General features: G+C 43.6%; 1 protein-coding gene across 1 annotated transcript; it reads left to right on the top strand.

Moving 5' to 3' along the window:
* Positions 1 to 17,975: 17,975 nt before the first annotated feature.
* On the top strand, positions 17,976 to 56,242 carry NIPA1 (NIPA magnesium transporter 1). Its single transcript, XM_077482788.1, has 5 exons — positions 17,976 to 18,228; positions 30,526 to 30,573; positions 35,753 to 35,843; positions 45,117 to 45,277; positions 47,907 to 56,242. Exons 1-5 carry the CDS (start codon positions 18,111 to 18,113, stop codon positions 48,416 to 48,418), a joined length of 930 nt encoding a protein of 309 aa, XP_077338914.1. The 5' UTR covers positions 17,976 to 18,110; the 3' UTR covers positions 48,419 to 56,242.
* Positions 56,243 to 72,089: the final 15,847 nt, after the last annotated feature.

The following is a 72,089-nucleotide window of genomic DNA, read 5'->3' as shown; positions in this document are numbered from 1 at the left end:
GGGCTGATGCATTGTTGCGACAGTTTTCCTCCACTTCCAAGATGGAGTCGGTTCCTGTGATTCCCCCCGTTCGTATTCTGGCTGCGGTTTGCACCAGTCTCACTTGTCCTTTGGGGGACAAAATTATTGCTCCTCGGATCCATTCTCCACCTGAGAAACCTTGTGACCACTGCTTTGTCCCTGGGAGTCTCCATACTGTCGTGCTCCAGACTTACCATTCTCCCAAGGCTGCTGGCCACCCAGGGAAGAATCAACTCTTCTGGGCCATTTCAATGCTTTTGTAGCTGCTTGTTTTGTGTGTGCTCAGAGTAAGACACCATAACACCTTCAACTGGGCTTCCTATAACCCATACCCAATGGAGAGAGGCCTTGGCCCCACCTGTCTATGAATTTCATTGTGGAGTTACCCAACTCTCAGGGCAGCACAGTTATCCTTATGGTGGTAGACCGATTTTTGAAAATGTCTCATTGTATTCCACTTAAGAAGGTGCCCACATCTAAAGAACTGGCTTCCATTTTTGCTTGGGAGATCTTTCGCTTTAATGGGATATGCAAGGTGATCGTCTCAGACAGGGGTAGCAGTTTGTGTCCAGGTTCTGGCAAGCATTTTGTGCGCAGTTAGGAATTCAGTTTTTCTTCTCCTCTGCGTATCACCCGCAGTCCAATGGGTCTCCAGAACGAGCCCACCAGTCCTTGGAACAGTTTTTAGGTTGCTACATATCTGACCATTATAATAACTGATCAGATCTCTTACCTTGGGAGGACTTTGCTCACAATAGTGCTATCAATACCACTTCCCGATTGTCTCCATTCATGGCGAATTATGGTTTCCAACCATCCATGTTGCCTGACTCATTTGTTCCTCAGAGCGTTCCTGCATTGGAGGAGCTGGTCTTCATTCCACTTGGGTACAGGTCCAAGAGTCCTTGCGATGTGCCAAAGATAGGTATAGACTCCATTCTGATGACAGACGCCTACCTGCGCCTTCCTACTAAGTTGGGGACAGGGTCTGGCTGTCATCTCGCAACCTCCGACTCCCATGTTCCCTCATTAAATCGGTCACCGCGGTTTGTTATTCCTTTCCGTATTCTCCGTAGCCTCAACCCAGTGGCTTACGCTTTAGACCAGATATATGCAATTAGCGGACCTTCAGCTGTTGCAGAACTAAAAGTCCCATGAGGCATAGCAAGACTCTGACAGCCAGGGGCAGAGGCATGATGGGACTTGTAGTTTTGCAACAGTTGGAGGTCAGCTAATTGCATATCTCTGCTTTAGATCTTCCTTCTAATATGGGTATTTCATGTTTCCTTATTAAAACCTTTGGTATGCAACCATTTCACCACTGCGGTACCACGTCCTCACCCAGTTCAGGTTGAGAACCATAAAGAATATGAGATACAATCTATTTATTGATTACTGTAGCTTCAGTGGGCGCATACAGTACCTCGTTCATTGGAAAGGTTACGGTCCGGAAGAATGCTCTTGGGTCTCGTCCTCAGATGTACATGCTCCTGTGCTCCTCTGTGCCTTCCATAGACATTTTCCCATTAAACCTGGTGGCCCTCCAAGGGGAGGGGTCGTTGAGGAGGGGATACTGTCAGGGATGGGCTCAGTCCTTCCTTCTCAGAGCTCTGTGCTCAGCTGTCGTTTTATTGCCACTCTTTTTCCACAGTGACTCACCTGGTTTTCATTTGTTGCACCTCTAGATTTGCTGGTTATATAAACTCCCTGGATCAGATCATCTGTGCCTTTTCCTTCAACATATCTGGAATGTTTTGAGTACGTTTGCGCTGTTTGTATAATTTTAACATTTTATTAAATAGTGTGATTTTTACTGCACTTCTATCTCAGTCTGATTCATGTTTCCTGAAAAGGAGATAATCAGAGACTGCAGACATTGCACAGGAGATGGTCAGAGATTGCGGACATTGTACAGGAGATCAGAGGCTGTGGACATTGCACAGGAGATGGTCAGAGACTGTGGGCATTGTACAGGAGGTATAGGCTGTGCACATTGTACAGGAGACAGTCAGAGGCTGTGCACATTGTACAGAAGATAGTCAGAGACTGCAGACATTGTATAGGGGATGGTCAGGGACTTGTGACATTGTATAGCCGATAGTCAGGGACTGTAGGCATCATACAGGAGACAGTCAGAGACTGTGAACATTGTACAGGATACGCCGGCTATCAAAATACAGTAGCCCAGCATGGGGGGATTCTTCCATATGTGTTGTTTAGCATGGATGGAGGAATCCCATTTCCTTTGTACAGTCTGGGGGAAATCACAGATTTTTTACAACTGTCTGTAAATATCAGAGGCTAATAATTTGTTATACTATGTTGGCTTTTTAAGTGTAAGTGCAGTTTATTTTTTTAGGTTGTCAGTGAAAAATGTCCTCCGCCAGTAAATTTTACATGTTTTGACAGTAAAAAATGTTGTGGGAGGTTGGCAACACTAGCTTGGGAGCCTAAAGAAAAAAATCAATTTATGGCCTGCTATACTTTAGGTGTCCAAAGTCTAACACAGTACAGCTAAGAGATAAGAGATGGGCTAGTCATACATCAGTCATTCTGCTCTGATCAGTGAGTAGATCCAACAGAGCAGAAATCGGAGAAACAGTAGGACTGAATCAGGGTTCCAAACTCCCCCCTCCTAAATACTTCAAACAGGAGCACCAACATATGGCAGCAACTGACTGTTAAAGAATGACCCAAAGTTTACAGATTAGGAAATTGGCATTAAATAAGTTTACCTTAATAATAAATGCTAATTTTTTCCTGACCATGTGCCATACATCCCAAGTCTCCTCGCGGGAGACTTGAGATGTCCGGCACATGGTCAGGCCACACTCTGAATAAGGCCTAATGCCACGTACACACGACCGGGCTTTTTGAGGGACTAGGTCTTTCTGACGGACTTTCGGCGGAGTTCCGATGGACTTTCCAGATGAACGGACTTGGCCACACACAATCACACCAAAGTCCGATGGATTCGAACGTGATGGCGTATGACCGGACTAGAATAAGGAAGTTCATAGCCAGTAGCCAATAGCTGCCATAGCATCCGTCTTTGTCTGTCGGACTAGCATACACACAAACAGATTTCTCGGTCCGGCGGAGTTCCGGTGGGAAAATGTAAAACATGTTCTATTTCTAAAGTCTGCTGGATTTTTGGCAAGCAAAGGTCTGATGGAGCCCACACACGATCGAATTGTCCGATGGACTCGTTCCGTCGGACCTTTGCTGTCAAAAAGTCTGGTCGTGTGTACGTGGCATCACAGTTATGGATTTGCCATTTGCTGGCAGAGGTCTGCAGTCCCCTTTGGTGTAGCAACCAATAGCAATTGAAAAGAGTCTTTTTTTGCTAGTTATGTTTTAGGCAGACTACTGGTCTCAGTCAGTCCTGTGCATACTCTGCCAACCCTCCTGTCTGCAGCAGCATGTCTCAAATGCCAGCAACATCACAGTCTCTCCCTCTGGCTCTACATCCTCTCCTGGCATGTCTCTTCCAGATCATGTGACTGTGCCTGTCACTCACCAAACCACAGATGGATCCTTCCTGATAATTTGCCTGGCAATGTTCCCTGCTGCCCTCTCCTGCTCCTGTTCAGGACACCCCTGATGTGGGTTGTAGGAGGGGTTCCTTCCCATCTCTCTGAGCTCTGGCCCAAGGACACCCCCCCCCCCCCCCCAGAAAAGGTGGCTCCTTCAATGACCGTGACAGCCTAGCACTCCATCACTCAGATCTTCCACCTGACAACTCCTCCCCCAGCAGGCTGACTCTGGGGATATATAGGAGGCCTGCCCCCTGCCAATCCTAGTTGGGGATTGGTCAGGGCTCTTAGATACACCCCATTCCACTCCAATCCTCTCTCCCCACCTATTTTCCAGAACCTTCTGGAAACCAGAGGGAGGCACCAGAGAGATGAAGCCACATGTCAGTCACCTGCTGCTGCTCTCAAACCACTCCCAGCCCCCAGATCAAAAAGGATCTGGAAGCTAGTGGCAATTACTTTAACAGCAGTGCCTACTACAGTAATTTCCAGCTTCCAGGGGGAACCCACAGGTATGGCACAAACATTAGGAAGGTTAGGACTGGAAGCGATACAGGGTGTGGTGAAGAGCCTTTTGCAGCTTACGCATGTGTATGCAAATATGTGCTAACTGAACCCCTGTCTTTAAAGCATACTGTTGGACAGGTTAATACGGTTGGTAAGCAGACTGGTTGGTGAGTCTCTTGTTAAGCAAGTCTTCCTGGCGGAAAGGGTAAATACACTGTGATTACATAAATAAAACACGAGATGTATATGTAATAAATGAGACTGTATTGAATATGGCATTATATGGCAATTTGAATATTGAAATCTGTCCTCTTGATGTATTTATAGAAATGTAAGAATCCCCTGAAGAAGAACATAACCTTTGAGGTCGAAATGCATTGGGGCATTTCCATACATCGGAAAGTGCAATTTCAAGTGTAAGAATGTATCACCCTTGATGTTTAACCTTTCCCAGCCTAATTTGTCTCGCCTTGTATATACCAGAGCTCATATTTTAATACATTTTTTATATATGTTTTGTGTCTTACTTTTTTTTTAAATAAAAAATCTGTGATTTTTACAAAATATCTGACTCCTATTTGCTACTAAAAAGCCCCGTGGTGAAATCTCTGCTTTTTTCTTTTCAAAGAAAGAGGAACCTCTCACCGAACTGAAACCCTTAAAACGATTAATTGAATCATCCAACAAACTGACTGCTCCATCTTCTGTACAGACCTCCTAACATGTTTCAGGAGGTCCAAGCTGGATCAATATCACTATGTGAAAATTGCCATACCCAACCTTCCGCTTTAAAGCCTAACTCCATGTTTCTTGTAACTTTAAATAGATTGTTTGGACCAAGCTGGTTCAAACTATTCCCTTCCCTAATAGATGCACCCACTGTGAGTGCTGTATGACCTGTATGTAGCATCAACCACATGCGGTATACAGTGCTGTGTTCCAGCAGTGGGATAGGAAATTCCCAGAACAAAATGGTGTCGCCGAAAGCTTTATATTTCATGAATGAATACAAGGCTTCGTCTGAATTGCTGAGGTGGCGATCATGACTACGGCCGCACACCTCTCCATCTCAATCAATTAGATGGGACGGGAAGTCTCAATCCTGCTTCCGGATCACAGCACTGTATATTTTATGTAGCTGATGCTACATACAGTTCATATAGCACTCACAGCGGGTGCATTTGTTAATGAAGGAAATAGTTTGGACTGGTTTGGTCTGAATTAATTATTTAAAGTCACAAGAAACCTGGAGTTAGGCTTTAAGCTTTAAAGTGATTGCAAACCCTTGCATATACCCAGGGAAGTGACTGGCTTCTGTGATACACAGAGATGAAACAAATCCTTCTACATGAGTTGTACATGTTTATCTATAGCCGTTTTCAACCTACATCCATCCAAAGTGCTGAATTTGCAGGAGATATCTTTGCTCTGAAAAGCAGCAGGGGCTGAGAGCCGAAGTTACATCAGCGAGGAGAGATCTGAGAGCTAATTGGAGGAAACAGACACACCCCTTCACACAGCACACAGGTACAGAGCTGAGGTTGACAATCAGCTGGAGCTCCATCCCCTGCCACCATTTATCTCTTGGTGTCAGGAAAACTTGTCAGATGTGACACATGCTTATAGCTGAGGAACAAGACAGCAGACAGATATGACATTTAGTGCTCTGGATTGAGACATGAACACACTTTAGAAGGATACACTTTGTTCATATTTCATGTCTAAGGTTTATAATAGCTTTAATATAGTCCTAGAGTATAGCAATATGTTGCCTTCTAAATATATGTACACACAAGCTCTCTGGAATATATTGAATTTTATTGTATGAAATGATTTTACATATTTAACCACTTGACCTCCAGAAGATTTACTGATCAGGCCATTTTTTGCGATATGGCACTGCGTTATTTTAACTGACAATTGCGCGGCCATGAAACGCTGTACCCAAATAAAATGTAGGTTATTTTTTCCCACAAATAGAGCTTTCTTTGGTGGTATTTGATCACCTCTGCATCTTTTATTTTTTTGCACTATAAACAAAAACAACAATTTTGGAAACAAAAAAATATATATTTTTACTTTCTGCTATAAAACATATCCCAAAAAAATAAAAATTTCTTCATAAATTTAGGCCAATATGTATTCTGCTACATATTTTTGGTAAAAAAAAAATCCCAGTAAGCGTATATTAATTGGTTTGCACAAATGTTATGGCATCTACAATCTATGTGATACATATATATATATTTTTTTACTACACACACACACTATATATAAATAAATTCTGAGATAGGAGCATCTTGCAGTTGAATGGGATAGTAAGCAATGTGCGGTGATCAGCAACTTATAGCGAGACGGCGATATTGCAGCAGACATTCAGACACTAACTGAAACTTTTTGGAGACCAGTAAAAATAATAGTTATCAGTGCTAATAAATATGCAGTCATTGTACTAATGACACTGGCTAGGAAGGGGTAAACAGGGGCAATCAAAGGGTTAAGGGTATGCCTAGCTAGTGTTTTACTACACTGTGGGAGGTGCTTTTACTAGTATTACAGCGGTGCTGGGCCACCGGCGTCGCGCATGCACGCCCCCTACCTGGAGGAGTTGAATCCTGTATATGTATACATGATCCAGTGCAGAGGTGCCGCTCTGTAGCAGTAAAACTGCTATAGGGCAGACCTTAAAGTGATTGTAAAGTCAGAAGGTTTTTTTTAATCTTAATGCATTCTATGTATTAAGATAAAAAGCCTTCTGTGATAAACAGCCCCTCTAATACTTACTGTACCTGAGCTCCATCTCTATCCAGCGCGATGTCCACGAATGCCTCGGGAGTCCGGCACTCTGCCTCCTGAGTGGCTGAGACACAGCAGCGTTGCCATTGGCTCCCGCTTATGTCAATCAAACTCAGTGAGCCAATTAGGAGAGAGGGGGCAGGGCTGAACCACAGCACCATGTCTGAATGGATACACAGAGCTGCAGCTCAGCTTGGGTGCCCCCATAGCAAGCTGCTTGCTGTAGGAACACTCAACAGGAGGGAGGGACCAGAAGCTCCAGCCAGGGACCAAGAAGTGAATCCAGGCCGCCCTGTGCAAAATTACTGCACAGAGCAGATAAGCATACCATGTTTGTTATTTTTACAGAAAAAATTAGACTTTACAATAAATTTAAGTTATGTGGTTTTATCCTGGACATCTCTTTTAAACAGCATCTTCTGTCTCCTTTGGTTATGCTCCCCTCCTCTCTGATACTGACATTTTCATTTTGATAGTGTGTACACAGATGTGCTGACGGCTTTACCTAACCTTCCAATCCTGGCACATCTGTGCACACGCAGATTTCCTGTGAATGTAAGGTTGCCACTTTTTCTTCAAGCCAAAACCGAGCACCGAGCACAAGGGGAGGTCCACCTAAAAAAAAAAAAAAAACAAATTCATAAAAAGACTCCAAAAAAAGAATTAAAAAAAATTCACTTACCAGAAATGGCTGTTGCTAGGTAGATCGTCCTAATCTGCCTCCTCCTATTCCGCTGTGATCTTCGGTCTTCTACTCGCGTAGTCTTCTGGTGAATGGGGCGCAGTGTGTTGTGCGAACTGTGTGTGTCCCACAATACAGTGCCCCCCATTCACAAAGCGCCACGTGACTCACGCATGCGCAGTAGGAAACGGGCAATGAAGCCGCAAGACTCCACTGCCTGGTTCCCTTACTTTCAATGGTGGCACTGGGGCCCAAGAGCCGAGGGACAGGTCGGCCTCAGGCGGCCGACATCGCGGGCACCCTAGAAAGGTAAGTGCTTATTAACCACTTAAGGACCGCCGTATTGCCATTGTACGTCATCACAATGGCATAGGCAGGCACAAGCACGTACATGTACGTGCCTACCTTCCAGCGGGTGTTGGGTCCGATCGGACCCCCTCCCGCTGGATACGGCGGTCCGGTTCGCTCCAGGAGCGATCCGTGATGAGGGGATGGCCGTTGGTTTCTGGCCACCCCCTCTGGATCGCTCCTGGCCAATGAGAAGCTTCCTCCCACTGTGTATTGTTTACACAGGAAGGAGGAAGTGATGTCATTCTCCTCGGGGCGGTCTTTTTGACCGGACTACGAGGAGAAGACTAAAAGTAAGTGCACCAAAACACTACACTGACACATAGGTACACAACCCCCCCCCCCCCCCGCCCAGTCACAGTGTCACTGATTGCATTGATAATTTCTTTACTGATCACTGCATTCAGTGTCAGTTGTAACAGTTAAAACTGTCAGGGCAGTTAGTGTTAGGTCCAGGGTAGCCCCCTATCACCCCCAATAAAGATTTAACCCCCTGATTGCCCCTAGAGTTAACCCTTTCACCCCCTTTTGCCAGTGTCACTAAGCGATCATTTTTCTGATCGCTGCATTAGTGTCGCTACTGTTGCTAGGTAGCTAGTTATTTTTTTAGGTTCACCGCCTGGTTTTTATAGCGCTAGGTACCCCGATATACTACCCAATAATGGTTTTAACCCCCTGATTGCCCCTAGTTAACCCTTTCACCCCCCTTTTGCCAGTGTCACTAAGCGATCATTTTTCTGATCGCTGCATTAGTGTCGCTACTGTCGCTAGGTAGCTAGTTATTTTTTTAGGTTCACCGCCAGGTTTTTATAGCGCTAGGTACCCCGATATACTACCCAATAATGGTTTTAACCCCCTGATCGCCCCTAGTTAACCCTTTCACCCCCCTTTTGCCAGTGTCACTAAGCGATCATTTTTCTGATCGCTGCATTAGTGTCGCTAGGTAGCTAGTTATTTTTTTAGGTTCACCGCCAGGTTTTTATAGCGCTAGGTACCCCGATCTACTACCCAATAATGGTTTTAACCCCCTGATTGCCCCTAGTTAACCCTTTCACCCCTTTTGCCAGTGTCACTAAGCGATCATTTTTCTGATCGCTGCATTAGTGTCGCTAGTGTCGCTAGGTAGCTAGTTATTTTTTTAGGTTCACCGCCAGGTTTTTATAGCGCTAGGTACCCCGATATACTACCCAATAATGGTTTTAACCCCCTGATTGCCCCTAGTTAACCCTTTCACCCCCTTTTGCCAGTGTCACTAAGCGATCGTTTTTCTGATCGCTGCATTAGTGTCACTAGTGCCGCTAGGTAGCTAGTTATTTTTTTAGGTTCACCGCCAGGTTTTTATAGCGCTAGGTACCCCGATATACTACCCAATAATGGTTTTAACCCCCTGATTGCCCCTAGTTAACCCTTTCACCCCCTTTTGCCAGTGTCGCTAAGCGATCGTTTTTCTGATCGCTGCATTAGTGTCACTAGTGTCGTTAGGTAGCTAGTTATTTTTTTAGGTTCACCGCCAGGTTTTTATAGCGTTAGGTACCCCCATATACTACCAAATAATGGTTTTAACCCCCTGATTGCCCCTAGTTAACCCTTTCACCAGCGATCACAGTATAAGTGTCACTGGTGACGCTGGTTAGCCAGTTAGTTATTTAGGTTCCCCGTCAGGTTTTTATATAGCGCCAGGGACCTCCATATACTACCTAATAAAAATTTGAACCCCCTGATTGCCCCTAGTTAACCCTTTCACCACTGATCACCGTATAAGTGTTACGGGTGACTCTGGTTAGTTTGCTTTTTTATAGCATCAGGGCACCCACCATTTATTACCCAATAAAGGTTTAACCCCCTGATCACCCGGCTGGTGATATCAATTAGGTTTTAGGGTCAGGGTCTGCGTCGCCCCAGGCAGCGCTAGGTTAGTGCCAGTACCGCTAACACCCACACGCAAAGCATAAACCTCCCGTAGTGGTATAGAATCTGAACAGATCAATATCTGATCTGTTCAGATCTATACTAGGGTCCCCAGCAGTTCAGGGTTCCAAAAAAACGCATTGTTAGCGGGATCAGCCCAGATACCTGCTAGCACCTGCGTTTTGCCCCTCTGCCCAGCCCACCCAAGTGCAGTATCGATCGATCACTGTCACTTACAAAACACTAAACACATAACTGCAGCGATCGCAGAGTCAGGCCTGATCCCTGCGATCGCTAACAGTTTTTTTGGTAGCATTTTATATTTAAATCCGGAAGGCAGTGCTTGGTTTTCGGGGTCCCGTACGTGGCTAGGCTCCCAAAAAGTCCCCCACATGTGGTATCCCCATACACGGGAGAAGCAGCAGAATTTATTTTGGGGTGTAATTTGACTTATGCCCATAGCATGTGTGAGCAATATATCATTTAGTGACAACTTTTTGTAAATGTTTTTTTTTTTTTTTTGTCATTATTCAATCCCTTAGGACAAAAAAAAAAAATATTCAATGGGCTCAACATACCCATCAGCAATTTCCTTGGGGTGTCTACTTTCCAAAATGGGGTCATTTGGGGGGGGGGGTTTGTACTGCCCTGCCATTTTAGCACCTCAAGAAATTAGATAGGCAGTCATAAATTAAAAGCTGTGTAAATTCCAGAAAATGATAGGTAGTGAGGAGTGAAATCAAAAATTTGCACCCTTATGCCGCGTACACACGATCAAACAATCCGGTGGAAAAGTCCGGCAAACTCAAGTCCGCCAAACAATCCCCCCGTGTGTAGCCTCCGGCATACTTTTTTGACCCGACAGTACGGCGGACTTAGAATTTCGGTTTGCACAACAATCTGCCCGCCGTACTCGCATTTCGGCGGACAATCCGGCCGTGTGTATGCCAGTCCGCCGTACTTCCGTCCGCTCATTTCGAGTGGGTCTCCAGGTAGGCGGGGCCCGCGAAAGAGACGTCGCTGGCCCCGCCGCCTGGTATGGACTTAAAGGGGAACCCCAACGCCGTTGGTTGTCGGGGTCTGCGGGCGGGGGGCTTATCGGAATCCGGGAGCCCCCTTTAATAAGGGGGCCCCCGGATACCGGCCCCCCACCCTATGTGAATGAGTATGGGGTACAATGTACCCCTACCCATTCACCTGTAAAATAAAAGTACAAAAAAAAAGCACAACACACAAGATAAAATACTTTATTGCACAGCTCCGGGGGTCTTCCGTCTTCGGGGGTCTTCTCGCCGGACTCCTCTGCTATCTTCTTGTAGCTCTTTTGCTAGCGGAGGAGTCCGGCTTTCTTCCTCGCCGCCGGCCTCTTCTCCCGACTTCGGGGGTCTTGTCCCCCTCTTCGGTTCTTCTGCCGGGCCACCGCGCCTTCTTATAGCTCTTTTACAGACACGGCACTTTTTCAGCGGACTAATACGGCGGACTAAGTCCGCCGTATTAGTCCGCTGAAAAAGTGCCGTGTGTGGGCAAGTAGCCAGTTCGAAAATTCCGACGGACAGTTTGGCGGACGTCCGCCAGACTAAGTACGTCGGACAGACAGCTACGTGTGTACGCGGCTTTAGAAATCCTGAAGGTGGTGATTGGATTTCGGGGTGCCGTGCGCGACTAGACTCCCAAAAAGTCCCACACATGTGGTATCCCCATACTCGGGAGAAGTAGCGGAATATATTTTGGGGTGCAATTCCACATATAACCATGGCATGTGTGAGCAATATATCATTTAGTGACAACTTTTTGTAAAAAAAAAAAAAAATTATTTTTTGTCATTATTCAACCCCTTGGGACAAAAAAAAAAAAATATTCAATGGTCTCAACATGGCCCTCAGCAAATAGCTTGGGGTGTCTACTTTCCAAAATGGGGTCATTTGAGGAGGTTTTGTGCCATCTTGGCATTTTATGGCCTTCAAAACTGTGATAGGTAGTGATAGGTAGTGAGGAGTAAAATAAAAAATGTATGCCCTTAGAAATCCTGAAGGCGGTGCTTGGATTTCGGGGTCCCGTACGCGGCTAGGCTCCCAAAAAGTCCCACACATGTGGTCTCCCTGTACTCAGGAGAAGCAGCAGAATGTATTTTGGCGTGTCATTTCACATATGCCCATAGCATGTGTGAGCAATATATCATTTAGTGACAACTTTGTGCAAAAAAAAAAAAGTTTGTAATATTCCCGCAACTTGTGGCAAAATATAAAATATTCCATGGACTCAACATGCCTCTCAGTAAATAGCTTGGGGTGTCTTCTTTCCAAAATGGGGTCATTTTGGGGGGTTTTGTGCTATTTTGGCATTTTATGGCCTTCAAAACTGTGATAGGTAGTGAGGAGTAAAATCAAAAATTTGCACCCTTATGCCGCGTACACACGATCAAACAATCCGGTGGAAAAGTCCGGCAAACTCAAGTCCGCCAAACAATCCCCCCCCCCCGTGTGTAGCCTCCGGCATACTTTTTTGACCCGACAGTACGGCGGACTTAGAATTTCGGTTTGCACAACAATCTGCCCGCCGTACTCGCATTTCGGCGGACAATCCGGCCGTGTGTATGCCAGTCCGCCGTACTTTTGAAATGAGCGGACTTTTCCCGCCCGGAGAAAAGTCCGCTCATTTCGAGTGGGTCTCCAGGTAGGCGGGGCCCGCAGGCGGGGGCCCCCTTTAATAAGGGGGCCCCCGGATACCGGCCCCCCACCCTATGTGAATGAGTATGGGGTACAATGTACCCCTACCCATTCACCTGTAAAATAAAAGTACAAAAAAAAACACAACACACAAGATAAAATACTTTATTGCACAGCTCCGGGGGTCTTCCGTCTTCGGGGGTCTTCTCGCCGGACTCCTCTGCTATCTTCTTGTAGCTCTTTTGCTAGCGGAGGAGTCCGGCTTTCTTCCTCGCCGCCGGCCTCTTCTCCCGACTTCGGGGGTCTTGTCCCCCTCTTCGGTTCTTCTGCCGGGCCACCGCGCCTTCTTATAGCTCTTTTACAGACACGGCACTTTTTCAGCGGACTAATACGGCGTATTAGTCCGCTGAAAAAGTGCCGTGTGTGGGCAAGTAGCCTGTTCGAAAATTCCGACGGACAGTTTGGCGGACGTCCGCCAGACTAAGTACGTCGGACAGACGGCTACGTGTGTACGCGGCTTTAGAAATCCTGAAGGTGGTGATTGGATTTCGGGGTGCCGTGCGCAACTAGACTCCCAAAAAGTCCCACACATGTGGTATCCCCATACTCGGGAGAAGTAGCGGAATATATTTTGGGGTGCAATTCCACATATAACCATGGCATGTGTGAGCAATATATCATTTAGTGACAACTTTTTGTAAATGTTTTTTTTTTTTTGTCATTATTCAATCCCTTAGGACAAAAAAAATAAATATTCAATGGGCTCAACATACCCATCAGCAATTTCCTTGGGGTGTCTACTTTCCAAAATGGGGTCAAAATGGGGTCATAAATTAAAAGCTGTGTAAATTCCAGAAAATGTACTCTAGTTTGTAGACGCTATAACTTTTGCGCAAACCAAAAAAATATACGCTTATTGACATTTTTTTTACTAAAGACATGTGGCTGAATAAATTTTGCCCTCAATGTATGACTAAAATTTAGTTTATTTGATTTTTCCTATAACAAAAAGAAGAAAATATCTTTTTTTTCAAAATTTTCGCTCTTTTTCCATTTATATCGCAAAAAATAAAAATTGCAGAGGCAATCAAATACCATCAAAAGAAAGCTCTATTTGTGGGAAGAAAAGGACGCAAATTTTGTTTGGCCGCAATATTGCATGACCGCGCAATTACCAGTTAAAGCAGCGCAGTGCGAAATTGGAAAAAGACCTCTGGTCCTTAAGGTGTTTATTGGTCCGGGGCTGTAGTGGTTAAAAGTCAGCAGCTACAGTGTTTGTAGCTGCTGACTTTCAAATTATTTTTTTTCGCTGTCCCACCACATTAACAGCGAACAGCAAATGTTTTTATTTTTTTTTAGCATACACTATATAGGATTGTAACAGACCTGAGACACCTTTGTCTGCTCCAAAGAGAATGTTAATGCAGCGTGCATAGTGCCCCCTCACCCTCCTGTCAGGTCCTGTTCTGAGCCACATTCCTGTCTGAATATTGTGTCCGGGTTTCAGGCGAACTGAAACCCAGACACATGATCCAAATCCCGGACTGTCTGGGTGAATCCTGGACGGGTGGCAACCCTACGTGCATGCCAGACATCCCAAGTCTCCCGGAAGGTGCAGGAGACTCCCGCATTTCTGCAGCGGCTCCCACACACCCGCAATCGCCTCTCGAGCTCCTGGGAATGATCGTGCAGCGGGGATCAGCTGTGATCACGATCTCCTTTGTATAGATTTTTAGCTGACAGCCGCTTCTTATTCTCTCCCTCCCACGGCAAACGGCTAAAAAGCTATACAGGGAGAGTGGTGATTACAACTGTGTGTTCCTCCTCCGGCCCCCTCTATGTCCTTCTCCACCCCCCCCCCCCTCGTCTTCCACAGCCGGCTCCCCTCCTCTCCTCTCCCGCCAGCTGTGGGGGAACTAGTAATAGGACACAGTGAGCGAGTGTTTACTCTGCTCAGTTTATGAATGGACAGGAGCCTATGTCTCCTGTTTATTCATCTTTAGTGCTGAGAAAGGGACTGGGGAATGTGTCCTCAGTCCCTTTGTCTCAAAGGGTAGATGTCAGAGGTCTGTTTGACCCCTGAAATCTCACCAAAGCCCCCCAAAAAATATTGTAATAAAATAAAAAAAAATGAAAAGTGTAAAAAAATAAAATAAACTACTGACACCACTCTCCCCTGCCCTACCAACACTGTCCACTGCCCCAACCCCCTCCCCCCAAAAAGCATTGTAAAATTTTTTTTTAAAACAAATAAAAATTGTAAAAAAATTAATTATAAAAAAAAAAACTAATGACACTGTCCACTGCCACCCACCCCCCATCCCCTTCTCCAGAAAGAACGCATAGAATCTAGGAAGGGGAGGGTGAAAACATAATTTTTTTGCCTATTCAAGAAATGTTTTGTACCCCAAAAAATCTTTTAAATAAAATAATAATAATACAATCAGAAGCTAAATGTGAGAGAGAGATGGGGAGTAGAAGACAGGGCAAAATGAAAGTTCCATTAGGGTGAAGGTCTGCTTTGAAGGTAAACCACTTCCGGACCGCCACACGCCGATATACGTCCTAAATTTCAAAAGGGATATCTTTGTTACAGCAGCAGCCGGCTGCCAAAACCCTAGTATCCTCTTTTTCGGCGGGTGGTCTGGTTTCCGATAATAGTGGTCTCTGTGGCGAATTCGCTACAAGATCACTTTTAGCAGCGGCAGGAGAGGGCCCGCCGCGCTCCAGTGCCCTCCAAAGCTTACCGGAGCTCGCGGTTGCGGCGGAGGCAACCGGATGCTTGGTCTTCCTGGTTATGGAGACGAGTGAAGGGAAGACCGTCCCCTGCAAACCATCCACCTGCAGGGCGGAAGCGATGTCAAAACGTCACTTCCACCCATAGCTCTTAAAGGGACATTTTTTTTTATTTTTATTTAAAATTACAATTTTATTTTTATTTTTTTTATTGCATTTTAGTGTAAGTATGAGATCTGAGGTCTTTTTGACCCCAGATCTCATATTTAAGAGGTCCTTTCATGCTTTTGTTCTACATGTTTACATTCCTTGTAATAGGAATAAAAGTGACACCATGTTTTTTAAAGAACAGAGTAAAAATAAAAAATAAAAAGTTAAATAAATAAGATTTTTTTTAATGCGCCCTGTCCCGCTGAGCTTGCGTGCAGAAGCGAACGCATACGTGAGTAGCGCCCGCATATGAAAATGGTGTTCAAACCACACATGTGAGGTATCGCCGCGATCGGTAGAGCGAGAGAAATAATTCTAGCCCTAGACCTCCTCTGTAACTCAAAACATGCAACCTGTCTATGGAGATTTTTAGGTGTAAAAGTTTGTCACCATTCTACAAACAGGCGCAATTTTGAAGTGTGACGTGTTGGGTATCAATTTACTCATCGTAACATTATCTTTCACAAAAAAATTGGGCAAACTTTACTGTTGTCTTATTTTTTAATTCAATTCAATTTTTTTTAAAATAAAAGTGCGCTTTTAACCACTTCCCACCCGGCCAATGCATATATACGGCCGGGTGGGAGCCGTCTACTCCTGATAGGACGTTCAGGAACGTCATTCAGGAGTAGCGGGATCGCGCGCGCCCGCGCAGCGGCGCGATCCCGATGTGCTCGTGTCACCCGGACACGGCACATCTCAGATCGGCAGGAGGGCTCTGTGATTGGCTCTCCTGATCACATGACGGCCGTGTCCAATCACGGCCGTCATGTGATGTAAACAAACAGCCGGTTGCTAGGCAATCGGCTCTCCTCTCCTCACACGGAAGTCACCGCTGAGGAGAGGAGAGCAGAACGCTGCAGCCGGCTGATGATCAGTGAGTATGGGCTGCTTTTTACAGCTTTTTACTCACTGATCATCAGTGTAGTGTAAACACACAACACACCACACAGTACAAACACAGTCCCCACACATGTCCCCAAAACACACATGTCCCCAAAACATACATGTCCCCAAATAATAAAAACACATGTCCCTAATAATAAAAACATGTCCCCCACATATGTCCCACTAAAATCACATGTCCCAATGATTATCTGCACACATATGTACGTGATCACCTGCACACATATGTACATGATCATTTGCGTACATATGTCCGTGATCACACAAACCAATTATTATACACTTAACGGAATTTTTTTTACCAAAAACATGTAGCAGAATACATTTTGGCTTAAATTTATGACAAAATTTGATTTTATTGGATTTCTTTTCAAATAGAAAAAAGAAAATATTGTTTTTTTTCCAAATTTCCGCTATTTTTGCGCTTATATCGCAAAAAAAAAAAAACGGAGTCGTGAATAAATAACACCAAAATAAAGCTCTATTTGTGCGAACAAAATGATAACAATTTCATTTGGGTACAGTGTAGCATGACCGCGCAATTGTCACTGAAAGCTGAAAATTGGGCTGGGAAGGAAGGGGGCGAAAGTGCCCAGACCGCTGTCCATATATACGGTGTGACAGAAAGTATTGCAGTATTCTCTAGGGCAGGGCTCTCCAAACTACAGCCCGGGGGCCAGATACGGCCCTTTGCCTGCCATTATCTGGCCTTTGGGGCACTATTCATCCCACTGATGTAAGACACTATTCTGCCTTCTAACACCAAAAATGGGACATAATTCATGCCACTGGCACCAATGGGGCACTAGTTCTCCCCCTAATATCAAAGATGGGGCACTGTTCACTTCAACTAATGCCTGGAAAGTTTTCTATTCCAACTGACCATAGTCTGGCCCTCCCTAAAGTCTGAAGGACAGTAAACTGGCCTTTTGTTTAGAAAGTTTGGTGAGCTCTGCTCTAGGGGGTGTTAGAAATAAAATGTATAATGTTTGGGGGTTCTAAGTGATTTTCTAGCAAAAAATAAAAAATAATGTTTTTAAAGCGGTAGTAAACCCGCAATGTTTTTTTTTTTTTTTTAAACCTGCAAAGCAAAAGGCATAATGAGCTAGTATGCACCGCATACTAGCTCATTATGAAATACTTACCTTAGAACGAGGCCCCGACATCTGGCCCGATCCACGCCGAGGGAGCCGACATGCTCCCTCGGCGTCTCTTCCGGGTATCGCGGCTCCGGCGCTGTGAGTGGCCGGAGCCGCGATATCGTCACTCCCGCGCATGCGCGCGGGAGATTTCAGTCCGGCCGCACGAGCGCTGCCGGATTTTCACGGAGAGAACCCCCTTGTGCGCATGCGCCGCTGCAGTCAGCGGCGCATACCGAGGGGAATATCTCCTAAACCGTACAGGTTTAGGAGATATTTTTTTTACCTACAGGTAAGCCTTATTATAGGCTTTCCTGTAGGTAAAAGTTAAAAAAATGACCATACTACCACTTTAACTTGTAAACAATTAATCTCAGAAAGAGGCTCAGTCCTTAAGTGGTTAAAAACTGTATTTTCTAATTAGGGGCATGTAAATCCAGAGCATCCATTGCAGCACTTTGTTTTCTGAATAATAAAGTTTATACAAAAGAAAAAAAGAGCAGTCTCTCCCCCCCCCCCCCCTACAGTTGTGCTGGAGTTTGTGGAGCTCGGAGCCAGCTGGCAGCACGGCAGAGGGACGACTCGTCATCCCGGAAGGAGATTGATACGGACAGTATGAGAAGGCTACCGGCCGGGAACTGACACCACACCAGGGATGGACACGGAGCCTGAGGTGCCCCTGCTGGGGCTGAGTGTGGCGCTCTTCTCCAGCCTGCTCAATGGCTCCACGTTTGTGCTGCAGAAGAAAGGCATCCTGAGAGCTCGCACCAGAGGTAAGGGAGGGAGGGAGGGTAGGGTGCCAGCTACAGGGCACATGTGACTATTGCACCTTGCTAGTGCTATTGGCAACAATAGACTGGTGCAGTCATGCCTGTTCCCTGCAGCATCACAACTACTGATGTCATTGACAGGACAGGGGACAATGCTGCCTTCTAGAAGAAGCTTTATTGCTAAAGTCATTGTGGACAGGGCATGTCATTTCTATTCATGCCAGGAGAAGGGCAATGCTCACATCATCTGCCCAGATCAACACAAGCCATTGTTATCTCTGTGCCCTGGTGGTGTCTGTTGTTTTTATTGCACGCACTGGAACGGAAGGTCATTTTGTGACTCTTCAATAAGGTGAAAAGTAAACCGTGCAATGCGTTGTAACACAACGGACACCAGGCATGAATGACCCCTAAATATCTCATTTTATTTCTTTTTTTGCCATTTACAACAAGCCACTCATTTTTGTAACACTCTGATCAGTCTAGTGCAGTCATTCTAATCTAACGTTCCTCCAAAGTGCAACTAAACAGCGTGATACTTACCTATTTTCTTCAACCATAAACAGCGTCTTTTGCCTGGCTTCTGCGTGCCAGGCTGCAGCTGTCTTCATTGACTGGCATGGGATGTCACTTCTGCGAAGAATGGATCCATGCCAGATCCGGCATCCATGGCAGAATATAAACGGAGCTGCGGTTGTGCTGTTCAGTGCACATTCTAAAGAAGACTGCAAGCAAGCAGGTAGGTTTATTCTATTGTAGAAGAGACATTGCATGACACTTCTGCAATAATGAACCTGCCTGCTCATCATATTGAAATTTGTGACTTTTAGTTCTCACTGTGACCACAAGTGGAAAAAAAAAAAATAGCACCGCTAAAACGCATCCTATCAGTTCTCCTTAAAAGATAAGTTAACTTTTTGTAAAAAAATAATAAATGCTAATTTTTTTTGCAGGTTAAAAAAAAATTGCATTTTTTTGTTTTTCTATTTTTGGAGCCCCGGGTTGGTCATTGAAAACTACAAGCCGACAGCTGCAAAGGCCGCAGGACCTTGTAGTTTTCAATGCACATAGCCCTGTCACTCAGTGACACGGTCGGGTGGGGGCGGAGCCTTGCTCAGCCACGTTTTCTTTCAAATTGTGAAATCTAGCGGGGAGGGAGAAGAACTCGCTAGCTGTCACACCGGGGAGGTGTGGGGGCCGGTTCTTTCATAACATGTTACACCCTGAATATGGTTGTAACATGTTACGAAAGGTGAACTTTTCCATGAAAGTTCAGCTTTACAGACAATCTGTAAGGTGACCTTACACTGGACCCTCTCACCCCACCCCGTACCACTGTACTTTAGTCCCACGATTATGCTCTCTCAGGATTTGAAATCCTCCTGGCTCTCTCCTGGCTGCGCTAATAGGACAGCCTACATGGATTCTAATTGGTCAGCGCTGTCCATTCCAATTGGAATATCAAAAAGAACCAAAAACACTGCGCTATTCGAATGTGTAACCAGTATACAAACAGCAGCTAACACAACATCTAGGTGTACAAATGTGACATAATAAATTTTTGTGAAAAACGTGTAGCGCTTATTTGTTTTTACCACATTACAATGTGACCAATGTAATCAATACATGTGTTAGACTGTGCACAAAACACATAAAAAGAAATATATAAACATTTAAACACTCAATTGCTGTATATGTAAAGCTAGAATGTCCAAGTAAATATATATGAAAAAAATATGTCCACAAAAGTGGAAAAACAGCATGAAAACAGATGAAGAGTTCTCCAGATTTTCCAAGGTTACTGTGTGTGACACGATGAAGTGAAAAACAGTCCTACACCTTCTCCAAAGGATAATCACACAATCACCGCGTGAACCCTCCACCACATAAAATGGGGGCTTACCAGATTTAATGGATCCTACTCAAAATTATATTTGGAGGATCATATGTGCTTGTAGGTATACATAGGCTATTTTTGGAGTGTTGTCTTTTTCTGGAAGGCTTTCAAGTGTAGCTATTTTCTCTGCGGTATGTCTCCATCCACATAGATCATCATAGGTAATGGGATAGATATAAAGGAAGAAAGCAGGGACCACAATAGTGTAACTCAATTTTTAATTAAATTGTTTGAAACGAAAAACGGAGTTACACTATTGTGGTCCCTGCTTTCTTCCTTTATATCTATCCCATTACCTATGATGATCTATGTGGATGGAGACATACCGCAGAGAAAATAGCTACACTTGAAAGCCTTCCAGAAAAAGACAACACTCCAAAAATAGCCTATGTATACCTACAAGCACATATGATCCTCCAAATATAATTTTGAGTAGGATCCATTAAATCTGGTAAGCCCCCATTTTATGTGGTGGAGGGTTCACGCGGTGATTGTGTGATTATCCTTTGGAGAAGGTGTAGGACTGTTTTTCACTTCATCGTGTCACACACAGTAACCTTGGAAAATCTGGAGAACTCTTCATCTGTTTTCATGCTGTTTTTCCACTTTTGTGGACATATTTTTTTCATATATATTTACTTGGACATTCTAGCTTTACATATACAGCAATTGAGTGTTTAAATGTTTATATATTTCTTTTTATGTGTTTTGTGCACAGTCTAACACATGTATTGATTACATTGGTCACATTGTAATGTGGTAAAAACAAATAAGCGCTACACGTTTTTCACAAAAATTCATTCCAATTGGAATGCCTTTTGTCCCTACACACTGAGAGGTACAGAAAGGAGATTAAACCGCAGGGATTTGAAATCCAGGACCAGTGAAGTGGTGTTTCGATCCCTGATAGCAGGATAGCGGGACTACAGTACAGGTGAACTTCACTGACAAGACATGGACAAAAATAGGCAGTTGGGTTGCGTTTTTAACATCTCCTGATTACCTATCAATGCCACTTACAGCTGTTAAAACAGGGAGCAGAAGGAGTTGTACACATGGCAGCATTGGCGTTGCCTTGTTTCGCTGAAAGGCAAGAAATAACCCTGCCTGCAGAATTTGGTAGGAGTTGATGCTTTGCAATCACCTCCATTAACTGCTATTGTAAATGTGCCTAAGGTGTTTACAGTGCGTTTACGTGGTGGGTGCAAGGCCTCAGAAGTGATCATTTCCCATTTCAGCATTGTCCAAAAACAATGTAAAAAATCCCACAGAGCCACTGGCTGCCAGTGCTGATTGGCTGCTGTTCAGAAGCCTGTTTTCCAGTAAGGCCGTCTGACAGAAGCCCAGTGGTGAGACCAACTGCTGTTGGACAGGCAGCTGTACACATTGTCCAATGCTGCTTTTTGCTGAACCAGCTGCTATTCGAATCAAGGGTACCCAGCTTAAAGGCTCAGGCACACAGGATGTTTTACAGCTACTGTTGGGGCATTTGATCTTTTTTTTTTTTTTTTTAACTGCCTCTTAAAGTCTCTCCGTGTTAACCTATGTGTTCATGCACACATCAACTGTCAGAGGCGTTTAGTGGCAGTAAAAAAAAAAACAGCCAGCCTGTGCTTCCAGGAGTAGTTAAAGCGGAGGTCCACCCTAAAATGGACCTCCGCTCATCGGAATCCCCCCCCCCCCCTCCGGCGCCACAATTGGCACCTTTCAGGGGGGAGGGGGGTGCAGTTACCTGGATAATCCAGGTAACTGCACCCACTTCCGGGATAGCTGTCTGCGGAAAGGGGCGTAGATTACGCCCCTTTCCGCAACTGCCCGCCCCTTTGCGCAAGTGCCCCGCTGCCTGCTGGGAAACACACAGTTCCCAGAGGCAGCGGGGACCGTCCGGATTGCGCCGCTGGACAGGTAAGTGTCACCATTTTAAAAGTCAGCAGCTGCAGTATTTGTAGCTGCTGACTTTAAAAAAAAAAAAAAACGCGGAGTCCCGGCGGACTCCCGCTTTAAAACGAGCTGAAAAAACAACAAAAAAGGTGTTTAGCCACGTTTGATGTTTTTAGGCGTTTTTACATTATAGAGAGTGTTTTCAATAAAAAAAAAAAACGCCCAAAAACGCTAATGGAAAACGTGGAAAAACCGAGCGTTTTTAGTGATGCCGTTTTTAAAACGTCCTGTATGCATGAGCCCTAACACTTTTTTCATGCCTTGTGCGATCATGTAGTTGTCATTGAGTGCAGTGAAAAACAATTGTTTTCTGTGTGCCTTGGTGGTGACCCTTTTTATCCAATATCCTTGCATTTGCATTTTGTAATGCAAGGAGCTATTTATATATTTGTCTTTTTTTTTTTTAATGGCAGTGTGGACCCTATTCAGGTTTCTACATAACAGCACTGTGCCCTGCGGTGCCATCCAGTGCCCTGCAAAAAATGCAGCATGTCATTTCCATTATGCACTGCACATCACAGCAGAGTTTTTGTGTTAATGGTGCACTGAGAAAGGAATTGTTTACTATGTGACCTTGTGTTGACTGGCATTGATCCAGTGCAGAAAAAATGCTGGTCAACACAGTTATGTTTAGATGTGCTGCAAGATTGCCACGCCTCTGAAAAATGCTCTTTGTTCAGAAGGTGTTTGAGAGGGGGTGAGGAAATACTATGTCACCGCCTCACAGTATGTTTTAACCCCATAAATGGTCTACCATGACCCAACAGCATGGGGAATGCAGTAAACAGCCATCATGTCACACATATGACATAGCACGCAAACGTCAGAGTAATCACAATAATTCTATCATTTTACAGGTTAACATCAAACTGATTGAACTTTTGAAGCATCACCCAAGGACAATCTTGGTACCATTGTTTTTTGCCATTTCACTGGCACACACAATTTTAAATCTTTTTACTGGAATCAACCCCATATTTAATATTTTACCAACTCTGAATTTATTAAAATTTATTTTAGTGTAATTTTTACCAAAAATAGGCACTGGATAAGCATTTATGCAAATATTGTGCAACACAAAGTGATCACAGCTACCACAATTTTATTCTATAGGTCCTCTGCTTTCAGAAAATATATAATTGTTTTAGGGTTTTAAGTAACTTCCTAGCAAAAAAATTGTGATTTTATTTTAAATTTTTTTTACCATAAATTGGTTGGAAAAAATTAGTCACTCACAAGCTTTTAGTACTCTGTCCCCATTGGGTCCCCTCCCTCTCCTTTCTCCCTGTCCCTATCTCCCCCCCCCGGGGGATGCTGCATGGGCTGCTGAGTGGTGTGTGTGCCGCATAGACGGGCCCCCTGGGGGGGGGGGGCTCTCACCTTGGGTGGGGGGCTGCGCTGAGTGGCTGTGCCCTGGATGTCTGTTGTCTCTCTCCTGGGTATCTGGAGGTCTGTGTCTGCTGATCGCTGTAGCACTGTTTGCCACCATTTCCTCGGCCATTTTTGGTGTGACCAGGGAAAAGCATGGTTGGTAACCATCTTTCTGTAGTTCGGCGGCCATTTTCCCTGTGATTATGTCCCTTGTACTGGATGCTCGGTGGCCATTTTGTTGTAGCCTAAACACGTTTTTCATGCCTCAGCGCTGTTCCCTGAGGCTCAGCACAGCGCGGTTTTCTCTCACAAACACCTGGGAGCTGACACAGGACACGGGCACACCTAGCTGGACAGCACAGAACTCAGACAGGGTAGTGGTCACTGTCCTAAGTCCCCAACAGGTGGCAGACAGGGTAGGGTCCGCATGGCTTAAGAAACTGTTTCTTACCCCGAAATACAGGCAATTGCAACCGGTTCGCCTGCAGACAGTGCAGTGCCTCTGGATGCTTGTTGGCGGTCCTTAATACGTTCATTGCCAAGACGGAGGCGGTGCGTGGGTAGTAACATGTGGCCCCTGCCCGTCCTCCGGGGAGAGCTCTGATGCATACTCGGGCCCCGCTGAGGCTGGTGACCCCTGCTTTGTTGTTTCAGTTGACGCTGACCAGGACAGATCAGATAATGAGGATGAGTCCACGTCCGGGTCCGTGCACGACAAAATCATTTGTTGGGGCACTTATCACAGCTGGCATGATACCCTGAAAATTTAGGACACAGCAGATTCCTTTGCTGAGGTAGCGGTCCCTTTTGGGTCCCATACACCTAGGAGTTTCCCTTTCTGACTTATTTCGATAAGTTAATTTACAGGAATGGGGGCGAAAAAAACAGTAACCATGATCCCGGTACAAGAGGTTCCTGTGTTCTAGGACCCCACGGGCGGGAACCGAGGCAGTGGCCCGTTCCTTATTTATGGTTGGGGGGGTCAGCAATATTACCAGTACTGACCACAGCACTTGTGTCGCAGACATTTACTGAATGGGCAAAACTTTGCACCGCAAAATGGAGAAGCAGCAGGCTACTCCCATCTGCGTGGAACTAGTAGACCAGTTAGTGCATGGTTGTAAGTATGTTGGAACGTCGCTCTGGATACGTTTCCTCTGCTATCCAGGGTTTCAGTGTCAGCAGTGGTGCTGAGGCGCCTGATTTGGCTGAAAGACTGGTCGGCGGACCAGGCATTTTAAATAAGCCTTGACGGATTTACCCTTACTTGTTGAGCAGCTCTTTGGAGCCTGGTTGGATGACATTATTAAGAATGTCACAGGTGGGAAGAGTACCTTGCTCCCACAGGCCAGGAAGAGTAAGGAGCGACGCCGCAGGCAAAGGCTCTCATATTACGCTCAAAAGAGACTGTTCCGTCAGTTCGGGACTTCGGCAAAACGCTCCCAATCCAGCAGGATGACCCTTGGGGGCGAAAGCATCCCTGGAACCGTAAGCCTAACATGCCTGCGATAAAGGTGTTACCACATGAAGGTTTGCCCCCGCCCGTCATACGGGTGGGGAGGTTGCCTTCGGGAGTTTGCAGCCTGGTGGGCCTCTCGGCTATCTGGCCAATGGGTCTGCGAACTGATTTCCTTGGCTACAAGATAGAGTTCCTCCCTTGGCCAACTAACGGATCTTCCCTTCCAGCATACCCTTACTCCTGGCTCGCTGGGAGGCCCCATGAGGGCAGTATAAGACCTGCTAAACCTCAGGGTAATAGCGTCTGTTCCAATGTCGGAAAATTTCCAGGGGTTCTACTCCAATCTATTTGTAGTCCCCAAAGAAGGAAGGGGTACGTCCAAGCTAGGACCTAAAAAGCCTCAATTGCTTTGTTTAAGTAGAGAGGCTCAGTGTGAAATCAGTTCGCTCAGTTGTCTCTGCACTCCATCAGGGGGACTCCCTGGCATCTTTGGACATCCAGGATGTGTACCCGCACATACCCATATGCTTCATGCATCAGAGGGTTCTGCGAAATGCAGTCGGGGAACCCCACTACAATTTTGTGGCTCCCCTTTTTGGCTTGGCTTCAGCGCCCCATGTCCTAAACAAGGTATTGACTTCAATTTTGGCGTTGTTGAGACAACACGGGATCTCAATCGTAAGTTACAGGACGATCTCCTTCTGAGAGCAACTTCCGCCTCAGAATTAAAGGAGGATGTGGCGATCACCAAGCAACCCTGCAGGTATTTGGGTGGCCGTTGAACCTAAAAAGTCGGTGTTCATACCGATTCAGCGCTGGAGTGCCTAGGCTTACCGCTGGACTCCATGGAAGCGAGAGTTTTCTACCTTCAGACAAACTGCAGACTCTCAGAGCCGCTGTAAAACTATCACTGAACCGCAGGTGGTCATCGCTGCGTTTCTGCATGCAAAATCTGGGCCTCTTGGTGACCTCCTTTGAGGCGGTACTGTTCGCCCATTTTCCACCAGAGTCTTGCAGAAGGAGATATTGACACAATGGGACATATCTCCGTTATCCCTGGATTGGCAGATTCAGGTGAGCCAGTCAGTCAGGGACTCCCCGCTCTGGTGGCTGAGGTCCCTGGCATTTCGGTCCAGGAAGTCGTTCCTACGTCTGCATTCGGCTGTGATCACAATAAACGCCAGCCTGACCGGCTGGGGTGGTGTACGGGCAAGTACAGTTGACCCAGGGTCTCTGGTCGGGTGAGCAATCCAAGTTGCTGATCAATATGCTCGAACTCCAAGCGATCAGGCTTGCCATTCCACAGAGTCGATGAGAATACGAGGGCGTACAATCAGGATCCAGTCAGACAACGCCATGGCGGTGGCATATATCACCCATCAAGGAGAAACAAGTAGCTCGGCTGCAGCACGGGAGGTCGCTCATATCCTTCAGTGGACAGAGCGACAGGTACCGGCCTTGTCGGCCATTACATCCCGGGAGCAAGAAACTGGCAGGTGGACTACTTAAGTCACCAGATGCTGGGGAATGGGCATTGCATCCAGACATGTTCAGGCTATTGTGCCTGCGGTGGGGCACACCAGACGTGGATCTCCTGGCCTTCCATCTCCATCAGAAGGGGCCGAGATTCGCATCCAGGATAAGAGATCCTTGGACTGCCGCGTCAATCGCGCTGGTGGCTCCATGGGATCACTACCGGCTGATCTACGACTTTCCTCCGCAAAAGCTACTACCACGTCTGCCCCACAGAGTGGAGGCCGAGGGGGTTCCAGTAATACTAATACCCTGGATTGGCCTTGGCGCCCCTGACACGCCGACCTAGTACGCCTGGTTGCGAAGGCTCCCTGGCAAATGCTGTTGAGAGAGGACCTTCTGTGTCAAGGTCCGCTTCTCCGTCTTGTTTTACCATAGATGGGTTTAACGGTATGGCTAAGGTACCGAGGCCTATCGGACTCGGTGATCTCAACTATGGTGAGAGCACGGAAATCTTCTTCTCGGAACATATACCGTCATACCTGGAAGACCTAAATCTCTATGAGGAGAAAGGATGACATCCATGCACCTATTCAGTTCCCAGGATCCTGCTGTTTCTACAGCGAGGAGTAGACCAGAAGTTGGTTTCAAGCACCATTAGGGGGACAAATATCAGCCTTGGCTGTATTTTTTTCAGTGACCCCTGGTGTCTCACTTTCTAGTGAGCACTGATGTTCAGGGGGTCCGACTTGTAGTTCCTCCGGTGCGTCCACCGTTACCCCATGGGATCTGAACCTGTTATCGGCGCTTCAGAAACTGCCGTTTGAGAACATCAGAGGAATTCCCTTGTTGACTCTTTCTCAGAAAAGGGGTCTTTCTAGTGGCCATGACATCGGCCAGGAGGGTTTCGGAACTGGCGGCCTTGTCATGCAAGTCGCCCTATATGGTTAACCATAAGTATAAGGTGGTGTTGCGTTCGCAACCTTCCTTTCTGCCAAAGGTGGTTTTGGCATTCCGCATCAATGATGATATTGTGTTACCATTTCTGTGTCCTAAGACCGACACATCCTAAGAGGTGGCCCTTTATTCCCTGGATGTGATCAGGGCTATAAGGATGTATTTGTCTGCCACGGCTCCCCTTCGGGAGTTAGATTTCTGTTGGTTTTGGTAGCTGGTCCAAAAAAGAGGTATGGCGGTCTAGTCGATCACCATTTCCGGGTGGGTGGGTCAGACAGATGTGGTACAGCCCTACGCCTTGAAGGGGCAGATGCCCCTCTTTCCTGCCATGGCCCATTCCACCAGGACAATTGGGGCCTGTTGGGCTTCCGACCTCGTGTGGTGTGTAAGGCGGCGATTTAGTCGTCCGTTCACACTTTTACCAAATTCTACTGAGTGGATGTAAGTGCATTGTCTGATGCCTGCTTGGCTGCAAGTTTGCGGACGGCCATGTAACGTTGCAATTCTGCACTACTTTTTCTGTTTTAAAGAAAATACAGTTACTTTTGAGTATAATGCACTGTTGCATTGTTACCGCAAGTTCTGATGCGGTCAGATAAGGTGGTGACTCCCTTGTTCAGGAGTAGTTCTGAATGTGGGTGAAGTTCTTTTATGCTGTTCCCCACCCCTCGTTATGATACTGCTTGGGGATGTCCCAATGGTCAAGAATAAAGGAGCTGTGTCAGTCAGTGAACGTAAAAAAAAAAAATAGGATTTTTGTACTCACCGTAAAATCCTTTTTCGCTGTAGTTCACTGACTGACACAGCACCCTCCCCTCTTATTGTTTTACATTATACTGCTTGTTGACATACTGAGGCTGCAGGAAGCAGGCAGGAGGGTTGTTACTGAAGGGACCGCCCCTTGGGCGGAACTAGAAAGTTCTGTTTTTTTTGTACATGTTAACATGTTCTGCCTAGTCCTCTCCTGAAGGTGGCGTAACAACCCAATGGTCAAGAATAAAGGAGCTGTGTCAGTCAGTGAACTACAGAGAAAAGGATTTTCCGGTGAGTACAAAAATCCTATTTTTTTTTTTTTTATACGTACAGGTAAGTCTATAATAAGGCTTATCTGTAGATACAGTAAATGATCTCCTAAATGTGCATTGTTTAGGAAATTTTTAGTTTTAGCAGCACTGGTAATGTCACCAGTGCATGCGCCCTGCGTTCTCAATGGTCCGCATGGCGTCCATGGAGAGAGAGCCGTGCCGCGGGAGTAATACTAGCGTGGCTCGGCCATTGAAATGGCAGCTGCCCGCAAACCCGGAAGGAAGACCAGGTGAAGATGGAATCCCTGTCAGCGCGCTGCTGGGGGGGCCTCGTTTTCGGGTAAGTCTTTCATAATGTGCTAGTATGCGATGCATACTAGCACAGTATGACATTTGCCTTTTTATTTAATATTATGAATTTAAATGAATATAATTTTATCGTCGTCCATTATTGGCACCTTTGGCGCAATAAAAGCTCAAGAAAATGTATTACTTTTTAAATTCTATGTATGTCTTCACACTGGTCCATTGTGCTTCCATTGTGGTGTTAAAAAATTTAGCTTGCTGCATTTTTGGTCAGTTAAAAAAACCCACCAAAAACGCACCTCCCCGTTAAAATGCATTGAAAACACAGCTGTGTTATGTTTTTGATGCAGTTTTTGAGTCACAGGATCTATGAAAAAACAACAATAAGCACAGTAAAATCATGGTAAAATCGCTATGAATTTGCGCTAAATTCGTCGCGAATGCGTGGCAAACTTGCATGTGTGCATTTTCGGCACCTTTTTTTTCTCTTATCTGTAAATTGCCGATAACACCATTTTCTGGGCCAATGTGTTTTGGCGGCCAAAATTTCAGTGCGTCTTCTAAGCTCTAATGAGCCGGGCCCTCTGATCCCTCCTGTATTGATTTGTATCGTAACTGTACTGTCTGCCCCATGTTGTAAAGCGCTGCGCACAAACAGTTGGCGCTATATAAATCCTGTATAATAATCTCTAAACTATATCTAGGATATGTTCTAGTGATTTATAATCTAATCATTTGAAAATCTTGTACAGCTGTTTATTTTGGATTGTCAATGTGTGCATGTTTTAAAGTATATGTAAACCCATAAATGAATGACATTAAAGTTTGCTAAAGCCCTTTGTATCATAAACCATTTGCTTTTTTTTTTTTTTTTCATCTTTTGCACCTCTTCCCATATACATTCAAGCGATGGCTGCATGGAATTTATAAGACCCCTTTCACACTGGGGCAGCGTTATCGTTAAAGTGCTGCTAGTTTTACCGGCACTTTACTGCTGTTATAGTGACGCTTTTTGGTTGCTAGCGGGGCGTTATAACCCCCGCTAGCAGTCGAAGAAAGGGTTAAGCACGTCCGTGTTATGGCACTGCCATTCATTTCAATATACACCACTCCAGCACTGCCCCAAAGATGCAGTTTGCAGGACTTTTTTCCTGTCCTGCAACCGCACCGCCACAGTGGCTTGAGTGGTGCTTTTCAGGCGCTTTACAGTCGCTTTACAGTTGCTATTTTTAGCACTAAATTGCCTGAAAAGTGCCCCAGTGTGAAATGGGTCTTAGGACAGATTTTATGATAATGACAACAGCGAACTGCTATACCTGTGTAATGTACCATATTTATCGGCGTATAACATGCACTTTTTTCCCCCCTTAAAATCAGGGGGAAATTGCTGCCGGCGGCTTTTGCCCGCTCTCGACCGAAACCTGCCGAGAACGGCGGGAGGAGCAGTACATCCGGCTCTGTATCTCGGTGGTGCCATTTTTAAATGGCAAAGCTGAAAATAACACTGACAAGGCTGCATGACAAAGCTGAATGACAAGGCTGCAGATGGACACTGACAAAGCTGCAGATGGACACTGACAAGGCTGCATTGATGGGCATTTAAATGTAAGTTTGTTTTTTTCCTTAAAATTCCCTCTTAAACTTGGGGTGCATGTTATACGCCGCCACGTGTTATACGCCGATAAATACGGTATGTTAGTTCAAAGCAGTTGGGAGACAGACAGAGCGTTGTCACCCTATAATAGGAAGTGTCTGAACATTTACATAGCAAAGCTTGTATTAAAAGTACATTTAAATCCTAATTGAATGGCATTTAGTTTGTTAAAGCGTGTCTTAAAAAAAACTGTCATGTGTTTCCACATTTATTGTAGGTGCATCTTACCTTACAGACTTTATATGGTGGATTGGCACTATCACAAGTAAGTGACAATCATCGTTGATATATTCAGTAAGAAAAAGGAAGAATTTTTAAAGTGATTGTAAAGCTTTTTTTTAAAATAACAAACACGTTACACCTTCTTTCTCTATGCAATGGTTTTACACAGAGCTGCCTTAAGCCTCTCCTTCCGGGGTCCCCTGCTCACAAAATGACCAACCTGGCAGAATGTGTAACCCGCGTCACTTCCTGTGACGTGGAATCAGCTATAGCTCCAAACCGTGCACACTGCTCAGGCGCAACGTTTCATACATCCCTTCAGTGGCTATCGTCAGTGCACAGAGGAATTTTCCTGAAAATACGCTCAACTGACTACTGCGCATGGTGGAAATCAACTAACGCGTACGAAATGTACATTCTTAAGGCCATCTTGTTACACCTTACACTCCATCTCATCACTCCTACAGTAAGCAGGTGGGGCAGCGGACATCTTGGTACACCAAACCCTAGTAATCTTATCTCCACACGAGTAAGCTTATTTACATAAATATATATCTACAAAAATATATATTTATGTAGATAAGCGCAAGTGCTGAAATTTGTTTGCTCATTCCAAACAGGGTTTGGTGTAGCAAGATGTCAGCTGCCCCGCCTGCTTACTGTAGGAGTGATGAGGTCGAGTGTAAGGTATACCAAGATGGCCTTAAGAACGTAAATTTTGTAAGTGTTAAGGCCCGTACACACGGTCGGACTTTTTGACAACAAACATGCAAATTAGCTGTTTTGGAGCAACATCCGACTGTGTGTACGCTCCATCGGACAAACTTTTTCTGTTTTCATCGGACTTTTGTTGGCTGTGCGAACGGACAAACTTTCTGGCAACAAAAGTCTGATGTAGCAAAGTCCGACCGTGTTTACGCAAAAGCATCGGACTTTTGTACAAGGTACAAACACGCATGCTCAGAACCTATGCAAACGATCAGACTACAATACAGAAGTTGACCAAAGGTGGCGCTGGAGTCATTGAACGTCCTCTTTTGAAGTGGCGTCCGTACGTTGTGACGTCATTACGTTCGTGTTTGTTGTCAAAAAGTCCGACCGTGTGTATGCAATACAAACTTGTGGACCACGCCCTTTGTACAAAAGTCCACGGAAAAGTTTGTACAAGTCCGACCGTGTGTACAGGCCTTTAGTTGTTTTCCTCCATGTGCATGCACAGTAGTCGGTCGAGCATTTTATCAGGCAAATTCCTCCGCACACTGACGTCAGCCACTGAAGGCATGTATGATGCATAGCTCCTGCGCAGTGCCTGCAGTTTGGAGCTCCAGCTGATTTCACGGCATGGGGTTGTGACGCAGGTTGTTCATTTTGTCAGAACACCGGTGGTCTTGGCTCCTCCTCTTCTCCAAGTGCCCCCATAGTATAGCAGCTTGCTATGTGGGCTTGATCATAAGCCAGGCCCCGCTCCCTCCTTACAGGCTTTGACTGACAGCAGCAAGAGCCAATAGCTCCCACTGCTGTCAAGTCTCCTGGGAGAAGAGAGAGAGGAGAAAAGAGCTGCTGCAGACAGGCACAGCACTGGATCAAGATCAGGCACAAGTAAGTGTTTAAAGGGGGACTCCTCAGCGCCCTTGCAGTTACTTCAGAACTACAAGCCATCAGCTGCAGTGGCTGACGTGAGTTGTAGTTCATTCAGTCACAGGTAACTATGAATGAATAATGCGGCCATGTGGGTATAGCCCCACATGGCCGCTCCTTTTTTTTTTTTTTTTTTTTTTTTTTTTTTTATTGCAACAGCTACTGAGGGGGGGAATCAGGGAAACTGGTGGCAGAAAATGGAACATGTGACACCCTAAATATGGGTGGAACATGTTCCAAAAGGTGCACATAATCTTTAATGCAGAAAGTGCATTAAGGTAAAACTTACCTTTTACAACCACTTTAAATACTCTATTAAGTCTTGCATATGTTTTTTTTTTATTTTTTTATTTATTTATTTTTTTTTAACAGATAAATGTTGCATATAGTTTAAAGCGTTAATAAACCAATAATAAACATTTATTTCATTGTAGCTCACATTTCTTAGATCTGGTGGCTGCCCTTTTCCTTGTTTTTTTTTTTTCTTTCTTTTTTTGTTTTGTTTGGCTTTTTTCCTTATTTTTAAATGGTGATTTAGTCTGTTATTTTTCAACTTTCTTTAACAGACCAAGTAGCAGTTAGAGGGTTTTACAGGCTTTACAACTTTCCCCATATAAACGAGACCTTACCGTAAAATATGCCTGACCCAAATGTAGGGGTCATGAGGAAGAAATGATAAGCTGTTTATATATCCAAGTAAATTATGGGTACTTTGAGTATACAGTAGATTTTGTGTGCAAGTGGAATATGGATGAATAGTTAAAGCAGAACAGCACGTAAAAATTTGATGGTAGCTTGTGTATGTCTTTTCTGCTATAAACATTCCTCTTCTCCCTGCCAGTTTCTACTAAATGTACACTGAGAAACACATTTGCAGCTCAGTGTACATTCACACCATGCCTTGGTGCTAGGATTTATAACTCCCATACGCTTGTATGAGTTAAATCATCGCAGGCTGGCAAATCAGTATAGCTAGAGATGCCAAACTCGAAAGCAGACAGGGAGAAGATTAAAATGTTGGCAAGGGAGCTCACAGTGCTGGAGGGAAGGTGAGTATAGGAAGTTAAATCCTGATATCCTGATTTAACCCTACGGTTTTATTCTATTTGGGGGGGGAGGTTTGTGTGATTACTAGCTATAAAGTTGTCAGAGTTCTCAGATTTTTAGGGAGGAACTGTGGATGAATACAAAGACAAATTATATTAGTAGCCATCTAGCAGAAGGTGGTAGTTTGTTGCCAAATGTTACATCTAAAGCCGCGTACACACGGGCGGACTGTCTGTCCAACTTAGTCCGCTGAAACACATTTCAGCGGACAGTCCGCTCGTGTGTGGGCTTCAGCGGACTTTTTCAGCGGACAGTCTGGCGGACTAAGTCTTTCGGAATTTCCATAATACAGTCCGTCCAACTTTGGTTTCAGCGGACAGTCCGCTCGTGAGTAGGCTATTTGGACGGACTAAGTATGGCGCATGCTCAGAAAGGATTTACACGGCGGAAGGTTGCATTGCTGAGTATTGGACGTCCTATTTCTAGTCCCGTCGTACGTGCTGTACACGTCATCGCGCAAGCTTTCAACGGACTGTCTGTTCATCGTGTGTGGTCAAGTCCGTTCATTCAAAAGTAGGACGGACTGTCCGTCGGATTGTCTGACGGACTTAGTTGGCCAGACAGTCCGCCCGTGTGTATGCGGCTTAAGACATTCAACAGGACACCATATGTTAATAACCATCTGATCTAGTAAACAATGATTACTAGGACCAATAGTGAGGGTTTATCACCCCAGCGGGGACACAGACAGCAAGATAAGCTGTGTCCCTTGTGCTGATTTTGTGTTTTCTATTTTGTCTGTACTTAGGCTTTAGGTAGAACTGTGTCCTGGCTATAGGCATTCAACTATTTACATATTTTAACAAGCCATGCAGTAAATTAAGCTTTAAAACAAGTCCTCACTGACCTCTTTAGCTGTGGACAGTGTGGAGCAATTCATCCTAAAAAAGACCGGAGTGGTAGTAAACTGTAATGTTAAACCGGTACCTACAAGTAAGCCTAAAATGAGTCTTACCTGTAGGTTTAGTGAATATCACCTTCTACTTTCTATTCCAAAAAAAAAAGATTGGCTTTATATACACGTTAAACTTCTTCTATTGCTGAGGCATTTGAACACATTTCAAACCTTCATATATATAACCTACACTTATACCTGGTAAAAGGGACTGTTGTATAAATTATACAGCTTTGAGCCAAGTTCTTTGGGTTAAAGGTGGACTGATGTCTGAATGTCAAAATCTCCTTCTTTAACCCTTTTTCTGTATTTAATAGGAGAAAATAATCATAGGGGTGGTCTGTACAGTGACTGATCATTGTGATAGCCAGTCACAGCTTATCACATCGATCAGGTTATCGGGAACCTCGCCTGTTCCGATTGTTAGTACGAGACACGTAGCTGTCCGCGTGCGTGTTTTGCAAGTGCTCTCAGCACAACATGAAAGCGCATATATGCAGCCTCACAGATAAAGACCCACTTCCATTAGGCCGCATATATGCATATACTCGGCAGGAAGGGTTCAAACTTTAAATAGAGAGAGATAAATGGGCTGCAGTTGACCTCCTTCTAAAAACTGTTAGTTGCCTGGCAGCGATGCTGACCTGGCTTGTTCCAGGACTCTGACCCAGAAAGTTCAGAAGTCAGAGACAGCCAGGCAACTAGCATTTTCAGAAGGATAACAATAGAAGGATAACAATAACATGACAGATAATATCTAAGTGGCTTTACTGTGTTTTATTGTGTTCCACCACTTTAGGCTTCTCTAAGCCTTTACCTACACTCTGCCCATGTAGAGACGGCAGAGTTTGATATTTATATTTAACTGAATAGTCAGTATACCAATATATCAGTCTAGGCGAGAAAACACCTAGATTTGGCACATTTATATAGGTTGTTCGTTTATACTTTCATATTGTAGGTGTTTAAATATTATCACTTAAAGTGTATCTATGGTCAAAACGTAAATATTTTAATTTCCATGTTGAAATGTAATATTTTCTAACCTAACCCTATTAATCTAAACAATCTGGACATTTGTAAACTTGCTTTGTGACGCTCCCCACACATGTTCTTCCTTTAATTCCGTGACACATAGTCACTATGCCCTGCTGTGTCACATAATTCCCAGAGCCTGTCTTGTGCACTGCAGAGGTGCTGCAGGGAAGAGTTTCAGGAGGCAGAGTCAGTACAGAAATCAAGGTACTGTTGGATATATAGTAAATAGAAATTGATAGTAAACCCGCAGAGGAGAAGCTGAAATGCATGCAGTGAATTCAGGACCTTATAAAATGAGATGGTCACTAGACAGGCAGTACTCACAATATCAAAGAATATTTCTAAGGAGGCTTATATTAGATTGTCAAAAATGACTGTTGTTTGTATTGCTATTAAACTGTTGATATTATGAAATACGTGTATGCTGTGACCATAGATTTCATTTAATCTGAATCCCAGACATGTTACTTGGAGTAAATGTGTTCATTTTAGTTTTATGTGGCTCAACTCCTATAGATTTCTGATATTCTTACTTTTTTGGTAGTGGCTTTGGGGCAGATTGGAAATTTCCTAGCATATACTGCTGCACCAGCTGTGCTTGTGACTCCTCTGGGTGCCCTGGGCATTCCATTTGGGTAGGTAATGCACTATATTGTATACATTTATGGCAAATAACAAGTACATTATGTATTTTTTATCATGTTAAAATGGCTGTACAGTGTATATATAAATTAAAGCAATTTGAAAGAAGCATCTCCTTTTTGAAGCAGTTATAATTGACATTATCCTACTCCTGAAGATGTACTGTATTGGAGCTAATTCCATAGAACACACTTACAAGGAGGTGTTTCTAACCTGATTGATGCAGTACTTTCTACCTGCATTTGAATGATCAGCCTGCTGTTAAAGGTCAAGGGTCTTTTATAGCTGTCACGACTGCAAAGACCTTCCCATTACACTCCAGTAAGTACTGGTAAATATTTGGTCTCTATCTTTGCTAGGCACTCCAGTCATACACCTGAACAAGGTTAACTTTAAGGATTTCACACAAAAAAAAATCCACTACTTGGGTTTTAGGTTTCAGCTTGAGTTAACTCAAGTGACTTTCAATCCTATGTTGGTGGTGACTTGAATTTGTAAAACCATTTCACTATGGATCAAATCCCTTAATGCAGACCCCTTCATTACAAAGATGAACCCGCGTGTCCTTGAGATTTTGGAACAAATGTATGCAGTCCTGTGCTTCAGCTGTGATAAATTTAAGCTTGTGTCTCGTACAGGGGTGATGTCTGTTCACAGATTTAGGGATTTCGGACTAATTGCTTGGAATGTAGAATATATGCTCAAGGAACATCTGATTTACTTGCCCTTTAAGGGAAAGCATCTCTTTGAACTTGCCCTTTACAATGTTATTTTCTTGTTCTTTAAATTTTTATTAAAGAGGAGGGAGCGCCACCCAAAAGAGGAAGTTCCGCATTAAGGCCTAAAAGGGGAGCAGGTACCCAATTTTGAGATTTACCCACTTCTATAATCACTTTGATCGCCTTAGGCTCCTTCCCCCTCCTCTCTCCTGAAGTCTTCTGGGACACATGACAGGTCCCAGAAGACTGCGGGACCAGTCACAGAGCTGATCGCCGCTCATGCATGTGTAGTGGGCACCCGGCTGTGAAGGCGCAAGTTGTCACAGCTGGGTGCCCATAGTATAGATGCCGGCGCCGCCAAGGGAGGACACAGGAAGAAAATGGCTGGGGTGAGCACATCGCGGGATCGTGGGACAGGTGAATGCAGTTTTTGTTTTTAAAGTCAGCAGCTACAGGGTTTTTTTTTTTTCTTTTTTTTTTTTTTTTTTTAGCTGCTGACTTTTAGTTTTCACTTAAAAGACTAGAGCTTTGCTTTAAGCCTCAAATAGACAAGTGACAAAGGGTACAAACATTTTATATACAGATTTTGTATAAAATATAAATGTTTGAGACATTTTAAGTAATTAATAACCTAGTAGGGTATCAGACAGTGGCTAGAAACCAAAGAGATTTAATGGCTTCAGTATTAGTAGTCTTTGGAAGTATGTGTATGAGTTATATACTTGAAGAAAGAAAAGGATTGGGGGTGGGGGGTGCGAGAGTGGCGCAGGTTAGAAAGGGTAGGGAGAAAGTTGTAGGGGACCCTTAAAGGTCCAATAAGCAGCAATCACTTCCATTGGAAGTCGATCTAAAGGTGGTCAGACCCCTTAGATGTGTGTTTACCGGTCTACAGGCTTTACATCTAGGGCAAGCGTGGAATCTGTTGCTATCCCAAAACATACGTGTCTTTTCCTACTGGCTGTCTGCTGGCTTTTAAGCCTCATACACATGATAAGCATATCGGACGAATGATCGTCTGTGTTTTTTATTTTTTTTTATTTTTTTATATATATATATATATATATATATATATATATATATATATATGCTAATCTCATATTGAAAACAGATATGTTACTAAAGTTATTAAAATTCTCGTAAGGCAGAATACAACTTCGGAAGTGATGTGTAATGTATTGTATTATAATGTATTCTTTTGTTTCTGAGCATGCGTGGTCTAGGTCATGCGTTTTTTTTATTTTTTTTATTTTTATTTTTTTATTCGTGCTAATGCTATACTAATCACACAAAAATTGTTCATTCTGTTACTGTACGAGAAATATTTATTTTCTTATATCAGGGGACACAGAGCCACAGTAATTACTATGTGGGTTATATCGGACCGACAGGTGCTGGACACTGGCACGCCCCTAAAGCATGTACTCCCCTATATAACCCATCCCATTACTGGGAGTCCTTGCCAGTGTCTAAGGTGTCGGTCATGGCCATGCTGACCAGATACGTTCTGATGTCTTTTCATGGGCTAAATGAAAGGTACCCAGGCCTCGTGTCCGAAGAAACAAGGTTTTGCTTGTGAACGCTTCTCTTTGAGAGCTGGGCCCTGGGATACAGTACTTGTTGGTAGTAAGACCATAAAGTTTTTTTGGCAGGGTGCTGTCACAGGTCCAGGATTGTGGGTAACCCCAGGTTCCCTGGTTCATGAAGGTCTCCTAAAAGGTCTTGGAGCCTACCGTGAAGGGTGAAGATTGGGTCTTTATCTCTGATAAAACCCTGCTGCGAGGATTAGATAAGGGAGATTTTCTCAGGAATTTCTCCTTCTATGTATAATGTTGTCATGCCTATGTGTCACCACTGGGGGCTGTATGTACTCACCGTCCTGATGCTGTAAACAGCAGAAGCCTTCATCCTTCTCTCCTTCAGCTGGTAAGAAAGGGGGGTCTGGTCTCTTCCTGTGCCCCCAGGTTGGCATTATTCCCCTTCTGGGGACATGCCAAGACAGTTGCCTCTTTTTTGAAAAGAAAAACACTCGTGGGTGGATTTAACCCCCGCCATGCTGCAGACGCCACTCACGCTGTAAAATGTTCTCCTTTGAAAAGGAGGGGGCGTATTCCGCACGGGGGGGTGGGGCTTACGGCGTCAGACGCCGGCCACACGTTCAGGAAGTATTTAAAGAACTGTGAGTGAAGCTGCTGCCTGGCGGTGGAGGGACAGAACAGAGCGGTTGGCTGGATCAGGTTTGACACAGACATTTCCCTTTGACACATTGTACTGTAAGAGGCTGGGATTAATGGCAGCTACTGTGCTGTACTATAGCCTAGCAAGTTTACATTCTTTTGCTGGTAGTGCCTCTGCTTTGTGCTTTTAAGCTATGAGTGGCAAAGGGACCAGAAACTCCTCTAAGGGGTCAATGGTTACACAACAAACTAAAACCATTTCCAAAAGAATGTCATCCTCCTCTGGGAGTGTTGCGGCCGGTCAGATTGAGCCATCAGGGGAAACTGTGCTTGCAGTCGCACAAGACGATTCAGCCCCTGAGTATGTCACAGGAGAGGTTTTGTCTTCTACCATTGCCAATTTGGAAAAGAAGATTGCTGCTATTTTATCCCTCCATAGTGGGGTTAAACGTAGCAGATCCCCATCTAGTGCTCAAGACCCTCCTTTTGGAGGTTCAGGACGCTGGGGATCAGGCAGATCTTCCCAAAGATTTGGAAGATACTGGTTTATCCCCTTCTGAGGATCCTAATATAGAAGGAGTAACATCACAAGACAGGTTGCCTGTGCACTTTCTTACTAAGTTGGTTCATTCAACTTTTTTGCTGCCTGCAGCGCAGGCTCTTGATGATCCCATCTCTAATTTGGGATCATTAAAATCTCCTCCATCTGGGGATGCCTTTCCTATTCATGCATGGCTAAGGAAGCTTATGCATTCTCCACTCTTTAGCCTATGGAAGAAGACTTCTATAAGAAATGGGGGGTTCCAGCGGTTGATGTTGCGATTGCCTCAGTGAATAAGAATCTCACATGTCCGGTTGATAATGCGCTCATGTTAAAGGATCCAGCAGATAAAAAGTTGGAGCTTCTTTCTAAAAACCATATGGCTTTAGTAAGTTCAGCAGCGCAGCCGGTTCTTGCCACAATTGGCGTATGAACAGGCCCAACGTTGCGGTGATTTACCAGATGCACTGTGTTTCACAGTAGACGCTGTGAGAGATGCTGTCATTCAGATCTCACGGTTTATGCTTGGACTAGTGCATTCTCGCAGAATTCTTTGGCTGAAAAGTTGGTCACCCGAAGCGCCGTGTAAAAAGCTCTTATCCCTTGTACACACGGTCGGAGATTCCGACGGAATGTGTCCTATCAGACTGTTTTGTCTAATATTCCGACTGTGTGTGGTCTGCATCGGACTGTTTCTGTCGGAATATCCGACGGACCAAGTTTTCCAACTTGCCGGTAAAATTTTCCAACAAAATGCTCCTATCGGACATACTCCGATCATGTGTAGCCTACTCCGACGGACAAAGTGCAATGCATGCTCAGATCAAATTACTAGACCAAAGCTATTGGCTACTAGCCTGAACGTAGTCCCGTCGTAACAAAATAACATCATCACGGATTTTCCAACAACTTAGTCCAACCGTGTGTATGCAACATCACTTCCGGGCCTCTTCCGGAATTAATCCGTCGGAATTACTCCGACGGATTTGGTTCTCGGAATCTCCGACCGTGTGTACAAGGGCTAAGCCAGTTTCCCTTTTCATGGTGAACGGCTATTTGGAAATGATTTGGATAAATACCTACAAAAGATCTCTAATGGCAAAAGTTCTCTTTTACCAGTAAAGAAGAAATTCAGACCTTTCTCATTTTAAGCAGGCTTCTTCTCCTGTACCAGGGACATCAGCCTCTAGGCAGTCTCGACGGCCTCAAGCGTCAGGTTCAAGGGGTAAAACCCAAACGCAGCACCAAGATCAGAAGAAATCTTGGGGCAGCAAGCCCACAAAACAGAGTGCTAAAGCCTCCTTATGAAGGGGCACCCCCGCTCACTCAGGTGAGGGGAAGGCTCCAGCAATTCTCAAGGATCTGGCAGGAACAATGTCAAGATAGATGGGTGGCTTCTGCCGTTTTCCTAGGTTACAAACTAGAGTTCCGAGAGTTTCTGTCTCCTCGGTTTCTAAGGTCAGATGTTCCCAAAGATCCAGAGAAGTAGGCTCTCCTTCTAGCACTGGATCATCTATTATCCATTTCAGTGATATCAGAAGTTGCCTTAGAGGAACAAGGCACTGGTTTTTATTCAAACCTCTTTACGGTTCCAAAGCCAAACTGGGAAGTAAGACCTATTCTAGATCTCAGAGATCTGAACCGCCACTTGAACATCCGATCCTTTCGCATGGAGCCAATCCAGTCGGTTGTAGCCATCCTCCAAGGAGGGGAATTTTTGGCTTCAATCGATATCAAAGATGCATATCTCAACGTGACAATATCTCCCACTCACCAGAAATTTCTGCGCTTCAAAGTACAAAATCATAATTTTCAATTTGTGGCCCTGCCATTCGGTCTAGCCACATTACCACGGGTGTTCTCAAAAATTCTCAGTTAGCCAGATTAAGGGCTCAGTGCATAACGGTCCTAGCCTACTTAGACGATCTGTTTTTAATAGATCATTCTGTTTCAGGGCAAAACCACAGTCTGGTCACAACGGTAAACTACCTGGAATCTCTAGGCTGGATTCTCAACCTAGAAAAATCCTCCTTTAAAACCATCAAGGAGATTACAGTACCTGGGTCTGGTCATAGATACCATGCAGAAAAAGGTATTTCTACCCCAGAAAAGAATCAGTTCCATTGTAGAACTAATTCAACTCATCAAGGCAAAGAAAAAGCCTTCCATTCGGTTGTGCATGAGACTATTGGGAAAAATGGTGGCCTCCTTCGAGGCCGTCCCTTACGCGCAGTTTCATTCAAGATGGCTACAAAAAACAATCTTGTTGGCCTGGAACAAGAAGGTTCAGGCCTTAGATTTCCCAATTCGTCTTTCTCCCGACGTGCGTCAGAGCCTAAATTGGTGGTTGATATCCAGCAACCTTCAAAAGGGAAAATTGCATTTTAAAGGATCGTGGGTTGTCTCCTTCGGTAATATCTACCTTGAATAATGCCAGGAAGCCGGCTTCCAGGGTCATCTACTATAGAATCTGGAAGGCATATGTTTCCTGGTGTGGATCCAGGGGTTGGCACCCCAGGAAATATGTCATAGGTAGGATCCTTGATTTCCTGAAAATGGGATTAGAAATGAATCTAGCCTTGAATACTATCAAGGGCCAGATCTCGGCCTTGTCAATATTCTTTCAACGGTCTTTGGCTTCTCACTCTTTGGTGCATAGCTTTGTTCAGGGGGTAATATGGATCAATCCCTCTATCAATGCACCTCTAAATCCTTGGGATTTGAATTTGGTCTTGTCTGCTTAGCAGAAACAGCCTTTTGAACCTTTTACGTGAAATTCCCTTGGTTCTTTTGACTAGAAAGATAGTCTTTCTGGTTGCCATTTCTTCTGCTAGAAGAGTATCAGAACTAGCGGCTCTGTCTTGTAAAGAGCCATATCTGATCATGGATAAGGTGGTGTTACGTCCTCATCCTGAATTCCTGCCAAAAGTGGTGACAGGTCACTAAAACCAAGATATTGTTCTTCCTTCTTTCTTCCCAGAGCCTTGATATATGGAAGAAAAGGCACTACATTCCCTTGATGTAGTAAGAGCGGTCAGAGTGTATTTAAAGGTGACCACTCAGGTTCGTAAAACAGATGTTTTATTCGTACTGCCAGATGGTCCAAGTGGATTCATCAAGTCATTATTCAGGCTTATGGTTTAAATAAGAAAATTCCTCTTTTTCATATTAAAGCGCACTCAACCAGGGCGATTAGTGCCTTTTGGGTGCTGCATCATCTCTATGGCTCAGATCTGTAAGGCCACGATTTGGTCTTCAATTCATATGTTTACCAGATTTTATCAAATCAATGTTAAAGGTCATGAGGATATTGCCTTTGGACGCAGTGTGCTGCAGGCTGCAGTATGAGACCTCTGACTTCCTTTCTTTTTTTGTTGGGTCTCCCCCCCTTCAGTTGCCATTGCTATGGGACATCCCACATAGTAATTACTGTGGCTCTGTGTCCCCTGATGTAAGAAATAGGATTTTTTAAAACAGCTTACCTGTAAAATCCTTTTCTTTGATGTACATGAGGGGACACAGGGGTCCCCCCCCCCTTCTTTGGTATACACTTGTATTGTTTGGCTACAAAACTGAGGACTCCCAGTAATGGGAGGGGTTATATAGGGGAGTACACACCTTAGGGGAGTGCCAGTGCCCAGCACCTGTCGCTCCGATATAACCCACATAGTAATTACTGTGGCTCTGTGTCCTCTGATGTACATCAAAGAAAAGGATTTTACAGGTAAGCTTTTTTAAAAATCCTATTTTTTTGTGCTTGTCCCTGGATATTTTTGCATGAACTATCATAATGGACTTTTGAAAGCTGTATATTAACGAACAGATTCCTTTTGAATGCATTTTTTTTAATGCATTTTTTTTTTTTTTGTCCATATGGGCCTTTGGAATGGACTGGTTCTGGTAATATACACTGAGCTTAAACTGAACTGTGACAAAAATGTAGGATGTCCTTGCTGACTTTATTTTATGTTAGTGCTAGTTCCTTTATCGTCCATTGAGGAAAACAGAAATTTAAGCCATTCTGTAAGTCAATAATACTGCTGCCTACAGGAGGTTGGGACACTGACAAAAAGAAAAATAAGTTTTACGCCAGCCCCCATATAACTCCTATACCTAGCATGCCTCAGTTTGCTAATGTCCCAGGAGGTTGTAGCTAAAATTTTCCTTGCCTTCTTCCTTTTCTATTTACTCTTGTTTAACCTCAGTACACCACTGATATTTTTTTCCTCTGGCGCTTCAATCAAGATTTCCACATTGCTGTTTGAGCTGGTCTCCATTAGAGATGGGCTCGGACGTGTTTAAAATCTTGCGTACCCATTCCCGCCAGGAAGCCAACACTGCACATGGCTAATCACAAGCAGTGAGACATTTCCCGGTTCGCAGCTGCACAGATTGGAAAATGTCTCATTGCCTGTGATTAGCCGTGTGCAGTGTCTACTTCCTGGTGGGATTTCGAACATGCCCGAGCCTATCTCTAGTCTCCACATAGTAGCTGTCTGGGTTGGTGTGTTCTCAGCAACAGCCTTGCAGACTGTGACTAGACTGGAAGATTTCTGGGCTATCCTGGAACATGACCTTTGGGCATTGCGGTGCGTTCCAGATCTTTGTGTACTGTGTTAGAGCTCTTTCTGTGTCCAGTGCCATGGCACAGCCTCAAGTGTGACCCTGTGACTAAAGACTCAGTAAAAAGGGGCCAGTCAAGCTTAAGCACTGGAAGATACCTTTCTGTTGAAGTGTTGGGAGCCTTTTAAATCTATCATATAGAACATGAAATCTCTATTGGCTTAAGGTAATCCTCATCAAAGGCTTTATCTACTCCATCAGGTGAGGGCAAGACCCCGTCTCCACTTAAAACTGTTTGCCTGTTCCCAATTACTGGAGCTGTCTGCTTGTGGAGGCATTAAGTGTTCTATCACTGGAGCTGTCCCTGGCAGAGTCTAGTTCTGACCCTTCTAGGCCTTCAACTCAAAGTATACCCAAGGCCCCTTTTAACATCTCTAATTTGGATTCAGGGTGTTCACAGTGTACTCCTGTAGTGACTGTTGTTAGGCCACCTGCAGACGACTCAGTTTTTTACAAGGGGTTGTTTCTAACCTGGTTGCAGGATGTGCTACCTTGCATTTATAGGATGCAGAGTAGCACATCCATGGCTCCTGCTGCTCTCAGGCAAGTCTGTAAGAGAGAGGAGAGACAACCAGCAGATGGGCACAGTGCTGGATCAATACAGGGCTCAGGCACAGCAAATGGAAACATTTTACTTTAATACAGGGAAAGCATTACACTAAAAAATGTTTTACTCTTAGAACTACTTTATTGAATGATAAAGAAAATAAGACTTTTGTACTTACTGTAAACTATTCTTCTTAAAGTTCGTTGAAGGACACTAGTCCCTCCCCTCTGTTAATTGGCCCTGTGTACTGCCTGCTGAGAAAATTGAGGCATGCTGGGTAGAGGTACAACACCTATTTTTCTGTTTGTCCCAACCTTCCATAGGCAGCAATATTCCTTTTGTCCTTTAGCTGCGGCCGCGGCTTACAGCAGGGGGTCCGGTGTGTCCCTCTTCTCTGTTTCAGGGGCGAATCAGGTCCAAATCTTTGGCTGAAATGAACCAGAAGACACACAGGACCCTTTACCAGTGTGGACCGCGGCCGCCCCAGAGCTGTGTGAACTGCTCCATTGAGAGCCAGGCACACGATGTGGAGAAGTTCACATCAGTGTGAACCCAGCCTAAAAAGAGTGTCAAGAACAAGCAGCCAACATATTCCTTGCAGATTTTTCCTTTACTTTCTGATATCTGTGATGTACTGTTTAATTTTGTTTTCTATTTCATAGGTCTCTCTTGGCTTCATATGTACTAAAAGAAAGGCTCAACTTCTTGGGTAAACTAGGATGTCTGCTCAGCTGTGTGGGCTCCGTCATTCTAATTATTCACTCTCCTAAGTCTGGAAATATTACATCTCGAGCTGAGTTTGAAGAGAAGCTGTCCAACCCAGGTATAACCATTTGCTATGACTATCACATCTGATAGATAAATTGTAATGGTTGTTGCCTGAAAATTCAGTACAATAGAGCCGGATCACAAGTGGGTTATAACTAAACTATGCCATCATCAGCTGACATTGGGGCTGCATTCACCTGAGCATAACAACTTTTAGGTATTTGAATGCCTATTTCTATGGGCTTTCTTGAAGTGCATTTCAAGAATTTTACATGTGTGTTCAGGTTCAGTCATGTATATTTTAGCCAATGGAAAGCACTTGGAGAGGCCATCTGTTACAATGCATGGAAAAGGCCTAAAAAAAGTGAAACGTACTTGATTCATGTGTTTCCTGGCATCTCTGTTCAAGTCTATAGTGCTTCAACATAAAATCTTTTATTGGACTTAAATGCATGCCATTTTCCTTAATTTGGCTTCTGTGTCTACTGCAGATGTACACTAGATGTGTCCATAACTTTGAATGTAATGAGAATACTTTTAATGAGGATTATTAGGAGTAATGACTTCTAAAAGTAAAGCCGCGTACACACGGGCGGATTGTATGGCCTACTTAGTCCGCCGAAACACATTTCAGCGGACAGTCCGCTCGTGTGTGGGCTTCAGCGGACTTTTTCAGCGTGCAGTCTGGCGTACTAAGTATTTCGGAATTTCCGTAATACTGTCCGTCATACTTTGGTTTCAGCGGACAATCCGCCCGTCAGTAGGCTAGTTGGACGGACTAAAAATGGCGCATGCTCAGAAAGGATTTACACGGCGGAAGGTTGCATTGCTGTGTATTGGACTTCCTATTTCTAGTCCCGTCGTACGTGCTGTACACGTCATCGCGCAAGCTTTCAACGGACTGTTTGTGCATCTGTGTGTGGTCAAGTCCGTTCATTCGAAAGTATGACGGACTGTCCGTCGGATTGTATGACGGACTAAGTAGGCTATACAATCCGCCCGTGTGTACGCGGCTTAAGGGTTAATAAGAGTAAGAATAATTATATATAAATAACCACTAATAATAGCCTTGTCTTAGCACTTTCTGGCTTAGCACTGGACAGTCATACAGCATTTAGAAGATGTAAAGCAAACTGACATACCTGATTCTTATGTGGATGAGTCAAAGCAAAAGAGCCACAAATAGATTGAAAAAGCTTCCTGCTTTCAAGTAACGGTGTCAAAAGTCCAAGGAAAGAACCTGTTATTTTGCCGAGAACCTTGTTTAGCTATATTGTATGCTCATACTATGTAACCTAATGTAATGAACCTGGGACAGGAAAGTCAGTACTTTGAGAATGCAGTGGTGACGCACAGATTCCCTCTCCTAGCACTTGCATACGTTACTTCCATTGAATGTGTTTTTTTTTTTTTGTTTTGTTTTTTTTCCTAATCTTACCCTTTTTAGGTTTCTATTTTTAGTTTCCTAGCATACTATATATAGCTTTAGTACAGATATGCTAAATAACCTCATACACAATGTATTATTGTAAATTTTGAATAGAGTAGGGGAATTGGCAAAACCTTTTTGTCTAGTTGTCATCACTGTCTATGCTTTGTACACATTCCTGTCCTGCTAATAGTTGTGTAAAGGACAAAGGTTGAGGGGAAGTTCCACTAATATTGTAGAGCCCAAAAAAGTGGGTTTACTTTTATTGAATGAAATTTACAATGCATTTGGATGGGGGGGGGGGGGGTCATGCAGCTTCCTTGGGCTACATTGTAACATTAAGAAAAGCTTTATGTTTAGATTAGGGTTTTATGCATAGGCTGAAAAGCAAAAAGTTTGTTGTATTTTTCTTTTAATTAAGTCTAATTACATGTTTTTAATAACCCTGATGAAGAGCTGTGTGGCCCCTGAAATGTGCTGCATCATTTATTCAATCTAAGTTTGTAATAAAACCCCACTTCTTTGGATTCTAAAATTTTAGCGTGGTGCTCCGATTTTTAGACTCCAAACATTTAATTCACTTCCTGAGGTTCCTCTGCATATGGTAGCAGCCCACAGATTATTTGGTGCCCCAGTGGCTCACCACTAGTACAGCTGTGACCAAATCAAATCCAAACTAAAACCGGCCATGGATGGTTCAAGTCTCAGATGGTTCAGCAGAAACTGGCCGAGATTCGAACCATGTATGGGCAGGCTTAAAGTGCCCAAGTTGATTGATCAATTAACTTTTGTACAGCCAGTCTGCCAGATTTGACATGCACTTATCCCAAATGGGCTGCAGAAGTGAAAACATTATTTAAAGGCTTCCATTTTCTGCTCTCTTCAACAGATGTTTAAAAGGCAAAAACTATTTGGTGTACGTTAACTAGTTTGCACAAAAAAAAAGAAAATTGCCCTGCATGCAATAAAGTCAGTGGATCTCTCTCTGTTTGAAATATACATTTGTGTGCTTTACAATTTGTAAATAACATATGAAATGCAGCGTCCATAATGCTTTTGTGAAGTCACTCACCAGAGCACTGTTCTTTATGGTTCTTCTGAATATACCTGTGGAGAACATCTAGGTGATGTAAGCTAAGTCTAAAAAAGCAGTATTTTGACATAACTTAAACATGAATGAATTTACATGTGAAATAACAGTGAACAAAACTATTACAAAGAAATTTATAACCTTTGTTTTCTCCTTCTGTTTCAGTATTTCTGAGCTACCTCTGTGTTGTTCTCCTGATGCTGACTTTGCTGATATTTTGGCTTTCACCAGTTTATGGGAAGAAAAATATTATGGTTTACATTGGGATATGTTCACTGCTCGGCACGTTCACTGTTCCATGCACTAAGGGCATTGGCCTGGTTGCACAAGATGCCTTTACCAGTGATTCAAGCAGCCCAGGGGCAAGACACCTTTTCTTGTGCCTCATAGCAGTATTGGGATGTAGCATCCTCATTCAGTTTCGCTACATAAACAAAGCACTGGAAGACTTTGACTCTTGCATATTTAGTGCCATCTATTATGTGACTTTCACAACATTAGTCCTGCTGGCAACAGCCATCCTCTTTCAGGAGTGGACTAAAGTAGGTGCAGTGGACTTTTTAGCCATACTATGTGGCTTTATTACTGTATCCACTGGGGTTATATTAATCCAGATGTTTAAAGAGTTTAACATCAACTTCCGAGAGGTGAACAAGACATTAGAGAAAAAAGAGTGAAATAAGTAGGCCTAAAAATGCAGAACAGTTATTCCGTGTTCAAATTCAACATGTCAATCTTGTAACTTAAATAATTTAAATTCTCAGCATATTTTGTATTTGTGCCTTCACATTGACGTTCCTTTGTTTCTCATAGGTGGGTGTACTAAAGGGAATCATTCTGTTTGACTCGCATTCCAATATTTGACATGCTCTTTACATTCTGTGTGCCTATTTCACTTTAATTTAGGGTATGTATGCAGGTCGGCTGGTTGTCATTTACCACGTAGTTAAAACTACATAACATAGTGTTTGCTAATCTGACATTGTGTAATTTTAATTTGCTTTGTGTCTGCATCTTTTGTAGTTTGAACATCACTATGCCAATAATGCATTACAGTGACCTAACAATGCTACTGTGACCGCTTATGACCCTAGACTTAATACAGTACTAATTTAAAGTCTGTGTTCTCATATTGTAGATGGCTATGAATCCATGTGCTTTTGGTGTAATGGCCTGTAGCTCTATTTTGCCATACACCCCCCCCCCCCCCCCCCATCACACATTAATAGCTTATGTCCCTTGCACACCCATTACAACTGCATGAGTCAAAGCTTCTTGGAATGCAGTGCTGTCATACACAACTCACATAGTTATTTGCGAATGCAAGTGTGGGTCCTAGCATAGTATTTGCATGGTTCAATTGTTTACAAAGAGTATGTTGTAAAGGACCCAAGTGATGCTAATTTCTAGCATGTTATTGAGGAATTGATGGTTTGGCTTGTCCTGATCTAAAAATTGCATGTTACAGCTGGCAAGATGTAGTAGTAGTAGTAGTAGTAGTAGTGATTGGGTTGTAGTTAGCCCTGTAGCAACACCAATGCTCAATTCATTGGCCTGTATAATCCAAGTTTTGGTTATAGTCATAAACTAATATAGAAAAAGATAGATTGTGCAGTAAGGTAGTAATTAGCAATAACATTTTTCAGCTTTGGCGTCCCAATGTTTTAATTTTTTCTTTTTCCAAGAAATTTAAATCTGATCAGTTGCAAGTAGACATTTGACACGGAATTGCTGTTTTGCATATAAACTCTATCTGGGAAAATTCACTTTATTATTGTAAAATAGAATATTTTAAAATGTTATGGTAACACAATGCTGTGGTCATTCTCAGGTAACACAAGTGAAACTACTCAGTATTAATTTAAAAAAAATGTTGCTTTACTTATGTGAAAAATGAAACGTATAATAGCAGCAAACATACCTGATAATTGTTCTGTGGATATGAAGTACAGTTTATTTATACCTCTGTCCTTAGTATGAAGAATAATGATATCAATATGTACTGTATGCTTATCATATATTAGGAGCAAACTGCACTGGACCTCTAATTTCATCAAAAGAGCCGATCTGTGAAAGCATTCTGGCAGCGTATGACAAGCCAATTAGATTTTATTTCCTATAAATATGATTATACTTGGACAGCTAGTTTACTTCTACTTTTATCTCAATTACATTGTAATAATGTCTAAATAACTTTTTAATATATTTTAATGCACCTCCGTTATAATGCATGTGAAGATTAAAGTAATACAAATGCATAACCAACATTTATTATGTAGAAAAATAAGTCACATTCTATAAAACTGGAGAAAAAGAAAACGTGTTGCTCACTGCAAACATTTAGAATCCAGCTGCCTTTCTCCATTTGTATAGAATACTGAAATCTTTATTCTGTGTACAGTATTAAGAACAATTGAGAAGTACATTTTCAGAATTGATGCCACTTTTCATGTGGCATAGGATGATTATGAGATTGTAATCAGATTTTTGAAGCGGAAAGTTATTGATAGCACTGATCTTTTAAAGGGTACTGAAGACACTATTATCAAGTTCTTTTGAAAATGTGTGCCTTTTTTACAAAAAAATAAAAAAAATAATGTTTTACTAATCTATAAAAGATTCATAAATCCATTCTTCTTTTGATCTTGCATAGTCATCAGTAACATAAAGCCGCAATTTCCAGTTCCAAGCCTCAGGTTCTAAACACACGGGTACTGTTTAATTCTAACTATAAAAAAATACAATCAGCGCAAATTGAAAACAAAATAAATATGCCAGCTTAACAATTAAAGATCTTTACATAAATCCATAAATATATAGGAAAAAAGAAGTGCAGCGCAATAAATCAATCATGCATGTTAATCAAAATGTCCATATAGTAAGACATGTGAACCACAAGTCTCAGATGAGATAAACTGATAGTATTCACGTGTTTGGAAAGTAATCCGGGAGCACAAAGCTGAAGTGACAATCCCTCCATCTTCAAAATAATCACTTCGCTCACTATAGTTAGTGGTCCCCTGAACTAACAGGTGGTCACAAGCGCAGGTCCCTCACTAGGGCAAAGTAAATTGCAGTTCCAGATTAAACGGGTGACGCTGTAGCTCCGCCCCGCTGAGGAAGTTCTGGAGAACGCAACGCATATGGGGGAGGAGCTGCATTCAGATGACCTCACCCGCTGCCATCCTGAGATTTTACACTGTGCTGGCCTGTGTTAAATGCCCGTTTTTTTTTTTTTTTTTTTTTTAAGCTTCAACATGTGAGTAGAAATACCTTTTGTTTTAATAATGCATTTAGTACCTTAATGGAGAGCACTTAAATCTCTTCTTTATTTGTATGGTCCTGGCATGGGCTCCTGGTGTATGGCATTGGAGATGTGGATTACCAGCAATTTATTTTGCCCTAGTGAGGGACCTGTGCTTGTGACTACCTGTTAGTTCAGGGGTCCATTACATGAGGTGAACAAAGGGATTACCTTGTGCTCCCAGATTCCTTTCCAAACACATGGATAGTATCTGTTCACCTCATCTGAGACTTGTGGTTTACCGGTCTTACTATATGGAATTTTTGATATACATGTATAATTGATTTATTGCACTGTACTTCTTTTTTCTTATATAATTCTAGCGTGTAAATGAAAATCTAAAGAATAGCATTTCGAACAAGCATTTGCAATGCACTAAAGCAGCTTTAAGCAGATGGTTTAAAGTTAGTTTGTAGACGTCGGCCTACAAAGGGCATCCACTTTGCAATATTTGCAGAGCAGTGAACCTTAAACCCCTTTTCACATTGAAGCGTCGCTAAAACAGCACTAAAGCGCCGGTCGTTTTTGCTGTGCTTCAGCGGAACTTTTCCAGAGCTTTTCGGCCACTAGTGGGCCATTTTTTTTGTAAGGTCACATGACAACCATGTATGAAATTTGCACCGTGTATGGCCTGCCTAACTGGCTTCCCTTTTTGTACCAGAGTTTTTGTGAGGGAGTATTATCAGAAACAGACTGTATTTATCAGGGCATTATGTAAAAAGAAAAATGTCCTGTGCTGTTCTTTTCTTTAATGCTGGCATCATACAGGAAACTTCTGACATAGTGCTTCGTACATGGTCTCATTGACTCTACATTATACAGGCACTTAGTATAGCATGTATACCTTCTTTTACATGCAGCTATATATATTTATTTATTTTTTGTTGGCAGAGACCCTAGAGAATAAAATAGTAGGTGTTGTAATTTTGCCCAGCAGTTTTTTAAATGCAATTTATTTGGAAAAAATACACTTTAATGCATTTTTACACACAGACACTATATAATACCAAATATTTAGTTAAAATATAAAAGATGATGTTACGCTGAGCAACCACATACTAGCATATTATGAAATACCCTAAAACGAAGACCTCCAGCGGTGCGCTGTCACTGCTCACAGGGCTTTCATCTTTACCAAGTCTTTCTTCTGGGCTTGCAAGCTCCGACTGTCTGACTGGCCGAGCCGCGATTACATCACTCCCATTCATTAGCCACTGCACACAGTTCTGAAGGAACAGCACAGGTATGCAGTTCCTTCAGAGCGCATGCGTCAGTGACGTCTCTGGCGGCTGCTGCTTGCTTCAATCTCTCCTAAACGGTGCATGTTCAGGAGATATTAATTTTATCTACAGGCAAGCCTTATTATAAGTTTACCTGTAGGTAAAAATAGAAACTGAGAGTTTACTACCACTTTAAGTAAGACAAGTACACACTATTGAGGGCTAAGCTTTGTTCGTATTTCATGTCTGAGGTTTACAACCACTTTAACTTTCTGACTAAAGCTCAACTTTAATAATTCCTGATCTGCAGTCTTGCTCCCAGACAGTAATTAAAAGTTACAATTGGAGGATTCCAATGACAGTCGAGCAACAAACATTTTCACAAAAATAGTCAGCAAGGGAAGCATACACATTTCTTTCTTGGCAGGTGTGCTGTCAGATGTGTATTCAAAACTTGTGGATTGTAGCTGAAGCTAAAAGGCCAAAACTTGTCAAAAGCTATGCAAATGTTTTTGAATCTGATGCTTTTTTGGAGTTCTCTTACACCCACACGCACTTGTATGCTGTCCATTGACAGGGAGATTGTCATAAGAGAGAGCGCAGGAGTCAGCAGATCTAGATCCACTTTACTGAAACCTGGAGAGGCTCACAAGCGTTTTTTGACCCGACTTAAGTGAGGAGTCACGCGCTTCAAGGTGAGGATACACCTAATAGGGGAGGAGTTAGGTGAGGTGGTAAAGTAGTTGTTGGAGCAGCTTATATTGGATTGCAGAATTTTTTTCCATCGGATGTCATTCACATAAAGAGTCAAGCCACATGGGGGATGCTTTATTTGTGTTTTGATGGACTTTATCTACCACTAACCACTGCATGTTATTATATTTGATACTTTATTATTTACATAATTGCATATATTACTTTCCAGCATCTATCATTGGTTATTGAGCACGGATTTGAGTGTATTTATACACACAGCCCAGCACATTTACTGAACTCTTGCTCTTCCCTGAGAGGTTAAACATGTTCCTCTATGGGCATACGCTTTAGTATGCCTTTGTGAACGAGGCCTTAGACAACATTATGACTGCTGTACATTTTCACACTCCATTAGACATGTAAGTATCTTTTGAGCATATATCCCCAAGACACCATGGTGCTTCTCATATCTTCATTGACCCCTGGGCTTCTAGGTAATAAACCCAAGTCAGCAGAGAGAAACATAGTTTGATAGTGAGCAGTGTTTTCTGTGTACCTGCCTGCAGTTCTTTTTAGTTAAAAGATATTTATGCACCTTACATGTTGTTGGCAGATTCATAACATCAAAGACAAAACATGTAAATTGTGTGAAATCTGGGCATCGTATTAGTTTTGAGAGCAACACACAATCATTTACCTAGGCAATCGGAACAGCTTCCTCTTTAAAAAATAAATAAATAAATAAATAAATAAATGGACTTTTAGCCAAATAACTGGTAGTGGACTATTTATAGTAAGGAAAATGAGCAAAATCAACCCTCCTATATTCGAATTGGATGACAGAGGCCAATGCAGCTTTTCTTTTCTCTTTTTTTTTTTTTTGATTCCAAATGTGACACTCCATTTAGATATTTTCAACTGGGTTGGTTTATTAAAAGCAAAGAGAGCTGTGCACATTGTACACCTTCCCCAGAGGTAAGTGAATGTTGCCAGGTTCTGCTGATTTCCATCATCCAATCATGTGCAAGCAAAAATGCTGCTTTTTTACTTGCACCTGATTGGGTATTTTCTACAAAGTGCATTTTCACTACAATCACTAAGCTTTGGGGAAAATGAGTGCAACTGCAAAAGTACACAGTCTGTTTGCCTTTAACAAATCAACCCCTATATCTGCTTTAAATGATCAAATTTGAGCTGCAAGAGCTTTGAATCTTTCAGGTAACCTTTTTTTTTTTTTTTTTTTTTATATCTGCAGAAATTAAATAAAGATCAGCCTTATTGTAGGGTTAGTCCATCCAAAGGCTATAGTTATGAGCAGAGCCAAGTACCCTCTAAATACAACACATTCAAACAGATGTAAATTATTCAGGTGCTGTGTGAGTGAAATAAAACGTTTTTGCTACTACAAATTAGTTGGCTTAATATAAGTGAGAATTTAAAGTATTCTCAGCCCCACTGTTCCCATGAGATTTGCCTGGTAAGATGGCGGTTGTACCCAAAGATATATTTAGCTGAAGGCTTTAGCTTATACTCAGAAAATACATGCCAAGCCTGCTTTAAAGTGCACCTCTGCCCAGACTATGGACAATAAACGATTTGCATATTGTTAAAATAGCTGACCTTTCTAGATGCTTTTAATGTGATGATATTTGTTCTTATGGATCATTAGAAACTGGTTTTCAGTTGGTTTCCAACTGCTGCTGGTTGTTTCCATTAAATTGCTGGGAGGATGCCAGGATCTGCTAAAATTTCAGCTCTCCTGTTTTGAATTTTGAAATTGAATTTTTACACAATGCTTATAGATAGAGAGATGAATGAGTGCTTGTTTAGAATGTGAAGACACTTTAGTGTGCATGATCTAGGCACAGGGTCAGTTTTTAAGTAGGGTAGGTTTTTAAGCAGTTTACCAAACAGCAGGTCTTAAGAAAAGCCATAGAGGTTGATTTACTAAAGGCAAATGTACTTGTTCACTTTGTCTAGATCTGAGGGGAAGCTCTGCTGATTTTCTTACATTCAATCACATGCAAGCAAAAATGTTTGTGTTTTATTTTCCTTGCATGTAATTGAGTAAGTCTCATTTATTAAGCTCTGGTGCAAGAGAAGTGCACAGTATATAGTTTTTGCCTTTTAGTAACTCAACCCCTTAGTGTATGTAAAAACGAATATTATTTTTTTCTTAAAGGAATTCATATTAAAGGCTAAGTTTGAATTTTGGGAAAATATTAAACGCACACATTTTTGCAGAAAAAAGTGCATTTATTTTTACCACCCCCCACAGGAGCCTATAAAGCAGGCATGTCCAAATCCCAGCCCGCATTCCAGTTTAATGTGGCCCCTGGATGGGCACTGATTAGGCTGCATTGATGGGCACTGACCCTTATTTTGCTTCACAGTTCTTTCTTGAAATTTTATGTTTTTTTTCCTGAAACTTCCCTCTTAAAGTGAAGGTGTGTGTTATACGCTGGTCAATACGGTATATCCAAATAGCACATGCAAGCTCATCCTTAGTCCTGAATGGTGCTCTGGGATTTGTTGGGGCCACAAAACATATATACAAATAACACGTCCGAGCTCATCTCTTCCCCGCACTGGGCAGTGTATTAGTGCTCGAACGAACACACTTAGACCGAATTTTAATGGTTCAAAGAATCTCAGGCAAAATGGTAAGCCCTCACGCATGTTCACTTTATCAAATCTGGCCCTCTTTGAAAAAAGTTTGGACAACCCTGCTATAAAGCATTGCAACCCGTGATCAGTGGATCGTGGGTGCAGTGTTGGGCTCCTGCAGACAAGCCCTAGAGTTTTCAGCCTGTGAACTTATTCTTTAAGGCAACCTTGTTGCTATTTATTATAAAATAGTAAAAAATAAAATGAAAAAACTACTCGCCCCTTCTGTGCTGTTGAACTCACATTTCTGGGTTTGTCTGGTCCCCTGCAGTGCAATGTGGTTCCCTCCACCAGCCCTCTCTACTGTGACCTATATTGATCCACAGAGTGCAACAAGGGATCAGGCGTCCACCATATCCAGGAGTGTGTTGGATACAGAAGATTTTTTCAGTAAGCTTATCACTCAAAGATAACAGGGGGTTAATGTTCTTTGCATAGAGAACTTCACTTTTTTCCCCCCCAAAAAAAGGTGAAATTTTATTAAACTGCTCTCATCCCATGTTCTTAACATAATTGTATTGCTTCACTGTCTAATTTACACAAAGTATATGTAAGTTGTAGATTTTTTTAATATGTTAAAGACTGAAGATAATAAATTAAATCTTTTTGTTGAATCTTGTGTTGTCTTTTCACTTTTAAGGAGGAACTATCAAAGATATGTGACCTTCTACTTCCTGTCAGAAGTCACGTGCCAGGGCATATGACTTTGGTGCCCAAAGCACAGGGTATAAAAAATATTTTCATGTGTCCTTTGAGCACAAATCATTTTGTAATTCTTTTACATTCCCACACTATACCTAATAATGCTTTCACTTACTGATCCCAAAGCAAGAATAACGCCAGCACTTCACTGAAAAATATAAAATTTATTTTGTTTAGTTCAGAATGCCTGCAATGTAAATAGTCCCTGCTGACACGGGGGGGGGGGGGGGGGGGCATAGTAACCAATGGGTTTCTGATTTCAGCTTGTTCATTTAACTGACAATTGTGCGGTCGTGCAATGCTGTACCCAAACAAAATAGACATTCCCCCCCCCCCCCTCCACAAATAGAGATTAACATTTTTTTGGTATTTGATCATCTGCAGTTTTAATTTTTTTGCGACAATTTTGAAAAAAAAAAACAACAATATTTTTTACTGTTTGCTATAAGTATCCCCAATTTTTTATTTAAAAAAAAAAAAGCTATTTTTCTTTCCTCAGTTTAGGCTGATATATGTGTTCCTCTACATATTTTTGGTAATAAAAATCACAATAAGCGTATATTGATTGGTTTGCACAAAAGTTATAGCGTCTATAAAATAGGGGAAAGATTTATGTCATTTTTATTAAAAAATATATGTATGTGTATATATATATATATATATATATATATATATATATATATATATATATATATATATATATATATATATATATATATATATATATATATATATATATATATTAGGGGTGCAACGGATCAAAAAACTCACAGATCGGATCGTTCCTCAGATCAGAGTCACAGGTCGGATCATTTTTCGGATCAGCAAATAATAATTGAATTTTCAAAAACCTGTGAAAATTCCACCACCATATAGTCCCCACTGTAATACTGGCTGAGCATGGCTGGGTATCGCCGAGTATGGCTGGGTATGGCAGAGTATTGAGGGATGGCTGTGACTGCACTTGTCACAGAGCAGCGCTGTGGGCTCTACAGATGCAGCCCACAGTGCTGCTGCCATCCGATTTCTCCCCTCCACTGTACAGATCTGTACACAGAGGGGAGAGAAACCGGCGTCATCATGGCGCCGGTTTGTTTACAAGTGATCACTCCGTCATTTGACAAAGCGATCACATTGTAAATGCCGACGGGTGCACCAAGATGGCCGCTGCTTCGGAACTAGGCTGAAGCCGCGGCCTTTTCTAAGGCTGAGACAGAGCAGAGATTGTGTGTTTACACACATGTCCCTGTTCTGGCTCTTGTGCCCGCGATTGCCGGCCCCGCACATTGGCACCCCCACAGTGGCATGCCCACGCTTGCTATCCTGCTTAAAGGAGCTTACGTACAGCTATAACGGTTTGCGGGATCATGCCGACCTGCCGCAGTATAATGACGGTGGCTGCTTGGCAAGTTGTTTAACCACTTGCTTACTGGGCACTTAAACCCCCCTCCTGCCCAGACCAATTTTCAGCTTTCAGCGCTGATGCATTTTGAATGACAATTGCGCGGCCATACAATACTGTACCCAAATGAAATTTTTATCATTTTTTTCCCACAAATAGAGCTTTCTTTTGGTGGTATTTAATTACAGCTGGGAGTTTTATTTTTTGCTAAACAAACAAAAAAAGATGCAAAATAAAATAAAAATAAAAAATCATGTTTAATAGTTTGTTATAAAATTTAGCAAACAGGTAATTTTTCTCCTTCATTGAAGTGCGCTGATGAGGCGGCACTGATAGGCTGCACTGGTGGGCACTGATAGGCATAGTTAAGGTGGCACCAATAGGCACAGATAAGGTGGCACCGATAGGCAAAGATAAGGTAGTACTGATGGGCACAGATAAGGCGGCACTGATGGGCACAGATAAGATGGCACGGGTGGGGGGCACTGAGAGGTACCACTGATAGATGGGCTCTGATAGGTGGCACTGATGGGCACTGGTAGATGACACTGATGGGCACGGATATGTGGCACTGGGGTGCAGCACCGTTGTTGAGGCAGATTGTGGGCACTGCTGGGTGGCACTGTGGGCACTGCTGGGTGGCACTGACGGGGGGCACTTTATTGATGAGGTGGCACTGGCAGGGGGCAGGTGGGCACTGGCAGGGCTGGCCGTGATCGGGACTGATGTCCCGATCACGGCCGCCGGTGATCGGCTCTTTTTTTTAATAGCCGATTACCGGCTCCGTTGTATCACATGATCAGCGGTCATTGGCTGACAGCTGATCACATGGTAAGGGGTCGGGATCGACCCCTTGCTCGCATCCGTGATCAGGCGAGTCTCATAGACTCGCCGATCACAGAGCGTGCCGCGCGCGCCCGTAGTCCCGGCAAAGGAGGTCCGCGCTGTAGCCGTCATTTGGCTATAGCGCGGATCTCAACTGGTTAAAAATAAAACGTTATATTGTGCTTATCTGCTCTGTGCAATGGTTTTGCACAGAGCAGTGCCAATCTTCCTTTTCTCGGTTCACACACTGGGCTCCTACTTTTCTCTGAGTGCCCCAATAACAAGCCACTTGCTATGGGGGGCACTCGTGTGTGTGTGTGTGTGTGTGTGTGTGTGTATGCTCTCTCCTAAGCCCACTCTGTGTCCATAAGTCACGCAGAACGGGGCTTGGCCCCACTCCCACGCTCCTCCCTAATGGCTGTGAGCCAATCGCTCTCTTAGCCAATTAGGATCCAGCTGCACCAGCTCTTGTGCACATTGCTTGATCACAATGGGGTTCTGGTAACTATTAGGCGAGGCTATGGGTGGGGGCTGCATACTGAAGGTTTTTACCTTCATGCATTCTTAAAAAACCTTTAGCCTTTTAAAGTGGTTGTAAACCCTTACAACCAACTTTGACCTACAGGTAAGCCTAGATTAAGGCTTACCTGTAGGTACACGGTTTAGGAGATACTTGCCGAAAGACAGGCACCGCTGTCTGCGGCGCATGCGCCATAGACAGCGGCGCGCAGGCGCACTGAGCGCGCCGCGGTCAACGGCAATATGCTGCGAGTGGCGGCTCCCGCGCGCATGCGCGGGAGTGACGTCATTGCGGCTTCGCCGAAGGACAGCGGTGGAGCAGCGAGACCCACCGAGAAGATGGATGCACCGGACTACAGGGGACAGCGGTGACTTCGCTGGCTCCTGTGTCAGGTAAGTGACACATAATGGACTACTATGCGATGCATAGTAGTCCATTATGCTTTACTTTTGCAGGGAATGGAAGAGGAAGTAAACTCATCAGGGTTTACTTCCTCTTTAAAGTGATTGTAAAGTCCTTTTTTTTTTTTTTTATAAAAATAATAAACATGTTATACTTACCTCAGTGGATTTGCACAGGGCAGCCTGGTTCCTCCTCTACTCGGGTCCCTCTTCTGTACTCCTGGCACCTTCCTCCTGATGAGTACCCCCACAGCAAGCCGCTTACTATGGGGGCAGCCGAGCTGCAGCTCTGTGAATCCATTCAGACACAGAGCTGCAGCCCGACCCCGTCCCTTCTCACTCCTGATTGGCTGACTGACTTTGACAGCAGCGGGAGCAAATGATGCTGCTGCTGTGTCTCAGCCAATCAGGAGGGAGAGTCTCGGATGGCCGAGACACTCATAGACAGAGAAGGGGGCTCAGGTAAGTATTAGGGGGGCTGATGCACACAAATGACGGAGCGATCACATGTAAACAAACCGGCGTGATTTCTGGTTCCTCCCTCCCCTCTCCGTCCAGTGTTGGCGAGGGGAGAGATCAGTGGCAGCAGCGCTGTGGGCTGCATGTGTAGTGTTCACAGCGCTGCTTAGTGACAGATCCATCCATTCTCTGCATACAAATCCATGCTCTGCATACCCAGCCATACCCTGCATACCCATCCATACTCAGCATACTCACCCATCCATCCTCAGCAATACTAATCCATTCATCCATCCATGCTCAGCCATCCCATCCACCCCCATTCATAATTAGCCGTACCCAGCCATACTCAATTGTACCCAGTCATACCCAGCCATACCCATCTATACTCAGCCGTAAACAGCCATACCCAGTCTTCCTCAGCCATACTCAATCATGCTCAGCCATACCCCGCCATCCCATCTATACTCAGCCGTACCCAGCCATACTCATTCATGCTCAGTCATCCCCATCCACAGCTCATCCACCCCCATTCATGCTCATCCATGCCACTACAGTTCCTCACAAAAGTGTAATAAGTTTCAAATCTAATTTGACTAGCTATGTCCCTAGAACACCTGATGGTGCTCCCTGCATGTTGGTCCTCTGTATGTGGCCACGCTGTGGAAAAATCTCACACATGTGGTATCGCCATACTCAGGAGGAGTAGGAGAATCTATTTTGGGGTGTAATTTGCCAGTGTCATTTACACAGGAATCGCTGCATTTGTATAGCAGTGATTGCTGTATAAATGACAATGGTCCCAAAAATGTGTCAAAAATGTCCGATGTGTTCGCCATAATGTCGCAGTCACAATAAAAATCGCTGATCGCCGCCATTACTAGTAAAAAAAAAAATTATTAATAAAAATGCCATAAAACTATCCCCTATTTTGTAAACACTATAACTTTTGCGCAAACCAATCAATAATCACTTATTGCGACTTTTTTTTACCAAAAATATGTAGAAGAATACGTATCGGCCTAAACTGAGGGAAAAAAAATGTTTTTTTATATATTTTTGGGGGATATTTATTATCACAAAAAGTAAAAAATAATGTGTTTTTTTTTCAAAATTGTCGCTCTATTTTTGTTTATAGTGCAAAAAATAAAAAACACAGGGGTGATCAAATACCACCAAAACAAAGCTCTATTTGTGGGAAAAAAGGATGTTAATTTTGTTTGGGAGCCATGTCGCAGGACGGCGCAATTGTCAGTTAAAGCGACGCAGTGCCGAATCGCAAAAAGTGGTCTGGTCCTAAGCCAGCAAAATGTTCAAGTCTGAAAGTGGTTAAAGACAAATATATAAAGTACAATTATCATATTCCTCACCCCCTCTGATGGCCCATATTTAAAATTTTAGGGGGGGGGGGGAGTATGTTTTGAACAGGTAACCATCTCCACTTCATTGAGAGCTGAATGCATAAATAATTACCTTGGCCCAGCCCTCCTTACTTACACTGGGCAGCCCACTGGACAGGTAAGAAGTGTCATAATACAAAAATGTGAATACACACTGTACAAATTGAAGCACTTTTTTACATTCTGAAATTACCTATCAAGATAATAGGAGAACAAAACTTTAAACAGTATAATTTGAAAAGTATTCAGGCAGGCCCTTGCACTATATGCTTTGGTGAATTCATCCATAAATCTGAGCACAAAAGAGGTAAGTATAGTGTGTATGGGTTTGGCAAAGTCAGCAGAATTGGCATCGGTTGACTTAGCGGTTAGGGGGGGAGGGAGGGTTCCAAAAGCCTCTGGCACTGTGCATGAATTTAAGCACACAAATAACATTTAAACACATTTTAGGGGGTGTTTAGGGTAAAGCAGTACTATGGAGCTGACAAAATACATTAAGTGACTAGGCTAGGTGGGTATGGGCCCAGGATAGCATTCTGGGTAGGTTTGTGAAGGCAAATATGCATGAAGGACAAAGAAGGAAGTTTAAAAAATTTGAGCATGCATGAGGATAAAGAGGACATTCACAGCATATTACAATCATGGTAATTAGGGAATGATGATAGAAATACAATACATCAGCAAACATTGAATACATATAATGTGATGCAGGTCTCTGGAATAATGATTCCCAGAGCCTGGGGTGAGATGCCTGTCAAGAACTTGATGTCCTGCAGACTTTTCCCCGTCGCTAAGTACCGCAAGGTGGCGACTAGCCTCTGTTCGGGAGTGATGGCTTGCCGCATGCAGGTGTCCTGCCTGCTAATATAAGGGGACAGCAAAGCCAACAGATGGTGAAAAACAGGGTCTGTCACCCTGAGATAATTCCTGAAATCATCAGGATTATTCTCACGGCTCTCCCACAACAAAGGCATATGAGAGAATTGTGATCGTGTGTACATGGCATAACATATTATGGTAAGCTGGTACACTGTTCCTGAAATATGATTCTATGAAGGGATAAAAGTCGGCTCCTAGAGACATAATATCCTTCTGCACTATGGGAACAGATGGAGGTGCAGATTCTTCTAGGTACAGTGCCTTGAAAAAGTATTCACACCCCTTGAAATTTTCCACATTTTGTCATGTTACAACAAAAAAAGTAAATGTATTTTATTGGGATTTTTTTGTGATAGACCAACACAAAGTGCCACATTATTGTAAAGTGGAGGAAAATGATAAATGGTTTTCAACATTATGTACAAATAAATATCTGAAAAGTGTGGCGTGCATTCGTATTCAGTCAATGCTTTGCAAAACCACCTTTTCCTGCAATTACAGCTGCAAGTCTTTTTTTGGGTATGTCTCTACCAGCTTTTCACATCTAGAGAGTGACATTTTTGCCTATTCTTCTTTGTAAAATAGCTTAAGCTCTGTCAGATTGGATGGGGAACATCTGTGAACAGCAATTTTGAAGTCTTGCCACAGATTTTCAATTGGATTTAGGTCTGGACTTTGACTGGACCATTCTAACACATGAATAGGCTTTGATCTAAACAATTCCATTATAGCTTTGGCTGTATGTTTTAGGGTTGTTGCCCTGCTGGAAGGTGAACCTCTGCCACAGTCTCAAGTCTTTTGCAGACTCTAACAGGTTTTCTACTAAGATTGCCCTGTATTTGGGGGCGTGGTCTGACGCCAATGTGAGCGGACATGTATAGCTCACCTGGGCTCTCTCATCCTGTTGTAGATCGAGATATCCTGCTTGGTAGTCAAAGATTCTTGGACTGAAGGCGGTAGGAGTGTGTTGAAGTCCTAGAGGCTGGTGGTGGAGAGACGAATGGTAATGGAGAGCTGCACTGGGTCCTCCTGGGCCCTCCACCGATCCCAGCTAGCCCATAGTGAGGCTTCGGTAATCTCTGGTAACTTCCGGGTGCCTCCGTGCCACCACGCGTGTAAATGTGGAGAGGGAGTGACTATGAGCGTCGGCTGATTCAGCTGAGGATGGAGAGACTCAGGAAATCTCAGTGTTCTCTCATGGAGCGCGAGCGTGAGATGGCTCCATCTGACCCCTGGCAGGCTCCCTCTGTCTTTTCCGGCTCCCTTCAGCTTTCTGTAGCTGGTAAGAAGACTCATTACTTCTATTACTCCTATGACCAGGGTATGTAAACTTTTGATCAGGATAATTTGGATAATTTCTGTTGCCATTATGATTTAAAAAAAAGTAAACCCATTTGATTGATAATAAATGGCTTCAGCCAAACGCTAACCATGAGTGAAAGAAAAGTTTTTGTGTTATTCATATTTTCTGAAAAATTGCCAAGAAATCAAATTCAGCCAGGGTATGTAAACTTATGAGCACAACTGTATAACTGGCTAACTGTCTATTTTGACCCCTTTGCTCCTGGCCCCTCTGTTACTCTCTCTCTGACCCTCCTATGGCTCATATTTTATATACTTGAAGGACACATTGAGTGCTGCAGCGCAGGTGGTGAGGGGAGGCTTGTCAGTGCTTTTTGCTAAGGGAGGGGCAATAACATTTAAAGTTTGGAGGGTCTGGGGCCTGCATTTGGGTCCATATTCACTTTATAACTGGAGACACGGTTGAGAACTATGACAAAGGGGAAAAAAAAGGAGAAACATCAGTACTAGAAGACTCTTCCAGTTCACAGCCACAGCGGATAGTAAAAGATAACGATAAAAGTAAGGAAGCAGCAGCCAAACTGGAGCGATTTGCACATAATTCGTCCCAAAGTACTGGGAAAATACAACAACTAAAGATATCTCCATCGCCTTCTGAAGCCCTTAAAGGGTCAAGCCCATAGGACAAGCCCGCCAAAATGGCTTCAGTATCCTTTACTTGAGCTGTGGGAGGGGGGGGGGGGTCACATGATCTTTCCACTTCTAAAACCTCACCATCTTTGAGAGGTATTGTTGGATGTAAATGGTTGCAAGTCTGCCTTGTTGGAAATGAAGGTCCAGTTGAAATGACACTCATCAAACAGGACATACAGAAAGTGCGTGAGAGCACTACGAAGCTGGTGTGTAATGTGTAATGGGGTGAGAGTTTTATTTTTTCCTGACTTCTCAGCAGAGAAGGAGAGTGAAATATATACAGTAGATATCAAGAGGCGATTGAGGCAGTTGAACCAACCACAGCCGCCTCTTGGTTGGAGAAAAATGAGTAGTCTATGTAATATTAGTATAATTTTTGTGGTATGAGGCATGTGCATTAGAATAGGAATATATGGTCTTATTCATTCTTTTTTTATATTCATGTATGAGAGCACCAGAGCAGAGCTATTGTTAGAGAGTAATTGTTAGAGAGTCCAACTGGTTTCACTGGCACTGGTATAATTTATTTTTATTTTTATTGACATACACAAATAGATCATGGGCCACAATCAATGCCCCCAGAAGGAAGTGCTCAGGGGTCAGGGGAAGAAAGGAAGGGGGGAATTGACACAGTTGCTTTGGTATGGAAAATGTAGAGTGGTATTTAAATATGAGTTTACGGTAATTTATTTAATAAAATTAAGGATATGGGATATAATGCACAGAAGATATGGGTCAAAGGATTATGGCCCTTATTTTGGGCGGTTCACAAATGTATTGGCACAATAATATAACTTTTTTTTATATGAATGAATAGTGGAGTTACGATTTGTTCATGGAATTTGAGGGGATTATGTGATTCATTGAAGAAAAGATTGCCTTGACTTTTGGAGTATCTGTCCTCTGCCTACAGGAGACACATCTAACAAAAGAAATAATCTCACAATTAAGATGTAAGGGATTTCCCCATCAATATCATTCAGCGTATTCATCATACTCAAGAGGAACGAGTATTTTAGTACACAAATCAATGAGGTTCTATTGTAGGCAAGTAAGGATAGATTTAAGTGAAGATACATATTTGTATATTGTGTACTGGCAGAGACGCTATGTATACTTATGAATGTCTATGTCCCATCCCTTTTTAAATTAGAGGTTATTAAACAATTGCTGGAATTTATGGCTAATAAACCAAGGGTGCCAGCCCTTATAGTGGGAGATTTTAACATGGTGATGAATACTCAGATGGATACGTTTCCTCCGGGAAAGAGACTTGAGGATATTTAGAGAGACAAGGTTGAGGGATATTTAGCGTGAACGTCACTCAACAACGCAAATTTCTCATGCCACTCTGGTACACACTCCTCACTTTCTAGAATAGATATGACAATAGGGAATGAAACCCTGGCTACAATAGTAACGGATATTAAATATGAGGCTAGAGGATTGTCGGACCACTCCTCTTTAGTCATGTCAATAAGACTGGGAAAGCGTTGGGGGGGGGGGGGGGGGGGATTAGAGAATAAATCAGTTTTGTGTACAGTTGATTAACCGTAAAGAACATATGATAGAACAACTTTGGGAATTTCTAAAGCATAATACAACAGCAACACAGGGTATAGTTTGGGTTACTCTTAAAGCTTACGTAAGAGGAACTCATATGCCGCGTACACACGTAGCGGACTATCCAGCGGACTTCCCGCCGGACTGTCGGACTGTCCGCTGGACTTTCCGAACGGGCTACTTGCCCAATACTGCGTACTAAGTCCACGATACTATCCGCCGTACTTTTGAAATGAACGGACTCGCCCACACACGCGGAGGAAAGTCCGCTCACTTTGAACGCGTCTCCAGGTAGGCGGGGCCCGTGAAGGAGATGTCGCTGGCCCCGCCACCTGGTATGGACTCAAAGTGGAACCCCAACGCCGAAAAAAATCGGCGTGGGGGTCCCCCCCAGGTCCACATCAGACCCTTGTCCGAGCACGCTACCCGGCCGGCCAGGAAAGGGGGGGGGACGAGTGAGCGGCCCCCCCCCTCCTGAGCCGTACCAGGCCGCATGCCCTCAACATGGGGGGTGCCTTGGGGAAGGGGGGCCGCGCGGCCCCCCCACCCCAAAGCACCTTGTTCCCATGTTGATGAGGACAAGGGCCTCTTCCCGACAACCCTGGCCATTGGTTGTCGGGGTCTGCGGGCGGGGGGCTTATCGGAATCCGGGAGCCCCCTTTAATAACCCCCACCCTATGTGAATGAGTATGGGGTACAAGATAAAATAGTTTATTGCACAGCTCCGGGGGTCTTCCGTCTTCGGGGGTCTTCTCGCCAGACTCCTCCGCTATCTTCTTCTAGCTCTTTTACTAGCGGAGGAGCCCCGGCTTTCTCCCTCGCCGCCGCCCTCTTCTTCCGACTTCGGGGGTCTTGTCCCCCTCTTCGGTTCTTCTGCCGGGCCACCGCGCCTTCTTATAGCTTTTACAGGCAGTGGCCTGGTCTTCTGTCGCCTCTGTCGTCGATGTCTTCGTCGCCTTCTGTTCTTCTGTTCTTCTCTTCAGATGTTGCCTCGTCGCTCACAATGACGGGGACCGGGCGCGCGGCGACTATAGGGACATCACCGGATGATGTCCCCGCCCATTATGGTGTCACAGTCCCAGAGGATGCTGGGACTGTGACATCATAATAGGCGGGGACATCATCCGGTGATGTCCCTATATAAGTCGCCGCGTCCCTGCCATTGTGAGCGGAGGCAGCGACGTACGGCGGACTAGCACACACACGGCCGTACTGTCCGCCCGAAAAGCGAGTCCGGCGGACAGATTGGAGTGCAAAAATACTTTCTTAGTCCGCCGGAGGCTACACACGGGTGGATTGTCCGGCGGACTTAAGTTTGCCAGACTTTTCCACCGGATTGTTTGATCGTGTGTACGCGGCATAAGACACGCATTGACAATACAATTTAAAGAAAGGAGATTAGAATGAAGTGGAGCCCGCCTGCTGAAAATGTTGTTGGATACCTCTTCCCTAAAAGGGTTGATCTCGAAACTGTATAAAAATATATATTTTAAAGTATTGGAAAAGGTTCTTCAGCTCCCTAGTAGGGTAAAATGGGAGGAAGATGTGGGCGAATTAACAGATGCTTAATGGGATCGAACATACGCCACTTCTGGCGGCTAGGGACAGACTGGAATGAAGCGGTAAGCGACTTCATTCCAGCCTACTAATTGTAAACACGGAAGCGACATCATGATGTCACTTCCCATTTACTTGGCTGCCAATGGTGCTGGTTTTAAAAAAATATATAGTATTCAGAATCGCCGAAAATGGTGATCTGAATACTTTGAAGTGCAAAAGAGGGATCGGGGATCCCTCCATAAAGAGTACCTGTCACCACCTATTACTGTCACAAAGGATGTTTACATTCTTTGTGACAGCAATAAAAGTGATCAAAATGTATTTATTTTTTTAAAAAACAATTTATTAATTTTAAAATAAATAAGAAAAAATACTTTTTTTTAAAGCGCCCCCGTCGCCGCGAGCTCGGGCAGCAAAGAAAACGCATACGGAAGTCATGCCTGCAAATGTAAACGATGTTCAAATCACACATGTGAGATATTCCCGCGATCGTCAGAGCGAGAGCAATAATTCTAGCTCTAGACCTCCTCTGTAACTCTAACCTGGTAACCAGAAAAAAATGTAAAGCTTCGCCTATGGAGATTTTTAAGTACTGTAGTTTATAGTCATTCCATGAGTGCGTGCAATTATAAAGTGTGACATGTTTGGTATCTATTTACTCGGCGTAACATCATCTTTCATATTATACAAAAAAATTGGGCTAACTGTACTGTTTGTTTTTTAATTCATGAAAGTGTCCCTTTTCCCATAAAGTTGCGTTTAAAACACCACTGCACAAATACCGTGTGACGTAAAATATTGCAATAATCGCCATTTTATTCTCTAGGGTCTCTGCTAAAAATATATATATAATGTTTGGGGGTTCCAAGTTTTCTAGCAAAAAATACGTATAACTTGTAAACACCAAATGTCAAAAATAGGCTTAGTCATGAAAGGATTATACCAGGCTAAGAAAGAAATTACTTGGAAGTGGATACAACCCAAACTGTCCTCTGTAATAGAAGAGTAGAGTTAATAATACAATAATAAGTGAAAAATTTGCATATATAAGAAGGAGAGGTAAACTTAGCTTTGAGAAGATATGGAAGGTATGGTTTGATACTACAGGACTGGTACCCGAACTTGAAAATATATAGAAAGTTGGTGACTGTTTACATTAATCTTAGCAGAGAATTGGTGAGGGGTGAGTGAGAACGCAATGGTAGGGGAGGAGGAGGATGGGAAATGGAAGTCATTTGTATGTATTTATAGTAATAGATCTTGTTGTTTTTAAAACATTTTTGTATGTTGAAAAATGAATGGGAAAGGTGCAGATTGTCAAGTGAAGGCAGGCAGCAGAGAGATTTTGTAGAACTAGTTCCCCCACAAACGGGGTTTTTAGGCAGCAAGAGCTAAAAACCCCGTTTGTGGGGGAACTAGTTCTACTTGTATCTACTTGGGGTGAGCAGCACCCTCCTAGCTCTTTACAGCACTGTGTTCTTCTTTGATTGCCGCAGAGAGATTTTGTAATCTCTCTGCTGCCCGCGGCTGTACATTGAGGGCGGAACTGCAGTGATGCAGAGCGGGCGTGAGAGATGATGTCATCTCTCTGCTCCCCGCCCGCCAGCTCACTGACTGGCCAGTCTCTCCGCCCACCTGCAGACTGGCCCGCCCCCTCACTCGATGTTTGCCCTGCATGTACGCACACTCTCCTGGCAACCCCCCCTCACTCATCCGCTGACCTGCCCGCTCAGGTTCTTTCTCAGCTGCTGACCCCGCCGACTGGCAAGCCGGCTCATTAACCCGCACACTCGTCCTCCTGCCCGCTCACTCATAAAGCTGACTGGCCTGCCAATCACGAATTTCTCGGAGGGGGCAATTGCCCCATTGTCCCCCCTGGATTCGCCCCTGCAGTGGACTGACCTGTAGGCAGACCCTCGCCCCTAGGTCTAATCTCTTCCTCTCCCTCGTGTAGTCTGAGAAAATCCCCTCATATCAGCAAGATGGTGTCTCTAGTTCCTTTGCCCCAAGGGAAGGCTGGAAGTTGTAGTCCTAAAACACCCTTAAGTAGATTTGGAGACTTCAATAGAACAACCATACAGAGAAATACCCCAGCAAGGTGCCAGTTTTGCATGTGCAGGATTGCCATCTCCTATGGCAACAGTACTTAACCACTTTCAGACCGGACCATTTTGCTGGTAAATGACCAGAGGTCTTTTTACACTTTGGCACTGCGCTGCTTTAACTGGTAATTGCGCGGTCATGCAATGTTGTACCCAAACAAAATTTGCGTCCTTTTCTTCCCACAAATAGAGCTTTCTTTTGATGGTATTTGATTGCCTCTGCGATTTTTATTTTTTGCGATATAAACGTAAAAAGACCGCAAATTTTGAAAAAAAATGATATTTTCTACTTTTTGTTATTAGAAAAATCCAATAAACTCAATTTTAGTCATACATTTAGGCCAAAATGTATTCAGCCACATGTCTTTGGTAAAAAAAAAGTCAATAATTGTATATTTATTGGTTTGCGCAAAAGTTGTCACATCTACAAACTAAGGTACGTTTTCTGGAATTTACGCAGCTTTTAGTTTACGACTGCCTATCTCATTTCTTGAGGTGCTAAAATGGCAGGGCAGTACAAAACCCCCCCAAATGACCCCATTTTGGAAAGTAGACCCCCTAAGGAAATTGATAAGAGGCATGTTGAGCCCATTGAATATTTTATTTTTTTGCCTCAAGCGATTGAATAATGACAAAAAAAAAAATTTTTTTTTTTTTTTACACAAAGTTGTCACTAAATGATATATTGCTCACACATGCTATGGGCGTATGTGAAATGACACCCCAAAATAAATTCTGCTGCTTCTCCTGAGTATGGGGATACCACATATGTGGGACTTTTTGGGAGCCTAGCCGCGTACGGGGCCCCGAAAACCAAGCACCGCCTTCAGGCTTTCTAAGGGCGTAAATTTTTGAGTTCACTTCTCACTACCTATTACAGTTTTGAAGGCCATAAAATGCCAAGATGGCACAAAACCCCCACAAATGACCCCATTTTAGAAAGTAGACACCCCAAGCTATTTGCTGAGAGGCATGTTGAGTTCATGGAATATTTTATATTTTGCCACAAGTTGCGGGAAAATTACAAACTTTTTTTTTTTTTTTTTTTTTTTAACAAAGTTGTCACTAAATGATATATTGCTCATGCATGCCATGGGCATATGTGAAATGACACCCCAAAATAAATTCTGCTGCTTCTCCTGAGTACGGGGATACCACATATGTGGGACTTTTTGGGAGCCTAGCCGCGTACGGGGCCCCGAAAACCAAGCACCGCCTTCAGGCTTTCTAAGGGCGTAATTTTTTGATTTCACTCCTCACTACCTATTACAGTTTTGAAGGCCATAAAATGCCAAGATGGCACAAAACCCCCACAAATGACCCCATTTTAGAAAGTAGACACCCCAAGCTATTTGCTGAGAGGCATGTTGAGTCCATGGAATATTTTATATTTTGCCACAAGTTGCGGGAATATTACAAACTTTTTTTTTTTTTTTTTTTTTTCACAAAGTTGTCACTAAATGATATATTGCTCACGCATGCCATGGGCATATGTGAAATGACACCCCAAAATAAATTCTGCTGCTTCTCCTGAGTATGGGGATACCACATATGTGGGACTTTTTGGGAGCCTAGCCGCGTACGGGGCCCCGAAAACCAAGCACCGCCTTCAGGCTTTCTAAGGGCGTTACAGTTTTGAAGGCCATAAAATGCCAAGATGGCACAAACCCCCCCCCAAATGACCCCATTTTGGAAAGTAGACACCCCTAAATTTAGGGGTACACTAGTGAGACTAGGTAATAAATGGCGGGTGCCCTGAAACTATAAAAAAATAACTAACCAACCAGCGTCACCTGTAACAGTTATATGGTGATCACTGGTGAAAGGGTTAACTAGGGGGCAATTAGGGGGCTTTATGCGGTAGTATATGGGGGTCCCTGGCGCTATAAAAAGCTGCAGCGAACCTAAATACCTACCTGCCTAACTAGCGTCACCTGTGACACTAATACGGCGATCAGAAAAACGATCGCTTATTAGGCTGGGTTCACACTGGAGCGATGCGGGAACGCCACGAATGCGCGGCGGGTTCCCGCATCGCATGCCTCCCGGCGGCAGTTCACACTGCCCTATGCGAACTGCTGGGAGTGTCAGTGAAATGTTACTGACACCCCCAGATCAGTTCGCATATCGCAGTGCGATCTGCAAACTCGGATCGCATGGTGTGAACACCCATGCGATCCGATTCTGCTGCGGGCCAAAAAAAGGGTCCCGTGCGAATTTGCGGCGGGTGCGGCGAATGGCTGAACTCGAATCGCACAGAGATCGGATGTGATTTGCACTGCAGTGCGGTGCGAATCACATCCGTTCTCATAAACCGCTGCAATGTGAACCCAGCCTTAGTGACACTGGCGACGGGGGGTGATCACGGGGTTAAACCTTTATTGGGGGGGTTAGGGGGGTACCTTAGAACTAAAGGGGGCTAACCCTAACTGCCCTAACAGTTATTAGTCACAAATGACACCCGCCGGGTGATCAGGGGGTTAAACCTTTATTAGGTAATAAATGGCGGGTGCCCTGAAACTATAAAAAAATAACTAACCAACCAGCGTCACCTGTAACAGTTATATGGTGATCACTGGTGAAAGGGTTAACTAGGGGGCAATCAGGGGGCTTTATGCGGTAGTATATGGGGGTCCCTGGCGCTATAAAAAGC

Source organism: Lithobates pipiens, unplaced genomic scaffold (genome assembly GCF_037356315.1).
Source record: "Lithobates pipiens isolate NorthernLeopardFrog02 unplaced genomic scaffold, aLitPip1_a1.2 Scaffold_16, whole genome shotgun sequence".
Taxonomy (NCBI): domain Eukaryota; kingdom Metazoa; phylum Chordata; class Amphibia; order Anura; family Ranidae; genus Lithobates; species Lithobates pipiens.
The sequence above is the reverse complement of the archived record's forward strand: the minus strand, read 5'-3'. Positions and strand labels throughout refer to the sequence as shown.

Excerpts from the sequence above, each read along its gene's own strand:
- NIPA1 (XM_077482788.1), top strand. The coding sequence starts at position 18,111 with ATGGACACGGAGCCTGAGGTGCCCCTGCTGGGGCTGAGTGTGGCGCTC. Across the intron at positions 18,229-30,525 it reads CCTGAGAGCTCGCACCAGAG|GTGCATCTTACCTTACAGAC; the intron begins GTAAGGGAGGGA and ends CATTTATTGTAG. Across the intron at positions 45,278-47,906 it reads AGAGAAGCTGTCCAACCCAG|TATTTCTGAGCTACCTCTGT; the intron begins GTATAACCATTT and ends CTTCTGTTTCAG.